We start from the raw sequence: 72089 nt of genomic DNA, 5'->3' as shown, positions 1-72089 counted from the left end.
TAAAGATCACAAAATATCCAAATTTTATGGAATTAACCGAAAATTAATGCAAAAAATTGTAAAATATTTACAAAAATTATCCGAAAATACCCATTTTTAAAAAAATTCTCCACATATAGGGAATTAGTGCAGTTAAATAAAATCACAAAAAGCACATCAATTCAATTGCCAAATAATCTGATCAATAAAATCCAAATTAGACAATTAAATCGATAAAATTAGCGACAAAATTAGGTCAAAAATTATGCATTTGGAGTGTGTAAATCCCTGTTTTGAGCTCAAAAACGCACGAATTAACCATTACAAACATCAAATATGCAATAAAAATTTGAATTAATCATGCACATTAAGCACTTTTTAAGCACATACACACACTAATAGTTGGCATTTTTTACCAATCTTTTGGTGCACACACAAAAGGGTAAATCTTATCGAAATTGCAACGTGATTTCACAAGTCTCTAGTTGGACATGACCACAACACAAATTAATCATCACAATTGAAAAATCATTAAGCACACATTGATTTTTAGGTGCACAATCAAGGGAAAAATAGTGTACACATACCTAAAATTAGGCATATACACACTCAATTAGAATGCACACACACTTGATTTTAGTGCGCACACACTTGTAATTGACCATTCAAGCATGCAATTAGATCAATTAGGCACACAATTAGCAACACATATTCACCAATTAGCAATGAAACTTGTCAATTTCATACACCACCAAGTCTAGAAAATCTTGGCATTATGACGGCGTGAAAACGAACAATTCAAAAATTTTCATAGCATCATAGCATCAACATTGCATTGCTTTGACATTACATTGCATCATGGTGGATTCTCTACACATCTTTAGATTCTAGGGAGGTTGAAAATACCACCTTGATTACCTTTCCATTGAAGATCGATTGAATGGTTAAAAGCTCCAATCCTTCATAGCAAATTACTGTGTAAGTTAGCAAAAAATAGTAAAATTAGCAAGGGGTTAGTGTGATATTAGAGTGTGTAAACACACAATTGTCAAGATACAGTGACAAATTAGGGAATAATAAACACATTGCTTCATGCACACACATCCAAAATCCACAAAAACATAAACACACAAGTGAAATTAGTGAGGAAACACATCCGACTATATGCCACAATTACACTAGCGTAAGCCATCATCCCCGGCAATGACGTCAAATGTTGGGGTTCCCATCGTTGCATAGCTTCAATGACCAACAAAATTATCAATCCGGAGGGATGAGCTACCCGGCTAGGACATGGAAACACTCACACGATTAGTGAGCTAATCATGGCAACACGAATGGTTCACTCTATGAGGTGAGCTTCTCGGCCTATGGAGGAGCTAAGCCACAATGATGGACAATCTCCACATCCACTTCCCTTCACCTCCAATCAACACCCAATCACACACACTAATGATTCCAAGATGCACATAACACTAATCCTATCATGCAACACACTAATTGCAAGCACACACACATAGATCTATCGAGCACCACACTCCAATCAAACCTATTGACGGCCGGTTTTCGAAACCGCGACCGCGAGAACCATACCCCAAGAAGGGGAGAGCATATTACCAACGGAAAAACAAAAAAAAGAGAAAATTCTTTACCATTCACCACCCTCTAGGCTTAACCACTAGCGGGGCGCCACCAATTTGGCCACACCTCTTCATTATTGCGAGAAGACAGAGCCTCTCTCTCTCCTACTGCTCGGCTCTGCCAACTCTCTCTCTCTCTCACTTACTCTGCCACTGCATCATCGGGTCCAGTGGGTGCATAAGACGGAATACCACTATCACACTCACTGGCGGGCCGCCACGCATTTTGTATATTCTCTCTCTCTCTCTCTCTCTCTCTCTCTCTCTCTCTCTCTCTCTCTCTCTCTCTCTCTCTTTGCTCGTCCATATCCCAGCCCTAGAGGGCCGCCATACTATAAACCCCCCCCCCCCCCCCCCCCCCCCCCCCCGACACCGACACCAAAACAAGCAAAGGCGTCGAAGGCATGCCCCGGCCGACCCCGAAAGTGACGAATGCGCTACACCGACGCACCCGCAAGGCTGCCATTCACCGGCATCACATCCACGACGCCCTCTTCAGTAAAACCCGGCGGTTGTCATCATTTTTTTCCAGTTTCAAACCAAACCTTGTAAATAATCCCAAATTTGTAAATTCTCATCACTCTAGGTGATGGTCACAAAGGCCCACCTAGAGGTTTTCCTTATAATATTTCCCAAGACAAAGGAAGGGTCAACCACTTAGGCCCACCGCCTTGCTTTGTCTCCCCCAATGAGATTACCCTAATCACACCAGATTATCCTAACCTAAAGCATCCAACACCTATAAAAAGGCACTGAGAGGTCACTATCGGGGGGGGGGGAAGTTCATGAGAGGTTAGCACTTGGCAACATTTTCATCACAAGAGAGGGGACTTAGCGTAGTGGTTTGCTTTGGGAATTATATGATGTAAAGGAAGCTATATCCACATCTCGACTCCGACGGTCGATACACACACACTCATGTTAGCAAGGTTTCATGTCAATGAGTCATCTCTAGAGAACGCACCCAGTAGGTTCACTATCTCTTGCCGGAAATAAGGTTGTTGTAAATAGGGCAAGAGAATAATTCTCCCTCAACCCCGAGGGTTTTCATCATCTGTCTATTCTGTGTGTGTGTGTGTGTGTGTGTGTAGAGTCCATGATATTTCAAATCACAGTTGTCTGCATCCTAACCGCTCAAAGCTAGGTGGTGCCCCCTCTTCGCTTCACTGTGACCGGCTTGCGGCATGCATCGGATCCCGGCATTTTAGAGGCCGTCGGGGTCCGTGTCGAGCTTTGCGACCGTCACTACATGCACACACAAGCAAGAGAGGGTAATCACATAAGATTAGAAAGGGATTAAACACTAATTAGTTATGATCTAGCTAATCTAAGCATCATTAGTAGAGAGGCATAATGAAAGAGAATTAAGCATTGATTAGTGTTAACCAAGTCACATGAGCAAGGAGAAGCTCAAGAACTTCATAGCCACACACCTCAAGAGCTCTCACAAAAAGTACTCTCAACCAATGAGCTTGGGAATCCTAATTTCTTTTACACATTGCCTTATATACCTAGGGTAAAAATATGCAATGTCTGGGAGCCCAAGGCCTTTAAGGCTCCACCATTTATTGAATCTGCTACCTAAGCACACTAACTAACATGTTCTTTACAGCTTGGAACTCCCATTGAGCCCATAACACATTAAAATATTACAATGGATTGAAATAAATCGAGAATTTACAATACATGACCATTTTGGGAAAATGTGTAACTCCAATCTTCACTGCTTCTTTGTATTCATCTTCGATGTGCATTTGTACGTCTTCGGTCTTTAGAAACTTATGTTAGCTGATGTTGACTCAGTTAACAGTTACCCAATTCTTGTGAGTTTGGAAAGCATTCAACTACAAAATTGCTCTGACACAAGTAGTCTTGTCAACCCGAAGTAGGAGAATCTCATTGTGGGCAACATCAAAATTTGCTAAGAGACAATTTTAATATACCCAGCATATCTCATGGACTTGATTCAAACCAAGAATTCAAGTGTACCAAAGCCAGCCAATAGTAGCAGTAGCACAACCACAAGTGAAACATAAAAAACCTCACAAGTATATGGCTAAAATGGAGATAAGGTTTTATATGCATATTTAGAAGGCCATATGTATCTTATAGGCGAAAAAAGCAACACACTAGCCAATATTCTACTGATCAGAGTGAAGCCAGATCCACATAACTCCCCAAATGTTTACAGATTTTAGCAGAGCTAGGTATTGCATTCTCAAAGATGAGATGCCAATAGAAGTGCAAAAAGTTGACCCAAGTGGTTATCTAGACGTCTGCAAAAGCTAGCAAACCTTACAATTGGTGCATATGCAATCATGATCTTTGTTCATGGACTACAATGGTAGAGTCTACAATCGAGAGTCACATTGGAATATCCAACAGATCAACCAATAGAAGAAAGTCTAATCAACAAATCGAGCATATGACAATATAAAGTTCAAGATGGAGCAATCTACAGTCAGATGCTCAGTGTTCTAAAAGAGGATGTTGAAAACTTGGCCAACACAAAAGCAAAGACTACTTAGCAAGAGCTTGAAATGTATGAATCAATTGAAGTACCACCCATAATGGTGCACTATTCAAATTGTGGCTGAAAAGGTGGAAATTTTCCAAAGGATTGTCCCAAAAACCTAGACAACAAGGACATAACAACTGCAAAGCAAAACACAGAGCAAACTACAAATGAAAATTGTGATGTAAGTGTATCTAACTTATCATTCTTTATGCGTTCAAATGCTCCCGCATCACCATGAGAAACACTTGTAAAAGCACTATAAGTTCAAAACTTGCATGAAGATGCATAGGCAAGTGAAAAGATTAATTGGGAAAGTTTAAACAAAAAATTCATGTGGCATGAATTTAGTCAGAGCATCTCTCTATCACTGAAGCACAAAAATAGTGTTAGGTTTGCAAGTGAGTCTACATTTATATCTAGTAGTGTGCAATCATGTATGGGTCTAAGGGACACATCAAAATGAATGATGTTAGCATTGTATGACACACATAATTCATATGCATTATGTAGACCAAGAAGGGAAATTGTACAAAAAGGACCGACCAGTGTTTAAGAGGCCTACATACCAGCTCATAGAATTATGTCCAACGTTAGATCAGGAAGGATGGAATATCTTTGAGGAAAGAATCTATTATAGCCCCTCCTCTCTACAGTTGAATGACATTCCCCGAGTGAATCCAAAAATTTGTCCAGAGCCAGACTCTCACCTATCAAAAGTCAAGCTTCAATGTTATGATCAGTCAAGCACATATTATGATCAAATTATTCTTGTTATTCTCATTAGGAATCTATTCTAATTAAATGCTCACTATGTTCATTCTATGTTCCACTACACACAAGTTACTAGCCTACAAAATGTTACATTGGTATCAGAGCACAAGGTTTCTCTTTTCTTCCTCAAGAAGGGAGGTCCTCAAGCTAGCTATAAATGGTTGGTACTATTAATTGCATTTGAGTAAGTAGAATAGGGAATTTTCAACCTTGCAGTGCGCCTGCCTTTGTGCAGATAACGGGGCATCACCTTCGAGAGCTATGGTCTTAATAGTGGAGTCCTACGGGGCTTGCCTACGGCTTTACCACTATTGAGCTATTAGAAGCTTGACAGGAGCCGGTGCTGGTTTGGTGTTGAACGACCCGCTGTTGTATTCCTTGCAATTAATGGTATTCGAGCCATGGGTACAATAGCTTGAGTGCTTCTTCTAAAGGGGTAAAGAGGAGTAGTCCCTAGGGATTGAAGTGCCAAAGCACACCTAAAATGTTTACACCTAAAAGTTGTTAGAATAGCTGACAATAGTAAAGAGAGTGAAATTGATGTTGATAAATTTGATATTACCAATGAGCAGGGTACTAATGATGCCCCGATGCTTGATTACTATCTTGTTTCTAGGCTTCAACAAGCCATGGGCAATACATCCCTCCAAAGTGAAGTGCAACGGCAGCTTTGTGCTCATGGGATTCTCCAAGCTCCCCACCATGACAAGAGAGAACCACGGAAGCCTCCTTGGGAGACTTACAAAAGAGGCCTCTCTCCAATTTGGAAAGAAGAAGAGGATCCATACGAAAGGCTCAGAAATTTGCTTCTTGATGACCAATCTCCTTCTCAAAGGAGAACTCAGGAGCCCCCACCGAAGGAATGAGAAAGAAGTGAGTCTCCTGCCACCTTGACCGAGACGGCTCCACGAAGACAGCGGGCTAAACGCTCTGCATCACCTCCAAAATGGAGAAGACCATCGCACCCTTCTCCACACCATAATTCAAAGAGGGATGACAAAAAGCAAGAGAAGAAAAAGGCAAGAAAGAGGACACCCTCTTCTCCATCTTCTTCATCCTCTTCCTCTTATGGAAGTGATGGTGCAGATAAAGAAGATCAAGGTAAGAAAAAGGCAAGAAAGAGGTCACCCTCTTCTCCATCTTCCTCAAATTCTTCATCTTCCGAAGAAACTGATGGTGCAACCTTTGAACCATATAAAAGAAGAGGCCATAGGAAATCCTATGCCACGTGGAAGAGGTCGTCCAAGCTCAAGAAGTTCAAAGAGGTAAGAAAGAGCATCTCTTTCCTTACCTACGATGGCACCTTTGGTGCTACAGACAAAGTCTTGGCCTTTATCCAACAATTCGATGCGGCGTTCGGAGATGAGGGATTCACGGAGTCCTGTAAGCTACGCCATGTAGCTATGCACTTTCAAAAGTCTACTAGACAATGGTGGTCTAGCCTACGGGCCAACGGTGAAGCTCCACGAACATGGAAAGCTTTAAGAGCTTCCATTATGAAGCATTTTTTGGCCACCGATGCCAAAGACAAAGTACTCACCGAATGGTGAAGCTTGAATCTCTCTCCCTATGAATCCATTCATAAATATGTAGACAAGGTTTGGGACCTACAACTCAAAGCCACTATCTTCAAAAAGTTGGATTTTGGAGAGAAAAAAAACAATTTTGTGCGGGCTTAACTGAAGAAATGGCGGAGTATGTCAACTCCCAAAGGCCACACACTATATCGGCAGTTATACACCATACTATGGTGGCTTCTCGATTCAATTTCCAAACAGGGGCTAAGAGAAATTCTAAGCCACAGAAAACAAGGGTTCCAATCAGCCCTAGGGGAGGGACAATGTCTAAAAGTCTCCTAAGGGAAATTCCAACAAAGCTAAGGAGAAGGCAGTTCACAAAGGCAAAAACCAACTCTCTCCTGAAGAGCTTGAGCGTTATTGCAAGGATAACTTCTGTTTCAAGTGCGGCAAGCAAGGGCATGCATATCGCGCTTTCCCCAAAAGAACACCTGCCATGAGCCTCCTAGAGTTGCCTTGGTCAAAATCCAAGAGGAGGAAACTCACCACAAAGGATCTCCTCTATGCCATGCTTGGGGAAAGGTAAGAGAACATGATGCTTTTATTCTCTTTGACCCTGGTTCTACTCACAATTTCATATCCACAGAGTTGGCCACCAAGCTAGGCATACAAGCTTATGAGATGGGAGATGTCCTACCTGTAGACGGTGCTTTCAAGGGGCAAGAAGCTTCAGTCACTCCCTTAATCGGGAAACTCAAGCTCCATTGTAACATTTAATGGCTTAGTAACTTGTGTGTAGCGGAAATTAATATGAACATAGTGGGCATTTCATTAGAATAGATTCCTAATGAGAATTACAAGAGTGCTTGGGTGGAGAGAGCAACAAAAAGAATAACACCTAGTTAGATAGCATGAACAATACTTTCAAAAGAGAGAGAAATTAAGTTATGGACAACAGTTGAGGACCAGATTTACATGGAGCCGGTCCCCCCTCCAAAAGGCTTTGTATTATGGTTTCTCCCATCAAGAGAGACATTGTACAATACAATTCTTTGTGTTCCTTCAAGACTAGCTAGTGCAATGAAGATGAAAGCTTCATGCACTAAGCAAAACACTTATCAAACACAACATCAATTCTCTCCGGTCTCAGACCCAAGACCTCACACACCTTCGAAGATGGTGAGAGCTAGCGGGGTATAAGAGTAGATTGAGAGGAAGAAGGAGTATTCTTACGAGAAAGATGTACATATCCTCACATAATCAATACTAGCATAGCTTAGCTTAGTAATTAGCATGGTAGAGGAGATGAGCATGCATTGAAGCTTGGATCTTGGTTGGATTTGCATCACAACGCCAAGAGTTGTTGGTGTAGGCCTCCCTTCTCACAAGCTTGGCATAGGTGGTAAGCTTTCCATTAAAGCTTGAGAAGGAGAGAGAGTCTTCTTTACTTCACACATGAGATTGTGTGAGTGTGTGTGTGATAATGCCTTGCAAAAATCAGCCCCCTCTCTCTCTTGGTCGACCCCTCTTGCTATTTGCTCATGCTACAATCTCATTGAACCTCCCTAGGGCTAGCCAATGATAATTAAGCAGTATAAGTGATAGACTTCTGACATGTGTCCCCCTTTCCCCTTTTGTGAGAGCTTTATGTAATTAATAAATGCAACTAAACTCTCATTGGACCCCTTTGCCTCCTGGCCAATAGGAATCAGGAAAGCCATTGGGTTGCTGAATGCTCATTGGACCCCTTGGGAGACTGTCCAATAGTCTTCTAGAGAGCTTAATTCTCATTGGTTATTTTATTAAGTGTTTTTAAATTAATTAAACTAGATTTACTCTAGCCTAATTCTCATTGGTCCACCTCCAAGGCCATCCAATAGGAATTGGGTACACCTTGTGGGCATCTGGGCTAGGGATCTAACATGTGTCCCTCATTCCCTTTGTGTAAAGGGATCTTGTGTGTGTGTGTGTGTGTGAGTTTCTCTCTCATCCCCTACTCCCAAGGCTCGCCCCCTCCTATGTAGGTATTGATAAATACTTTTGGGACACACACAAAGCATCCAATTCCCCCCATGCTTGACCTTTGGACACAACCTTTGAATTTTGGAACCTTAGCATTTTGGAAGTCTTAATGGGCTACACCTTAGGGTCTTTTAAGCCCATTTTTTCACATGGATCTTTTGCAGATGGCCCCCCCTTTGGATTCCTATTTTCCCTCCTTTGGATCCCTATTGTGGCCGGTCTGCTAGCTTAACCAATATTCTAGCTTTTTCTCCCCTAGCACTTCCCTATATTAAATGATCGGTTTAACATGAGAAAATCATTTAGGAGAATTAGATATTAATAATTATGACACTCCATGTCCAAAGCCATGTGGACAAAGAGGACTTCTTTATCTCTCCGCTCAAGCATGAGGATGTAATCCTAGGGGCACCATGGTTTGATCGCATGGCAACCAATGTTAAATTCCCTGAAAGGAGAATCTACTTTAGGTTCAGGGAAAAAGATATGTACATAGATGCTAAGCAAATGGGTAACACCATACCCATTGTACATATGCAAGCTTTCAATAAGTCAATAAAGAGCTCTATTTTCGTGTACATGATTTTTGTTTAAGATTCTCAAAATGAACCTAATGTTTTAGCAAAAGAAAATATACACACTCACAAGAAATTAGAGTTATCCAATTTTCTCAAGGGGTTTCAAGATGTCTTTATTAACGAAATCCCTTGTGAGCTACCTCCTAAACGAGGCAATGATGACCATGCAATTGAACTTCTTCCAAGAAGTTCATCGCCTAATAATTCTCCTTATAGAGTTTCTCAAGCTCAACAAGAGGAGATTATGTGGCAAGAGCATGAGTTAGTTGAGAAGGGCACGGTTAGGCCTAGCTCATCTCCATTTTTCTCACCTGTGCTATTAGTGCAAAAGAAAGATGGCACATATCGTGTGTGTGTCGACTGTAGAGCACTAAATAGGATCACTATCAAGAATAGGTTTCCCATTCCACGGGTAGAGGACCTATTTGATAAGCTACAAGGGTCCACCTACTTCAGTAGGATTGACCTAAAAAGTGGCTATCATCAAATAAGGATAGTTGATCAAGACATTGTAAAGACGGCATTTTGCACTACGTTTGGTCTTTACGAATATATTGTCATGCCTTTTGGCTTGACCATTGCACCAGCCACATTCAACCGCTTGATGGAGAAGCTATTCAGGCCTCATCGAACCTTTATTGGAGTGTTCTTTGATGATATCATCATCTACTCTAATTCATTAGACGAACACAAGCAACACCTCTAGGTAATATTTCAAGCTCTAAGAGAGAATAAACTACATGTTAATCAAAAGAAAAGTGAATTTTTCTTGCAAGAGATTTAGTATTTAGGTCACATTATCTCTCAAGATGGCATCCAAATGGATCCATCAAAGTTAGAGGTAAAAAAAGGATGGCCTTGTTGAAAGGTCAACCTTTCAACATTGCTTCCATAAAGATTCCTCAAAGATTCTCTAAAGATTCCAAATAAAGATGCTGATGAAGTTATGAAGACGAAGATGGATGCTGTAATGTGAAGATACAAGCTCATGGACATCATCAAATATCCCGTTATTATCATTTTTAGCCATTACGGCGGCCACTTTTGTAATGTTTACGGGAACTTCATATTTTAAGTCGGCAATTGTATTTTGGCCACAGATGCTTGTTGGATGAGCAAAGCCAGCTCACAGTGTTGTAATTAAGCTCTATAGAAGCCTACGGACAAATCATGTCATTTTGGCCGGACATTAGGTTTTCTAAGGCTTAGTATATAAGCAAAAACCTAAAGCTTTGTAAAAAGACTTCTAATAATCTGATCTTCTGTGTCGTTGTTGGGAGACTATGAGAGAGTGAGAGAGTGTGTATGTGCGCTACAGGAGCTACGGTGGTCGGAATCACGAACGGAGAGCAGCAATGTGTTACCCACGAGGGGAGCTACGCGTTGATTCTTACATCACGCGCGTTCGTCTATGTTTTGGCAGATTCACCCGCGAGCTACTTTTGGAGTTTCAGTGGGTAACTATTGTCTGTTTTTGCATTTCAGCATATCCACGCGATCAGAGCGAGTAGAGTTACACATTAGGAACTTTAGTTTTTGGAAACATCGACCTGCAAAAACCGGCCAAACATCCTACGCGTTTTCTGCACGGAGGGTATGGGGTAGGTTTTTTTGGTCACGGACCTTAGGGAGAGTGGCCTATTGGTGTTGATAGGATATCCCTCAAGTTTTGTAACGTTTTGAGAACATCTAATGGGATTTTGGCTTGCGGTAGCATCATAGGAGACTCTCACATTCACAGAACCGATGGCATGTAGAGTTGATATCTCTGTAGGAAGTAGTCATTAGTCGGTCGAGTAGAGGTTAACACCCTTTGCTTGCTTCCACGCGCCTGCGGGGATCGAGCTCCGTCCTCAGTTGACAATTATATGTTAGGTAAGTTCTCGCTATGTTGACGTCTGTCACGGCGTATCCGTCCAACATTGGCGCCATTGTCGGGGACGAGGGCCCTAAGTAGGTGACCAAGACTAGTCCTTGAGGATAGAGGTCCCTCTGGCTTGCCAGAGTACTATTTTACATTTAGATAGGATCAGAGGGTGGTGGACTCTCTAGGTCTTAGGAGGAGTCTAGGGAGCGTGTGTTTAGCCTGGATCTTCCGTCTTAGGTAGTATTAGGTAGTAGTAGTAGGTTGTGGTGTAGAGAGTAGGAGTTGGAGTGGTAGATGTGGTGGTAGGTTGACTTGAGAGTCCGTGTGAGGGATAGGAAGCAACCAAGACATCCAAATCACCATCTCACATGATGAGTAGGAGTAGGGTAAGTAGGATATCTTGATTGTTGATCTAGAGTACTTTATGCATGTCTTATTTGCTGTTAGGCTCATCAGAGAAGTGGAAAACGCTAAGTAGGAAAGACGGTAAATTGTGTTTGGAAGCTGATTTGAAGTCCAAAAGTTTTTGTGATTATTGCTGAGAGTTCTACAGAGCATAGGGAATACTACTGCCAGAAAAAAATTGCAGTTTAAGACAGTAGACATCCTACGTGTAGGATGTCTCCAGGGCACTTTTGGCAGGGAATTTGGGAAAACTGAGGTTACCAGTGGGTTCAGAGGATAGGTTTTACCCTAGTAACATATTGACTTGGGTGTTTTTCCCTATTTTTGTTGACCAAAATCCAAAAGGCGGAGTCAAAAAACGTAAAATTTCAGAAAAGACTTAAATTGAGTGATTTTTGCATGTTTTTGCAATTGTGAAGCATACTTGCACTTGCTGAGAGCATAAGGAAGCATCAGGGACACTTCAGTCTGAAAAAATCAATAGTAGACATCCTACGCGTAGGATGTCTACAGGGTGATCTGGGCACTTTTTTGAAAATCTGAGGTTACCAGTGTGTTTAGAAGGTATGTTCTACCCTATTTTGACCTGGAAAGTGGAATTTTGACAGATCAAAGCCAAAAGACGAGAATTGCCAGACATCCTACCCAAATTGTGTCCAAGGCCTAATTTTGAGACCAAACCATAGGATGACTCCAAAGGCATGTTCTAAATGTTGTATTGAGTGCATGTGATAAATTTCATCTCATTTGGAGTCAGTGAAAGGAAGATTGAACAGACTTTAGCATTTTTGACTGAAAAAGGCAAGAATAGCTAGTTTTGGGGTCTTTTGACATCCAAACTCAAATCTAAGCATACCAGTGGGTTGCTGAAGACTAGGGGAATCTTTGGTCCAAGTTTGGGTTCATTCTGAGCAAAAAGACATCCTACGCGTAGGATGTCTCCTGCATGATTTTGAGACCAAAATTCTACTGTGACCATACCATGCTGTCATATAGCCTTAGATAGGCCTCCTAGGAAAATTTGGTCCAATTTGGAGTTGATTTGACTTGGGAATTCATCAGAACAGACATCAGGCTTTTGGAACAGATTCTTGATCATTTGACCAACCTATAGGTGTCATAATCAAAAAGTAAAAATAGATGTGAGTTTAGCACATCAAGGGGAAGCTACAATGCAAGTTTGAGCTGAAACAGAGCAAAAAGACATTCTACGCGTAGGATGTCTCCAGGGTCATAAAGTGGTCAAAATTCTACTTTGGCCATATAGGGAGTTTCCCAGTGTCTCAAGGATTCCAGAACTTTTTTCAAAAGTGAATTGGGACCTTGTTTGGCCTATTTACCAAGCAAAGATAGGAATTGTCAGACATCCTACTCTTGGAGTGCACTAGAAGCTTATGCAGCCCAAATCTTGACCTATTGGCATCCAAATTCAATTTTGAGCATACCATTGGGTTGTTGAGCACTAGGAGAATCTTGGGATCAAGTTTGGACAAAATCTGAGCAGTTAGACATCCTACGCGTAGGATGTCCCCTGCTTGATTTAGGACTCCAAACCAACTTATGAGCACACCACGGTGATCAACACATCAAGGGGAAGCTGGGGTGAAAATTTCAAGTCATTCTGAGCAAAAAGACATCCTACGCGTAGGATGTCTCAAGGACATTTTTAGGTCCAAATGAAATTCTGATCATACCATTGTGTTGCTGGACTTAAGGGGAGTCTCTCGACCAAATTTTGTTAAATTATGAGCATATAGACATCCTATGTGTAGGATGTCTCCAGGCCAGTTTTAGGGACCAACTGTCATTTTGATCATACAGGGGTGTTCCCAGTGTCTCAAGGATTCCATAACTTTTATCAAAATTGAATTTGGACTCGTTTTGACCATTCTAAACTGCATTCACTGTTTTGGCCATAACTTTCACAGAAAACGGTATCGGATCGGAAAAGTTTTTATATCAAAACGTAGCTTGAGAGTGACATTACAGATCTTAGAGCAGAACTTGAACTAAATGGTTGCCTTAGACCGTTTAGTTCAACTTTGAAAAAAACATCGTTTAAGGCCTCAAAATGCATCCGGAAGTCAGGGGTGTCTAAAATCGACAGTTCGAAAGAATTGTGAGAAAACGGTCACGGTTTTTGATGCCTGCTAAGTTAGCAGATTGAAATTATCTTTTGGGAAAACCATTGGTCACCCGCGGGAAGGTGTAAAAGTTAACTACAGCCTAGTGTAAAATTTGAGCTTCCATACACAAATCTGGTAGCAGTAAGACCATACACAAGGACTCTTGATTTTGCAACAATAGTCGCAAGTTTTGGACAACTTTAACACAAGATTTTTGCTAGCAAATCACTGCGACTTGTGCATAATTCTCTTGCGCTAGCTTAAGTTTAGTTCAGCTAAAAGCGAACTTGAAAGTCACTTCCAAGCTCAAGGAACAAGTGTGGCCGTCAAAGGTACATCAAGAATTTTTGCATTCATTGTGAAAAAGTTTGCCAACTAAATAGAATTTTGCAGATTGTGTGCTAAAGTGAACACAGGTTAGCTCGACTCAAGAATCGCTACAAAGGGAGCAGTCGTTGTAGTATAGTGGTAAGTTGCATAACTTATCACAGTGCTTCCAATAGATCGAGGCCTACTAAAAATCTCTAGGCAAAGCAAGCAGCCAGACAAGACAGTATCAACCCTGGCAAGCAAGGGAGCTAAGAAGTTCAAGAAGTGCAAGCAAAGCCCAGTTTAGAAAGCTCAGAGATTAGGGAATCCACAAAAGCTGAAGGACCTCAAGCGAAAAAAAAAACCGACACAAGGGTGCTAATAATTTTTATTAGCATTGAGGATAGCAAATAGAGCTATCACTGAACACGTACAACAAGGGAGTCAAGACGAAAGCAATGGCGTCTCAAAGGAATCAGACCAGTCAGGAAGAAGCTTCAAGTACATCCACATAAATTACAAGAGAGCAAATTTGGATCTATCTGATTGGATACTACAAAGGACTGCCATGCTATGAGGATGACAATCAGAATTTGTACATCAAGATAAAGAAAGATACAGAGGAAACTCGGACATCTCAATATGTGGAAGTTGAAACAGCGAAGAATGTACTACACCCACATCCAGATTTCATGGAAGACTGTCTGGGATCAATTTACATGGGGCACGGAAAATACATCGACAATGAGATAGAAATGTTGTACAAGGATCAACTTACAGAACTCTATGCATATCCTCCAAGTATTTTTCTGTACAAAGCACAAGATGGAAAACGGAAAATTGGTACCCTCTATGGAGATGAAGACGGTCGATACTACAGGGCTGTCACAAGTCATGAAGTTCCTGTAGAAAACAATCATTATTTTGCAGCAGAAGTGTTTCGCTCAAGAGGAGAAGACTACATGTCTAAAGGTGGTAATGTATACCATCTCGTCATGGGTACCTCTAACTACGCACCTAGAAGAATTGACACCTACAACTGTCACTACACAAATGAGTGACACACCACATGACACACAACAAGGCACAACACAAGGCACCACATGGAAAGACAGGCCACAAGTCTCGTACACCAAACTAGCACAAGACAAAGCACAAGCACACCAAATTGCACAAACAGGGAATACGTCGGAAGTACCAGCTATGAAGATAGCACAACTTCAAAAAGAGCTAGCTCGGTCTCAAGAGCTACTTAACAGAGCACAAGAAGTCATATCATCAGGCATTAAACAGATGCCAACATCGGATATGAAACCCTCTCGGATGGGGGGAGTTCAAACTCAACAAAGAGACCCTATATCTTCAAGAGTGGGATTAAGAAGTCCAGTTTTACAAGAAGTAGTGTCCTTTTCAAGAGTCCAAGTGGAATTTCAAGAAGCATTGGAAGATGCCGAGCCGGAGGAGAGACCACTAGAAATTCACAATGCCCAATGTAGAAGGTCAGGTCAAGATGTCATTGTGGTCGACAAATACAATAGGCACTATGAAATAGCCGATGTGAAAAATATGGATGAGTTTAGCAATTGTGGGCAACTTGTAAGTCACATACTTGGACCCCGTCCAAAAGCACCATCAAGGGAAATGGAAAACAAAGATTCGGTTCAATCTTCACCCTCGGTGCAGAACTCGCCAAAATCAACTCAGAAACATAGCCCTAAGGCTATGCAGAAGCCCCACGTCAAACCCGGGGCGGTCACTTTTTAGAATGTGTATGATATCACGTGAGTTAACCGGAGAGGATTATTAAAAGACCAAAATGTATAAAAATGTATACATACAGAGGGGGGTGGGGGTTTTTCAAATAGGCTCACAGTGTAAGTATAGTATTTATATTGGGGTATTATTAAGTACCTCTTGAACGCACGTGATATAGGGGTCTTTTGATAAGTGAGTGCCCCGGGACGTCAAAGACCATATACTGATGGAAGAATTAGCATTACAACTGGTAGAAAGCGTGGATAGTGATTTGATCTTGTATGCAAGCAATAATGGAAGCAATTTTCAGCTTCTCAAGGACAAGACGATGAAGGATAAAGAGACAAAGCCAGTGGATACACCTAATTCAGTCGTAATCTACAGGTTCATGCATGCAAAGAAGAGGTCATATAAGTATTTAGATACCACATGAAACCATTATCAGCAGTATTATGGAGAGCTGCCTTGTCCAAAGGGTGCACATGTTGAGATAACAACATATTGTGACCAATGTGCCATTGGTCATTTAGTGAAGGACTGCCCAGCAAAGCTCTACATGGAAAAGAAGAAGCAACAAGCCAAAAGCAAAGTTCAGACAGTGATTGACAACAAGGGAACGGAAGAAAGAATCCCCAACAAGATCCCCGGAAAAGAAGCAGATCTTGTCGCAGAGCACAAAAGATAGGCTCAAGACACAGTTGCTTGAAGTTAAGGGTGTCAACGACATTATCATAGGGAATCACGCTTTCAAAAAAGATCAATTGAATCAACTGATTCAAGATCGTTAAGGAACCTCAGTGAGGACAAGTCAAAGCATCCACAAGGTGATGAAGATGAAGCTCGCAGTTCAAGGTTCGAGAGAAAAAGAAGCCAAGATTCTGACGATAGTGAGCCAACACAAGAAGAGGTGGCAGAGGTAACAAAAAATCTTAGTGCCACGTCACAAGTGGAAGACATGCAAATAGAATCAATGGATGAAGCTGAAAGTATACCAAATAAATTCTCTACTGTGGACTCTTCATTGGTGATTGAACAAATCAAAGAGTATGAGAAGCTAAAAGAAGATGTAACTGAAGACATAGAATGCACAGAAGAACAGGAAATGACTGAGTCCAAGATTGACTACCAAGGACAAGCAATACAGGATATGAATGAATATTTTCGAGAAGAGACTCTACAAAAACCCATGGAACAATGGAAACCAAAGGCCACGGAGACCATTGCATCAGAAGAAGAGAGTCAACCTCAACATCCTGCTACACAAGCTTCAAAACATTTCCAAGAAGAAAAGTCACCATTGAATGACCTTCAAGTGTTAGAAGAAGTAAACACTGATAGAGAGCATCTGAAATCAAGAATCAAGGCGTCACAGTTAGAAACTAGCAATGAACACCAACAAGCATCTACAGTAGAAGATAGAAAGCACTTGGGACATGCTACAACCAGTCAAATGACAAAGAAGTTCAACATACAAGAGGATGACAAAGTCTTCAAGGCACAAAAGTCCAAGAAAAGTACCGAAAGCAACGAGGAAATTAGCTACTTGGCAGCCAACAAGAAGATTAAATTCTCGTTGGATGTGTATGAGAAACTGAAATTCAACTTTACAGCAGAGATAGATTGCACTGCCACGACTAATGTCATGTCTTATGGGCTGTGGTTACTTCTAGGTAAGCCAGAACTATATGAAATTCAGGTGCAGGTTCCTATATCACATGGAATAGCCGTCACAAGTTTAGGGATTGTGAAAGCTACCCTTACACTACAGTCAAAGGTAATCAAAGACAAATTCCTAGTGGCGGATTCCTCCAAAATGAGTACACATTTGATTTTGTCCAAGCACTGGGCAAAAACATTGGCAGAAGAACGTGAATTTTCAACAATGGTCATCACGACTAGCTCTCAAGAAATCCAGCCTACTACCGCTCCAAGATTATCGGCTTCCGACAAAGGCAAAAAATGAGCCCAAAAATGTCCTACCAATAGAAGCAGCCCCTTAAATCAGAGTCTTCAATCTAGCCCCAAAAAGTTCAAGACAGACCTTCGACATCAACTGACCACATGCTTCCACATGAAAGACAGACTCAAAAGAAAATCTTTCAACCAAAATACCCTACACTGCGAGATCATCGTCGACAAAAATCTTCAAAGGTCTACATCAAAGCTGAAGAAATAAAGGTCAAGGATCCAATATGGATAAATGATCCTAGCCAATTGACGAAAGATAAACACATGGGATGGATAGCCTCCCACTACAACTTAGCAGAGCAAGGCTATTATGAGGGTCAAAAGAAACTTTGGTTACCAAAACCATAGACCTCGGCTTATGCGGTGGATAAAGGTTTCAAAAAGCATCCCCAAAAGCAACAAAGCTCATATTTATATCGCCAAAGGAAACCAACCAAAAAAGCTCGCCAAAGGGATGCAGGAAATTTCAAATCCAACTGGCCTTCATACCAACATAGGACTTCATCGATAAATAATCCCAAAAATGGCACTCTTGTACATCTCAATACGACATCAAAGACATCATGGGAAGTGCCATATACAATTCTTCAAGCACAAGGTTACTATCAAGGAAATCGGAGAATCTGGCTACCAAAGATGCCAGGTAAACATTCTTTAAGAAAACGGCTTCAGCTTGAAAATAATCGCAATTTCACAGAAGGCAAAATCAAGGACAATGTCACAGTCAAGGCAAAGGATATCTACAAAGACACGCTAATCACACGATGCAGATACAAATGGGTGCCAAAAGAACAAAACATAACGAAGAAGATTGAAGTCATCTCTAGCTATCAAGAAATGTCAAGACATGATAGACAAAGTGTTACGGAGAATGGAGCGAGCCAATCTTCTCAACCAAGGGACCAACAACAACAAAAAGAAATTTTGACAACCAAGGTCACCCAGGTATGGCAAAAGAAACCAATATTGCCAGTATGGTCCTTTACAAATCCTCTCTTCGAGGATGGGAGTTTTGAATTTCAAAACCTATTCTTGGTTGAAAGCTCCCGAGAGAAAGTCAAGTCGCCATAAAAATCATGGCATAAGAGTCAAGAGTCGGGTAGCTGAGCCACTAAATGAGCAAGCGTCAGACCCAAGCTTCATGTCTTAATAACTTTTGTGGTCTATGAGTCTAGATATTTAGATTATAGCTCAAGCTCGAAGAGTTGAGCATATTGTAAAATTGAGTCGCTCATGCTGGATAGATGAGCATAAGAGTCAAAGTCTATTATTTTAATTGGTGGAGTGGCGGCGTAGTCCAAAAAACACTCACGCACATGAAAACAGTGAGGAGAGTGAAAAAAACCTCGTCGACGCAAACCCTTCTTGTGAGTAACGGGGCAGCTCTTGAAGTCAAATATATTTTTGCTTCTCTAGCTACGTTCACTCCTGGAAGCACCCATTCAAACTCCTCTCGCATCGCATATTGTTTCCCATGCATCTATCTGTGCAAGCATATATAATGTCCCATCATTGGACGTTTGCATTTGACACGATTTGTGTTCCACCCATGCACTTACACAACAAAATGACGATGACAAAGCGGTAACAGGTTTCATAAGCATTTGCTCATCAACAACAATGACTTTGAATTCAAGATACTAACAATGTATATCCAATCAAATAATAGTATCCATACGGCCATAAGTACTTTAACTCAACAAAACTCGGTTACATCAATACATAAGTACATATAGCCTGACATTTAATGGCGACTAAAGGCATTTTTTTCCCACTGGGTTTTTCCCTTTAGTCTTATCCAGGTATCCAAGACCTAATATACGTCACATTTTATTTTTACTATTTTTCTTATAAAAACACAGAAAAGCAGACCAACGACATCCCCAAACAACGACATGCTCATCAACTATAGGATCCAAGGGGAGCAGCCCAGAAACAATTCAAAAAGGCTTCAAGTTTACAGGTACACTTTCAAGATGACACCCAAAGAACAAACAATACAGAGCTGCCAAGATAAAGACTTGCTGCAACAACAAACCTCACTCGACTTATTCACGCTACAACAACCAATCGGAGGGGGAGAGCTATGGCTTCAACTACACTACATGTACAAGAAAAAGGTAACTCTACAGCATACAAAGCATCTGGTAAAAGCAACTGCAACAACAAAAGCTTCAACCAACACCAAAACATGAAGCACTCACCAAGGCCACTGTAGACATAGGGTCTTGTCGGGGATGACAAGACTTCGGAGGGGGAGAGTGTTGAAAGGTCAACCTTTCAACATCGCTTCCACAAAGATTCCATAAAGATTCCTCAAAGATTCTCTAAAGATTCCAAATAAAGATGCTGATGAAGTTATGAAGATGAAGATGGATACTGTAATGTGAAGATACAAGCTCATGGACATCATCAAATATCCCGTTATTATCATTTTTAGCCATTACGGCCACTTTTGTAATGTTTACGGGAAGTTCATATTTGAAGTCGGCAATTGTATTTTGGCCACAGATGCTTGTTGGATGAGCAAAGCCATCTCACAATGTTGTAATTAAGCTCTATAGAAGCCTAGGGACAAATCATGTCATTTTGGCCGGACATAAGGTTTTCTAAGGCTTAGTATATGAGCAAAAACCTAAAGCTTTGTAAAAAGACTTCTAATAATCTGATCTTCTGTGTCATTGGGAGACTGTGACAGAGTGAGAGAGTGTGTATGTGCGCTACAGGAGCTACGGTGGTCAGAATCGCGAATGGAGAGCAGTAGTGTGTTGCCCACGAGGAGAGCTACGTGTTGATGCTTACATCACGCACGTTCGTCTGTGTTTTGGCATATTCACCCGCGAGCTACTTTTGGAGTTTCAGCGAGTAACTGTTGTCTGTTTTTGCATTTCAGCATATCCACACGATCAGAGCGAGTAGAGCTACACATTAGGCACTTTAGTTTTTGAAAACGTCGACCTGCAAAAACCGGCCAAACATCCTACGCGTTTTGTGCACGGAGGGTATTGGGTAGGTTTTTTTGGTCACAAACCTTAGGAAGAGTGGCCTATTGGTGTTGATAGGATATCCCTCAAGTTTCGTAATGTTTTGAGAATGTCTAATGGGCTTTTGGATTGCGGTAGCATCATAGGAGACTCTCACATTCACAGAACCAATGGTATGTAGAGTTGATATCTCTGTAGGAAGTAGTCATTAGTTGGTCGAGTAGAGGTTGACACCCTTTGCTTGCTTCCACGCGCCTGTGGGTCGAGCTCCGTCCTCAGTTGTGACAATTATATGTTAGGTGAGTTCTCGCTATGCTGATGTCCGTCGCGGCGTATCCGTCCAACATGCCTAAACCAAGAAATCGTCATGAACTAAGAAGCTTTATAGGTATGTGTGAATACTATAGACGCTTCATAGAAAAGTTCTCACAAATTGCAGGACCATTACATGACCTAACAAAGAAAAACGTTAGGTATATATGGTCTGCCAAGGAGAACAATGATTTCAAAAAGCTTATCTCTCAACCTGTGCTTACACTACCGGATCTCTCAAAGCCATTTGAGGTCCAATGTGATGCTTGTGGTGATTGCCTTGGAGATGTTATTCTCCAAGAAGGGCATGCCATAGCCTATGAAAGTCGAAGGCTCGACCCTGTTGAGCAAGCTCTATGCATATATGAAAAGGAACTCCTCACAGTTCTACATGCCTTAGACTCATGGAAGCACTATTTATTGGGGACTCCTTTCATTCTGCGAACGGATCACCAAAGTCTTAAGTACTTCATGATGTATACCAAGCTCTCTGACAAACAAATGAGGTGGGAAAATTTCCTTTCGCAATTTCATTTTCATATTGCTCACATTGCTGGCAAGCATAATCAAGTAGCCGATGCACTCTAAAGACGGCCGTGAGTTAGTGCGGTTTCCATAGCAACTCACAATGATCTATCTTCTATGATAGTTGAGTATGCTATTGATCCCAATTTTAGAGATGTGATTTCATCCCTTGCATTAGGGAAGAAAGAGGAACCATTTATCTTACAAGATGGTTATCTTCTCTATGGCAAGAGACTATGCGTTACTAACTCACTACGTGAGAAAGTAATGTATGAATCTCATGCTCCTCCTCATGCAGGGCATAGAGGGATTTAGTCTACCCTAAAAGGGATTGAAACATATTTCTATTGGCCTACCATGAAAGAAAACATACAATATTATGTTTCTCAATGTGTGGTATACCAAAAGACAAATTTTGATAGAGGGAAGCAACCTGGATTGCTTCAACCTTTGCCAATCCCTAATCCACCAGGGGAGAGAATATCCATGGATTTTATCTTTGTATTGCCTGAGTCTATCCATGGGAATACGAGAATATGGACGATAGTAGACAGGTTCAGTAAACAAGCTTATTTTATACTTGTCAAAAAGACTATCATCAAATGGCAACCCTCTCGCTAAGCTTTGCAGGGTCCATTGGGATGCCAACATGAGTAAAAATCATGAGGGGTCGACCAAGAGAGAGAGAGAGAGAGAGAGAGAGAGAGAGGGGCTGATTTTGGCAAGGCATTATCACACACACACACTCACACAATCTCATGTGTGAATCAAAGAAGACTCTCTCTCCTTCTCAAGATTTAATAAAAATCTCATCATCTACTCCAAGCTTGTGAGAAGGGAGGCCTACACCAACAACTCTTGGCTTTGTGATGCAAATCCAACCAAGAGCCAAGCTCCAACGCATGCTCATCTCATCTACCATGCTAATTACTAAGCTATGCTAAGATTTTATGAGTGATTATGTGAGGAGATATACTTCTTTCTCGTCAGAATACTCCTTCTTCCTCTCAATCTACTCTCATACCCCGCTAGCTCTCACCATCTTCGAAGGTGTGTGAGGTCTTGGGGTCTGAGACCGTGAGAAAATTGATGTTGTGTTTTATAAGTGTGTGCATGGTGCTTGAAGATTCCATCTTCATTGGACCAACAAGTTATTGAAGGAACACAAAGTATTGTATTGTAAAATGTCTCCCTTGCTAGGGGAAACCTATAATACAAAGCCTTTGGAGGGGGGAATCTGGTCCTCAACTATTGTCAATAGCTTATTTCTCTCTCTTTTGAAGTATTGTTCATGCCTATCTAACTAGGTGTTATGATTTTTGTTGCTCTCTCCATCCAAGCACTCTTGCTATGCTCATTAGGAATCTATTCTAATGAAATGCTCACTATGTTTATGCTATTTTCCACTACACACAAGTTACTAGGCCATTAAATGTTACATTGGCATTGGAGCACAAGGTTTCTCTTTTCTTGCTCAAGAAGGGAGGTCCTCAAGATAACTATAACTGGTTGGTATTATTAATTGCAATTGAGTAAGTAGAACAGGGATTTTTCAGCCTTGCAGTGCGCGTGCTTTGTGCAGATAATGGGGTTTCACCATCAAGAGCTATGGTCTTAATAGTGGAGTCCTACGGGGCTTGCCTACGGCTTAACCACTATTGAGCTATTAGAAGCTTGATAGGAGCCGGTACTGTTTTGGCGTTCAAAGACCCTTTCGTCTATTCCTTGCAAATAATGATATTTGAGCCACGGGTACAAGAGCTTGAGTGCTTTTCTAAAGGGGTAAGGAGGAGTAGCAACTAGGGCTTGAAGTGCCAAAGTACACCTAAAATATTATACACCTAAAAGTTGTTAGAATGGCTAACAATAGTAAAGAGAGTGAAATTAATAATGATAGCTTTGATTTTGCTAATGAGCAAGCTACTAATGATGCCCCTATACTTGTTAACTACCTTGTTTCTAGGATCCAACAGGCCATGGGAAATCCATATCTCCAAAGTGAAGTGCAACGACAACTTTGTGCTCATGGGATTCTCCAAACTCCCCACCAAGAAGAGAGAGTACCTAGGAAGCCTCCTTGTGAGACTTTCAAAAGAGGCCTCTCTCCGATTTGGGCAGAAGAAGAGGATCCGTACGAAGGGCTTAAAAATCTACTACTTGATGATGGATCTCCTTCCCAAAGGAGAACTCAAGAGCCCCCACCAAAAGAAGGAGAAAGAAGTGAGTCTCCTGCCACCTCGGTGGAGATGGCTCCACGAGATGGTAGGAAAAATGCTCTCCAACACCCCCTAAATGGAGAAGACCTCCGTACAATTCTCCACACCATAATTCAAAGAGGGATGACAGAAAACAAGAGAAAAAAAAGGCGAGAAAGAGGTCACCCTCTTCTCCATCTTCTTCATCCTCTTCATCCTCTTCCTCTTATGAAGAAAGTGATGGTGCAAACAAGGAGGACCAAGGGAAGAAAAAGGCGAGAAAGAGGTCACCCTCTTCTCCATCCTCCTCAAATTCTCCCTCCTCTAAAGAAAGTGATGGTGAAACTGTCAAACCACCAAAAAGAAGAGGCCATAGGAAATCCTATGCCACGTGGAAGAGGTCATCCAAGCTCAAAAAGTTCAAAGAGGGAGGAAAGAACATCTCTTTCCTTACCTACGATGGCACCTTTGGTGATACAAACAAAGTCTTGGCCTTTATCCAACAATTCGATGCGGCGTTTGGATATGAGGGCTTCACGGAGTCCTCTCAGCAAAGCCATGTAGCTATGCATTTTCAAAAGTCTTCCAGGCAATGGTGGTCTAGCCTACGGGCAAACGGTGAAGCTCCACAAACATGGAAATCTTTAAGAGCTTCCATCATGAAGCAGTTTTTGGCTACCAATGCCAAAGACAAAGTACTCATCGAATGGTGAAGCTTGAAGCTCTCTCCCTACAAATCTATTCACAATATGTAGACAACTTTTGGGACTTACATCTCAAAGCCACTTTCTTCAAAAAGATGGACTTTGGAGAGCAAAAACAATAATTTTGTGCGGGTCTAATTGAAGATATGACAGAGTATGTCAACTCCCAAAGGCCACGCACCATATCTATGGTCATACACCATACCATGGTGACTTCATGAATCAATTTCTAACAAGGGGCTAAGAGGAATCTTAAGTCCACAGAGAACAAGGACCGTAACAATTATCCTAAGGAGAAGGACAATGTCCAAAAGTCTCCTAAAGGCAACGCCAACAACAAAAAAGCTAAGGAGAAGGGAGTTTATAAAGGCAAAAGTAAACTCTCTCTAAAAGAACTTGAGCGTTATCGTAAAGATAACCGTTGTTTCAAGTGCGGGGAGTAAGGGCATGCCTATCGTGCTTGCCCCCACAAGAATATAAGAAATGAGCCTTGGTCAAAATCCAAGAAGAGGATGCTCATCTCACAAAGGATCTCCTCTATGCCATGCTTGGGGAAGGTAAGAACACATGATCGTTTTATTCTCTTTGACCCTGGTTCTACTCACAATTTCATATCCACAGAGTTGGCCACCAAACAAGGCATCCAAGCCTATGAGATGGGAGATTTCCTACCCGCCGATGGTGCTTTTAAGGGGCAAGAAGCTTCAATCACTCCCTTAATTGGGAAATTGAGGCTCCATGTCCAAACCTATGTGGACAAAGAGGACTTCTTTATGTCTCCTCTCAAGCATAAGGATGTAATGCTAAGGGCACCGTGGTTTGATCGCATGGTTACCGATGTTAAGTTCCTTGAAAGGCAAATCTACTTTAGGTTCATGGAAAAAGATATGTACATAGATGCTAAGGAGTTGGGTAACACCATACCCATTATACATATGCAAGCTTTCAATAACTCAATAAAGAGCTCTATTTCCATGTACATGATTTTTGTTAAAGATTCTCAAAATGAACCTAATGTTTTAGCAAAAGAAAATATACACACTCACAAGGAATTAGAGTTATCCAATTTTCTCAAGGGATTTCAAGATGTTTTTATTGACGACATCCCTTGTGAACTACCTCCTAACAAGGCAATGATGACCATGCAATTGAACTTCTTCCAGGAAGTTCACCACCTAATAAACATCCTTATAGAGTTTCTCAAGCTCAACAAGAGGAGATCATGCGGCAAGTGCATGAGTTAGTTCAGAAGGGCATGGTTAGGCCTAGCTCTTCTCCATTTTGTTCACCCGTGTTATTAGTGCAAAAGAAACACGGCAGATATCGTATGTGTGTCGACTATAGAGCACTAAATAGGATCACTACCAAAAATAGGTTTCCCGTTCCACGGGTAGAAGACCTATTTGATAAGCTACAAGGGTCAACCTACTTCAGTAGGATTGACCTAAAAAGTGTCTACCATCAAATAAGGATATTTGATCAAGACATTATAAAGACCGCATTTCACACTACGTTTGGTCTTTAGGAATACATTGTCATGCTTTTTGGCTTGACCAATGCACCAGCCACATTTAACTGCTTGATGGGGAAGCTATTCAGGCCTCATCGAACCTTTACTGGAGTGTTCTTTGATGATATCATCATCTACTCTAATTTACTAGACGAACACAAGCAACACCTCTAGGTAATATTTCAAGTCTTACGAGAGAATAAACTTTATAATTATCGAAAGAAAAGTGAGTTCTTCTTACAAGATATTCAGTATTTAGGTCACATTATCTCTCAAGATGGCATCCAAATGGATCCATCAAAGTTAGAGGTAATAAAAGGATGGCCTAATCCAAGGAATCTACATGAATTAAGAAGCTTTATAGGCATGTGTGCATATTATAGACACTCCATAGAAAAGTTTTCACAAATCACGGGACCATTACATGACCTAACAAAGAAACACGTTAGGTATACATGGTCTACCAAGGAGAACAATGCTTTTGAAAAACTTAAAGAAAAGATTATCTCTCAACCTATGCTTACACTGTCGGATCTTTCAAAGCCATTTGAGGTCCAATGTGACACTCCAGCCACATTATCACTCCATGTCCAAAGCCATGTGGACAAAGAGGACTTCTTTATCTCTCCGCTCAAGCATGAGGATGTAATCCTAGGGGCACCATGGTTTGATCGCATGGCAACCAATGTTAAATTCCCTGAAAGGAGAATCTACTTTAGGTTCAGGGAAAAAGATATGTACATAGATGCTAAGCAAATGGGTAACACCATACCCATTGTACATATGCAAGCTTTCAATAAGTCAATAAAGAGCTCTATTTTTGTGTACATGATTTTTGTTTAAGATTCTCAAAATGAACCTAATGTTTTAGCAAAAGAAAATATACACACTCACAAGAAATTAGAGTTATCCAATTTTCTCAAGGGGTTTCAAGATGTCTTTATTAACGAAATCCCTTGTGAGCTACCTCCTAAACGAGGCAATGATGACCATGCAATTGAACTTCTTCCAAGAAGTTCATCGCCTAATAATTCTCCTTATAGAGTTTCTCAAGCTCAACAAGAGGAGATTATGTGGCAAGAGCATGAGTTAGTTGAGAAGGCCACGGTTAGGCCTAGCTCATCTCCATTTTTCTCACCTGTGCTATTAGTGCAAAAGAAATATGGCACATATCGTATGTGTGTCGACTGTAGATCACTAAATAGGATCACTATCAAGAATAGGTTTCCCGTTCCACGGGTAGAGGACCTATTTGATAAAGTACAAGGGTCCACCTACTTCAGTAGGATTGACCTAAAAAGTGGCTATCATCAAATAAGGATAGTTGATCAAGACATTGTAAAGACGGCATTTTGCACTAAGTTTGGCCTTTACGAATATATTGTCATGCCTTTTGGCTTGACCATTGCACCAGACACATTCAACCGCTTGATGGAGAAGCTATTCAGGCCTCATCGAACCTTTACTGGAGTGTTCTTTGATGATATCATCATCTACTCTAATTTACTAGACGAACACAAGAAACACCTCTAGGTAATATTTCAAGTCTTACGAGAGAATAAACTTTATAATTATCGAATGAAAAGTGAGTTCTTCTTACAAGATATTCAGTATTTAGGTCACATTATCTCTCAAGATGGCATCCAAATGGATCCATCAAAGTTAGAGGTAATAAAAGGATGGCCTAATCCAAGGAATCTACATGAATTAAGAAGCTTTATAGGCATGTGTGCATATTATAGACACTCCATAGAAAATTTTGCACAAATCACGGGACCATTACATGACCTAACAAAGAAACACATTAGGTATACATGGTCTACCAAGGAGAACAATGCTTTTGAAAAACTTAAAGAAAAGATTATCTCTCAACCTATGCTTACACTGTCGGATCTTTCAAAGCCATTTGAGGTCCAATGTGACGCTTGTGGTGATTGTCTTGAAGCTGTTTTGCTCCAAGAAGGGCACCCCATAGCCTATGAAAGTTGAAGGCTCGACCCTATTGAGCAAGCTCTAGGCATATATGAAAAGGAACTCCTCGCAGTTCTACATGCCTTAGACTCGTGGGAGCACTATTTATTGGGGACTCCTTTCATTCTGTGGATGGATCACCAAAGCCTTAAGTACTTCATGACGCAGACCAAGCTCTCCGACAAACAAATGAGGTGAGCAAATTTCCTTTTGCAATTTCATTTTCATAATGCTCACATTGCTGGCAAGCAAAATCCAGTAGTCCACGCACTCTCCAGACAACCAAGAGTGAATGCGGTTTCCATAGCATCACAATGATCTATCTTCTATGATAGATTAGTACGCTTTTGATCCTGATTTTAGAGATGTGATTTCAGCCCTTGCACTAGGGAAGAAAGAAGAACCATTTACCTTACAAGATGGTTATCATCTCTACGGTAATAGACTATGTGTTACTAACTCTCTATGTGACAAGTAATGTATGAACCCCATGCTCCTCCTTATGCGGGGCATAAAGGGATTCAGTCTACCCTAAAAGGGATAGAAACATCTTTCTATTCACCTACCATGAAAGCAAACTTACAAGAGTATGTTTTTAAATGTGTGGTATGCCAACAAATGAAGTTTGATAGAGGGAAGCAACCTAGATTGCTTCAATCTTTGCCAATCCCTAATTCACCATGGAAGAGCATATCCATGGATTTTCTCTTTGAATTGCCTAATTCTATCCATGGGAATACAAAAATATGGACGATATTAGACATGTTCAACAAACAAGCTCATTTTATACCTGTCAAAAAGACTATCAAATCCCATCAAATGGAAACCCTCTTCATATCACAAATCTTCAAGTACCATGGCTTGCCAATGTCCATAGTGTCGAATAGAGATCCTAGAATGACCAGTAATTTCTGGAAGGGTCTCTTTGAGAATTTAGGGACAAGAATAAATTTCTCTTTGGCCTATCACCCGCAAACGGATGGCTAAAGTGAAATAGCTAACCTAACAATTCTTGATCTACTAAAAGCCTATGTAATGGAAGTAGATCAAAGATCCCAATGAGAGAAGTACTTACGCTTAGTGGAGTATGCCTCCAATAATACTGTACATACATCCAAAAAAAAAGCACCTTTTGAGGTAATTGAGGGAAGATCTAAAAGTCCCCTGCTACTTAAGGTACACGAGAAGATCTTTGCTGTAGATGAGGAGGTCTGGCACACCTAGAGGCACTATCCTAGCAAGTCTGGTTGCAATCCGACAAGGTACATGAAAAATCAACTGAAAACTGCAACAGATCAGTCCAAAAAGGTTGCCCTATGGTCTAAAAACACTCTCCTATTGTCAAAATGACTAAAAATAGTGATTTAAGCACTCAAATCTGCATTTACAGCTCACAGACACGTAGTCATGAACCACAACAAAACTGACAATGCTTACACTTAATTTAAAGAGGCAAAGAGAGAGGAACACAATGCAAGTTTTGGATTTGAAAACGGATTACCCAATCATTAGAAAAGTCAAATTACAAGTTTGGAGGAGCTCGTAGCTTGAGCGTACATTTTCAGAGCTCCTTCTTCTTCTCTAAAAATAAGCCTCCTGTTTCACGTTAAGGTTATTGACATTTATACCTAGGGCATTCTAAATGGCCAGTGGCCGGTTTACATGGACCTTTACAATTGTCATGACAACATTACAACTCAGGGAATTGATCCATTACTCTGGAATCATGATTTACACATAGTATTACTACACTAGCTCGGAAAACTAATAGAGTACAAATGTGGTGTACGGCTACGTGTCTAACCAGTTGGGTGCCCATTTGATCTGTCCTCAAACATTCGCCCCTTCCTAATTCATGTCGTCCCTTGACACGACCTTGTGCAGTCTTGTCATAGGGTTGTCTTCAGCTATGTCTTCAAGGTTGGACTTCAGCTTGGGAAGTGCTTTGTCATTGATGATGCTCCCCCCTTCCTAGAGTGATTCATAACTGTCGTGTTGTTGATACCTGATTTGAGCGTGATTGTTGAGGCAACTTTAATTCTTGTTGCGCATTCTCCTCTTTGTTGCCAGTCTTGGCCACCGGGAAGATGGATGTTGATGTGTCTGAGCTTGTAGAATTGAACCTCTTTTGGGCGTGGACTTTATGATGGGTTTTCTTTCAAGGTCCACTGCAATTTGAATTTTCCACAATAGCTAGCCAATGTTGAAAAGCTGTGTGAGCTACTTTTGATTGTTGTTGATGACTCTCTTGCGGAATTTGTCATTGCTTGTTGTTGTAGGCCATTCTTTGAATTGCCATTTTTTGATGGAGCTTTGCTTTTGCCCTTGAAGGAGATAAAAGATTCTCTTGATAAGCATATGGAGACCTGCAATTTTTGTTCCAAGTCATTGTCAATTGATTTGGGTAGCCATTTCCTTATTGTTGATGTAGAAGGAATATATACAAGAAGTCAATGATGAGGTCTAGATTAGGGTCTTAAAACCTAAATGACCAAAGGGAAAAAATACGCTCTTATTGGATTTGAGCATTTGGACTTGAAATACCTGTCATGCAAGGTGAGTGCTTGGGAGAAACAAAGGAAGAGTGCCTAATGCAAGTGCCAATTATGGGACACTCTATATGCTTAAGTTTTCAAACCAAAGCATGCAGTGTAAGAGATGGAGTTGATGGGTGCTTCAATGAACAAATGTAGCACATGTGACATCAAAGGACATCTCAATAGCTTCCATGTTTCCAAGAAGGGTTTTTGATGTAGAAGATTCTCCACTCATACCTCACTGTGATAAGTGCGGGAGTGTCTTTTGGACTTCCTCCTTCACTTACCACTATACTACAATGACTTCGACTCTTATGCTCACCTATACCAGCATGAGCGAAAAAAAATAATTATACTCAACTCTTCCAGCTTGAGCAGTACCTAGAATAGTTAAGACTCTTAGACCACACATAATATTACATGAAGGTTTGGGACTAACGCCTTGCTCATTTAGTGGCTTAGCTGCCCGACTCTGACTTTTATGCCATGTATTTCTAATGGCAACTTGGACATACCTGTTCAAGGCCAGAAACCCAATTCCATAAGTTCTAGAAATTTAGGCCTATTCCATTGTGTTGTTCTTTGGATGCCACCATTTTTTTGAGTAGGTTGGCATATTTTGGCTCCTCTTGACTTGCTTGTCGTATATTCACACTGCTTTGTGAAACAAGTCCTTCAGCTCTTGAAGGGACTGATGTAGTTTTTGCATTATCTTCCATGAGAAGAAATTGTTGATGTGTTTGAGTTCTTTGTGATTGAGTTTCCACAATCAATTTTGGAACCCACCTTGTCTTTGATCCTTGTGTGACCGTCTTTGGCATTTTACCTTCTTCTATAATTTGATGGACACTAGGCTTCGGTATCCAAATTTGATGATTTCCTTTGTAGAAGCCTTGATTTTGTAGTTGAAGATGGGGTATCCATCTAGAGTTCTTAGCACTATCAGTGGTGACTGGCTGTTTGATCTTCCTATTGATTGTGTGCCTTTGGGTGGATCCTTGTGCTTCTTAATTGATCTTTGTTGTTCCAGGTTGAGCTACAATTTTTGGTAACCATATTTGAGTGTTACCTTCATAAAATCCTTGCACTTCGAGTAGCTTGACTGGAATTATCCGTTGCTGCACCTGTTTGCATTGTGTAGCTTGGGTAGCTTGTTTGAGGTATGACTTTGGTACCCAAACTTGTCGCGTTCCTTGTTGCTTTGATTTTTTCTTTTGCCTTTTGTCATAGTTCTTTCTCCTGATTGCGTTGTTTGTCTTGTGTTTATAGCTCATCTTGCTCTTTGTAGAACTCTTTGGTCGATGGTTTGGCTTTTGATGTAGAGGCTTCGTGGGAATTTTGATGGAAGATCGTTGAGGGTAAAGTCACCTTGCGAAGTTGATTTAATTCAAATTTTACCTTAGCTTTACCTTTTTCTTCTATGCTTGGTTGCTCCTTTTTTGCATTGACTTGAGGTGCTTTTGGGGCCTTTGCTAGTGGTGTTGTTGAAGATTTTCCCTATGGTTGAAAGAAGATGTTCCTCCAGCTTTTTGTCAAGACCAGACTTCTTTGATGTGATGGGAGTCATTTATGTGGAAAGTATCCTTATACTCTCTAGTACTCACTTTTACAGCTGCTGCCACTCCAAAGCAAGGAATTGGCGTTTTAGAACTTGTGTAGACTATCTCCTCTAGCTCTTTGATTGGTGGCTTTCCCATCATTATCCACATTCCATAAGTCATTCGATTAGTTGTTGCTTCAAGATCTATCACAGATGAACATGTGATTTTAAGTCCTGTTTCTCTGCATATGCTGAATTGATCATCGTAGGAGATAATCGATCTTTTTCTTTGTCCCTGTTCTTCTTTTGATCTTGCATTTTCTGAACATTTGATGTTGAGCTTGGAAACTTTTTTCCTTTATCTGCTTTCATTTGCACTTTTTGTGGAGTCGGCTTCTTTGAAACAACTTTTTTTGTTTCTTCAGGTATGTCAATGATGACATATTCTTGTGGTTGCTCTGCTTCCTTTGTTTGCACCTTGGAACCATGCTCCATGATGTAGCAATCTGTCTCAACTTTTCTGCTTTTACACTCACAAACTTCATTAGCTTCCTTCAACACCTTTATCATAAATAAGGGAGTTATATCATACCCATCTTCATCGCAAAATTTAGTCAGGGTCGCCTCATTCACACACACATCAAGAGTCACCAATATTTGATCCCATCCAAAGGGTTCAAATAACTCATCTGGAAAAGGCTATGGAATATATGTCTCATCTTCTGCTGAACGCTCTAGGATGCAATCTTCCTTTCTAAGAATTACACTCTCAGGAGCTCTGTACATCCAAATATGCACTTTGCTTTCCAAATCAGTTGTGGAGTTTAAGTCTTCCCCCGGGTTTCGCACTACATCTCTATAACTATGATCTTTGACATTGATTTTTGTTGTGACCTATTTGTGTCTCAAGTAGATATAGTCATAGCCCCAGTCTTGTACCATTTTGAGCTGACACATGAATGGTCTGCCCAATATGATATCAAAGTTGCTGCTCTTGTCAAAATTCATTATGAAAAAGGTATGCTCATACTCTATGCCACATGAGGATACAATGATTTGTTCTAATATGCCAATCGGTTTCTCTATGTGTCCATCCGCTAATTGCATTCGAGTTTTTGTAAGAGAAGGCTTTCCCCATTTTTTCCATATCTCTTTGGTTGCAATGGAAATTCCAGCCCCACTATCTAATATAGCAACCATATTTACTCCTCTATACTCAAGTGGTAAGGTGGTGTTTCCTTCTTCTACTTCATAGTAGTCACCCACCTATTTAGTGGTACATGCTTTGTTTGTGGATTCTTAGGCATGGTGTCATCCCTATTTTTGTCCGCAAGTTGGTCATGTGAAGAGATTTTCAACCCCATCTTTTCCAGGTGTTTGCCCATTTGCCCCCATACGTGCGGTCTAATTTTTAGTAGCTCTGAGAGATAAAGTGTGCATTGTATAGGAGAAGCCATCAATTCGTGCAAGCTCTTGGTATGCATCATTTTTGGTGTGGCTTTCCACTGAGAAGGTACTATTTTAACCTCTGATTTTGTCTCGAGTTCTCTTATGAAAGATGGCAAAGTCTTTAGAGAGCAATGTAAGACAGGGGTGACTAGAGCCTGAGAGTTCACCAACCACCCTTTATATAGGCATGCCCTTGGCCCTTTGCCCTAGTTGGACTCCCCGTTCCACACCGCCTAGCCCGACCGTGCCTTGTCTAGTCCGGCCTTACCGGTGTCCTGACATTACTCCCCCTTTAAGAAGAGTTTTTGTCCTTGAAAACAAAAGTGGGAAAATTATTCTTAAGAACACTAATGTTTCCTCAAGTGGCACCTTCTTCAGGTTGGTCTTTCCTCTTGATAAGGCTTGTTGTCATACGTGATGACGTGTATGCAACTCAGGATAATCAAGAACACGTTCAAGTTCATGCGGTAAGGTAGGAGGTTCAATGTAATCAACCAAAACCTGTTGGTCAATGACATTGTCGTCCCCATGTAACCGCTCTCGTAGACAGCTTACATGAAACACCGGATGAATACGAGAATGTGAAGGTAGTAATAGTTTGTAGGCATGATCACCTACTCGCTTGAGTATTTTGAAAGGCCCACAATATCGGGGAGATAATTTAGGCATCGGTCCAATTTTCAAACTTTCTGAATGTTCTGGCACACGTAAAAATACTTCCTCCCCTTCTTTGAAGGTAACTTGTTGACGTTTCTCATCAGCGTATTTCTTATACCGATCCTGTGCTTGCCGGACATTCTGGCGAGAAAGTTTCAGCATATCCATATGGTCTTGGAGAAAATCCTTAACCTGTTGGAGTTTTTCGGTTGCCAACCCCACCGTAACTGGTGACCTAGGTTGAAACCCGTACATTAGCATGAAAGGACTAAAACCTGTTGTGGCATGCTTAGCACTGTTGTAGGAAAACTCGAGAATAGGTAAGTATTCTTCCCAGTCTGAATTTTTTTTGCTGACGTATGCTCTTAGCATATCCTCTAGCACCTGGTTAACCCGTTCTGTTTGACCATTCATTTCTGGATGATTAGCTGTACTAAGGTTTAGTTGTGTATCCAATCGTTTAAATACAGCTCTCCAAAAGTGGCTGTTAAACTTGGAATCACGGTCACTAACAATGTTACTTGGCAAACCATACAATTTGTATAGATTGTCCACAAATAACTTGGCTAGTTCTGGTGTCTTAACCGTTGATTTGGTCGAAATAAACTTACATAGTTTAGTCAACCTGTCTACGACCACCCATACTGAGTCATGAACTCGTATAGTGGTTGGTAAACCTACAATAAAATCCATAGAGATACTTTCCCATTTTCCATTGGGAATCTCCAAAGGATGTAAGAGTCCTCCTGCTTTCATGCGCTCTGCCTTGTTAACTTGACATTTTTGGCAGTGCAAGACATAAGCTTGAACAAAGCCATGTATACCTCGCCAGTAAAACTGCCGTCGTACGAGTGCATAAGGTTTTCTAATCCCCGGGTGCCCTGCACTTGGATTATCATGAAATTCATAAAGAATTTGGCATCGAATGTCCGTGTCCGTTGGCACACAAACTCTCCCCTTGTGGAGTAGATACCCATTGTTGACGGTAAAATTCTTCCGTCGCTGTAGTTCATCACTTGATAAAGGAGAACTGGGTGTGGAGGTTAATTGTACACTACCATCACTGGAGTGAGAAGGATCCTTCTTTTGAACATGGCTCCACACTTTGGAATATGCTTCATCATGCTCATATTTGCCCTTGAGAGAATCTAAAAATTCACTACGAAGTTCCGTGAACAAGAGCGAATTGATCTCTGGCATTCTACTTAGAGCGTCTGCCACTACATTGTATCGGCCTTTGCGATACCTTAGCTTGGCGTCATATTCCTGAAGGATCTCAACCCACCTGGCTTTTCGACCCTTTAAATCTGTTTGTTGTGTAAACCATTTAATGCTTTCATGGTCAAACACAATCTCGAACTGAGCACCATATAGATAATGCGGCCATGTCTTTAAGGCAGACACTATTGCATAGAATTCGCGTTCATAAGTAGATTAGTTCTATTGAGCTCCATCAAGCTTCTTACTTTCAAATGCAATCGGCCGTCCGTCTTGTAACAGGACTGCTCCAATAGCACGATCACTGGCATACGTTTCCAAAACAAATGGTTTCAAAGAATCTACAATAGCCAGTATAGGAGTTGTAGCTAATGCGTCCTTGAGCGTATCAAAACTGTGCTATTGAGCATATCCCCACTGGAAAGCTTTTCCTTTGCCTTTAAGTTGATCCGTCATAGGAACAAAAATTTGAGCATAGTTTTTAACGAACCTTCGGTAAAAACCTACAAATCCTAAAAATATTTGTAATTCTTCCAGATTATTAGGAGGAGGCCATTTTTTGATGGTATCCAATTTGGATTGATCCATGTATAGACCATGAGCTGAAATAACATGCCCTTTCATCTTTTAGAAAATCACATTTAGATTCGTTGGCATATAACTTGTTTGTACACAACTCAAACACCTACCTGAGATGTTGTAAGTGCTCTTCTTTAGAAACACTATAGACTAGGATGTCATCGAGGAAAAAAGTTTCCAAACCGTGTTCGGAATGCAGTCTTAGGCGTAACCCTATTTAAGGCTTGGTAGTCTACGCACATGCACATACTGCAGTCCTTTTTCTTCACTAAAAGGATAAGCGAAGCCCATCGTGAAGAACTAGGTTGTATAAACCCTCTGCTAAGGTAGTCAACAAGCTGACGTTCCACCTCAGCAGCCTCTAAGTAACTCATACAGTAAGGTGGTTTACTAACAGGTTTACAGCCTATAGCCACGTCAATGCTATGTTGTATTGATCGTGTCGGCGGTGATCCTGATGGAAAATCATTAGGAAATACATCTTGGAATTCCTTTAATAATTTTTGTAATTGACTAGCAACATTTGCTTGTTTAGAATTAGCAATTGGTGGAATAGAGGAGAGAGAAGCATGCGGCGTTGAGGAATCTTCAACAGACTCAATGTTAGAAAGAAAATGAGACAGTGAGTAACACAAGAAAACCTAATCTATTTCATTATCAGAAACGAGCTGCATAAGCTTGAAGCGGTACAAATCAGTGGTGATGAAGGTATAGCCTTTTCTCCTAACAACAGCACATGTGCGCCATGGGATTCAAAAATCAAGCTGTTGTGCTCATAGCTACGCTTCAGTGATGGTCCTAGGCTATGCAACCATTCCCTACCAAGAACCACATCAGCCCTTTCCATGTTCATAACCTGAAAATCCAAACAAGTAGAGTACCCTTGTACTTCCAATGAAACAGCTCAGCATTGAGTATCCCATATTTCAGTATCATGTCCATTCATCATTACTACCTTGTAGCGGTGGGTACTTGGAGTTTGAGGCAATTTGAGCTTTTTCACCAATCCATAATTGATGAAATTGTGAGTAGCACCATCATCTACCAAGATGCGCACCTTGTGCCCTTGCAGATATCCCTGCATACGTACTAACTCATGTGGTCCAAAGGTTTGTTGCCACATGGAAGCTATGAGACAGCATTCATGCACCACCTCAGTGTGTGTTACTTCCACTGTGGAGAATTTCAAGGAAGACTCAAGAGGTAGTAGTTGCACCGTGTGCACTACTTTCTCCTTCCCCTAAGCAGCAGATTTCCCCTTGGGACAGTCCTTTTTTTGCCATGACCTCTTTCTAAACATCGAAAACATAACTTCTCTTTCTTGGCTTTATCAAAATCCTCAGGAGAAAGAGGACCCCTGGACCCCTTGGGTTTTTTAGATGCATCTGAATTTGAAACTAGAAATTTTCTTTTATTGTGCCCATACTGTGTGCGTGTATTACCATGTATACTAGTAGGCACATTACTATTATGTAATTTCTTCTTATCAGGGTCATCATGAATATGTGCTTTCACTATGGCTTCCTCAAGTGTTTTAGGGTCTTGGGCCTTCACATACTTCTTAAGCTCAGCTTTCAGACCTCGTATGAACCCTCATACTTGTTGAAAGGTATCCAAGCCTTCCAACTTGAGGATAACGTCCCGATAGTGAGAGATATATTCAAGGAGTGATGGGTATTGGCGCATGGAACATGTGTCCCAAGCCGTCCAATTCTGATTGGCCTCATTAGTAGGTACAAATTCATTGCTAAACATTGATTCAAAGGCTACCCAACTCTGTGGTATGATGTTCTTCTCCTTGAGAGACATCCACCATTTGTAGGCCTTGCCTTCCAGAGTTAAGCTCGTCTGTAGAGCTGTGACTGCATCCGAAGTACGCCTTAAGGCGTGAATTCCATCCCATTTGCTGAGAAAGATGTTCACTGCATCCTTATTGCGGTCTCGATCTTCGCCCTTAAAGACTGGTGGTTTAAAGTTCTTTAACAAGTCATCCACCTCTTTGGCAGTGAGAGTATGCAACGTATCATTAATTGGGCCTTGCCCTTGTGTGCCAATGTGCTCATGCATGTGGGTGTCAGCAAGACTCTTAGACTGCTAATGCTTAATTGAATTACTAATGTGGAAAGTTTAGTAACATTTTCATTTAAAGCTTTAAAATTTTCATCTATGACTGTCATGCGTGTCTGAAATGCACGAAATTCTTGAATATCGAGCAACTCATAAGTATCTTCTCCTGCCATAGCGTCATGATTACTCTCCTTGAGAGGATCCAGCCGCGGGCCATCATTGGTAGGATGAGGAGTACTTTGCTCGAAATCGAATGTCATATTGATATCTGAATCCATGGCTACACAGTGCGGTGAAAGAAGTACTCAAAAAATATACCTGATATTGGGAGTACTCGCAAAGTAGAGTAGCCGTGCTAACTTTTTCAAAATCGATAGTAGTCCACCGTATATGGAACTCCGCAAGCTCTTGATAGTAGAATCAACTATGCTTGACGATGCCGACAAAAAATTGTACTGCTTGAAACGTCGCTGACAACTGAATCTTCTCAAAGGAAGAAATTGCAATAGATATTCTTCCGAAACTTCAACTCCGTCAAAATTTAACTTCTATCAACTTCTGCAATTTCTGTAATTCGGATAGTTTGCCTAGAACTCGGTGGCCCTTTGCCTATGCTTGTGTCGGATCTCTGCTGACAACCTTCGAACACCCTAGCTTGGGTATGGAGTGTGTGCCCGGGTGGGCACGCACCCTAGCTTGAGATTTTTTGATGAATTGCCCAAGGCCAAAGGCCTTTGGGCGCCTTGTGTGTGAAAAAAAACCCCTGCACTCAGCTATGGCGACCACGGCAGTGCCGCGAGGGTGAGGGAGAGAGAGAGGCTCCACTGCGTTGCTTGTTGGGTGTCACCACTGTGACAAAAAATCCTCCCCTCCTCAGCATGCATCCGTCGGGCTAAGCCACACAGTGTATGCCGGAGGTTGAGGTCGCCTCCCTCCCGGCATAAGTGGCGCTTCTCACACAGTGGGACTTCATCGTCCCCCTTAGCAGGCAGCTCTTCACGCCCTCAAAGAGAGGAGCATGCAAAAAGCTCCACGCCCTCTTGCCCAAAATAGACCATGCTCTGATACCAATGTAAGACAGGGGTGACTAGAGCCTAAGAGTCCACCACCCAGCCACCCTTTATATAGGCATGCCCTTGGCCCTTTGCCCTAGTTGGACTCCCCGTTCCACACCACCTAGCCCGGCCCTGCCTTGTCTAGTCCGGCCTTGCCGGTGTCTTGATAGAGCGTGGTTTACTCTCTTCAACTGCGATAGACCCGGCATCCCCATATAAATATCGTATATCTCCTGGGAAAAAATCGTGATGCATCTTTATCTCAGGGATAGGTGCTGACTGTAAAGTAGCACTACCATCGTTTTGGTTTTTGATTGGTTCCCACAAGGATTGTGGCCACGGTTCTTCTACCTCTGGAATAGGCATCACTACTTGTGAAACCACCCATCTGTGGTATTGGCTACTTCCCTTGTATCTAAAGCTGCCTCAAACTATGCATCTTCCTGGTCTTTGTTTACAATACCACGACTTTCCATTTCCTGGATTTTTTTGTGGATTATGCCCATTTTGGAGCATCTGGAACTGGTTCCATAAGAGCTTGGGCCTTCTGGATGAGATCCTTGTACATTTGAAACCTCTCTTTTTCATACCATGGATGAGGATATGTCAGATATCTATCCTCTTGGGTTTGGTTGGGTTTTAGCCTAGCTTCGTAGGCCTTCAAAACTGCATCTAAAGTTTCAAAGGCTTTTTCCACTAAGACTGGACCTCCCGAGTTAGTCTTTGACTCTTTAGGTCCCTTTGCTTTTTTGTTCCTTTCTTGCTCTTGTCTAAGCTGCTCTTTTGTTTGATTCAATTTAGTTTCCAAAGCAGATTTCTCCTTCAGCCTCTTTGCTTTCATTTTGTCTCGTTTGCCTTTCCATGATCTTCTTCCAAAAGTTCTCACCGATATGTTCTCGATTTCTGTTGAGCAGGCAATGTGGGTTCCTCCTCAACGATTGCATTTTTAGCAGCTTCTTGAGCTTTAGCTCGAGTCATCATGTTTAAAGGAATAGCGGCTTCTACCTCGGATCCACTTGAAGAAGGCATTACGCCTACAACACTCATTGTTGCTTTCCCCTTGTAGTTTGGATTCTTAGCACAGTGTTGGCGTAGATGGTCTATCCCACAACATTCACAAAATACAAAAATAATCTATTTGTAGACCCTTGTTTGGATAACTTCGTGCCCAGTGATCACCTCCACACTCATAGCATGGACCTTCTTATTTCATAGCTGGTGATCTAGCCACTGGTTTTTCTATCCTGTAAGAATATTCTTTGAACCATACTCTTGATGATTGGCTATGAACATGAGCGTATTTGCATCCATGGAGTATTGGTTTCTCGTGGGTTGTGGCACATGCATTGGTTGATTGTAGTTGACTATCACTCTCCCATCGTTCAAAAGATGCGGTTGTTGCCCTAGCATTTGTTGTAGCTTTGGTTGAGTGCTACACCATGGAGTGGGATGATCCCCTCCACAAGTATTATATCTCCTCAATTGAGATTGTCATACATTTAGGTTCTGTATGTAGCCTTCGTTTATTCTTCTAATTACCTCCTCAACCACTTGATCAATGATTGGTTCCCAAGGAGTTTGAACATCCTTCTTTGTTTTTGATTCACTCTTCAGAGATGAGGCACTACTAGTCGCGTTGTATGTATCTTCAGCCACCTCTCCATAGGCCTTGCAATTGTCAACTAGATATAGAGCTTCTCTCATGACTTGCTCAAATGCCATGCATCCTTTCAAATGTAGGTCCTTTTTTAGAGTTTCATTCGTCAAGCCCTCTATGAAGAGAACTGACAATCTCTCATGTTGTGGTAGCTCTCTCACAGGACATCTCTCGATGTATTGTTTGAAGCGAAGCAAATCTTCCTTCACTCTTTCATTCGCTTTATGTTTGAAAGCGTAGATTTGGGACACTGTGTTATGTTTGATTCCCCTTTTCAAGAACTCCTCTAAAAACTGTTGTAAGAGTTGTGTTATGTTTGGAAAATCATCTCTATTTTAGAGATTGGAACCACGTCAACGTTGTTCCTTCCAACGTCAACCCAAATCCTCATACTGAGTATGGAAATCTGCAATCTGTTCAGCTCTCAAAACTTGTTTGAAGAGTGAGACATGAGCATATGGATCCCCTGACCCACTGTACTTTGTCTTGACAAATTGTGCCAATTGATATGGTCTTAATCGTTGTGGTTCAGTCACTAATCTAACCAATTCATGGTCTCTTGTAAAGACGTCCCTCGTTCTATCCTCTCGTCTTGGAGAAAATTCCGGTGGAATCCTCTCTGATATGTACTCTGGCATCGTATTTGGCTATAAGTAAGAAGAGATCGGAGTATCCTTGCACGCATATGTCTCTAGGTCATTTGGATCAACAATTTTATACTCATGTCCATACTTATCTACCATCAAAACTTGCATTCCATTGGCATTTGTATATGTGAAGGCATAGAGGTTCTTATGGGTGGTCAATTCTCTGGCATAGGGTTCTACACACTTGTAGAAGATGTATGGATCTTCATTTGTGAACCTATACAAGCCCTCATGAGCGTAATCTGTAAGCACTCTTATGGATTCATTGGCTTTGATGAATCTCACATTTGGTTTGTTGGTCAGAGGATGCCTATCCTCTAGGTATTCTCCCAATCCCATTGTTGTCCGCATTATAGCGTTTCTTGCTTTTTTCATGTCTTTGAGTGGAGTAGAAAACCCTGGTGGTGGATGATTTATCATGGTTAGAACTCACTCAAGATTCTCAAGATAGTCTCTTACAAGTCCACTTTGGCTTGGTGCAACTTATCTTTTTTTGCCCTTGGTAAGGTCTCTCAAAATTCAGAAATTTGTGACTTTTTGGTCTCTGGCAACTAGTCTTGGGGTACCCTAAAAGTTTGAATTTAAGAAACCTAGAAAAATTCAGCTCTAAAACCAAACTATGTGCTATGGCCCGCAAGCTTTCTTCCTAGCTATACCTGACTCAATTTGGAGTTGTCTACTATCAAAAATTAGAGCACTTTTAGTGAACTGCACTTGAAACAGCACTCAAAACAATCTCAGGACCAGAAAACAGAAACTTTGGCTTGTTTCTTGGTCTTTAGAAGGTATTTTTAGCTCAAACTTGAGATATGGGATGTCCTCAAGTATGTCTACAAGATCATCAAGTCAGATACCCCCACTATGTTAAGGTACATGGATCGCGATCTATGTTCCTTGTCACATTTTTTTTCTCCAATTTTTTTCAAATTTTGACTGTTTAGACAAGGTCATAAGTAGGCTATATACCAATTTTCAGCAAATTCTGAGGTTGAGGTACATGGATCGCGATCCATGTTCAACACATCTGGACTTGATCTCTCAGGAGTTTGTTCATGACTATGTCCACAAGCTAAATCTCAAATCTTTTTGGATTTGGACTTGGTTTGATAGGTCAAATGGCCAACACTAGGTCTGCACTACGGTTTTCAGTCTGTCACCTGTTTTGCTCCCTTTTGACCCAAATTTTCTCAATTTTTTTCAAAATTAGACTTGGGGATATGTTTCCTTGTGTATGCACTACTAATCTGGAAAATTTCAACTCAAGCTGTCACTTTGGGTACATGGATCGCGATCCATGTTTAGAGACCAAATTGACTTCTCTTGGTACCATTAGAATCAGCATGATTAGGAGGTCCTATGGTATCAATTTTTTTTTAAATGGACTTGTGGATTGAAAGTTAGGTCAATTATGGCACTTGCACAGAGTACTTGGCAGTTTGGGGCTTTTGGACAGGTTTTTGATATCCAAATTCACTTTTGAAAATATTACTAAAATCCTTGTGGTGTCCTTTAACTATGACACAAATTTGGTATCAATCTTTGACAAAGGAACATGGATCGCGATCCATGTACCTATGTGTCGGATTGTATTGAAACTTGGCACACAGCTTGTTCTTGGTCTCCTGATGCTAGCTATGTGGTTTTTGTGTGATTTAGACTTGTTTAGGCCAGGAAAAAGTCAATCCTTAGCTCTGTTTTAGGGTTTTCACCTTGAACTTTTTTTGACAAAATTTCTTTGAAGACTTTTGTTCACAATGGTCTCTGCTACAGGTTGGAAAATTTTTTGTCCAAAAATTTCTCAAGGGTACATGGATCGCGATCCATGTTCCATCACTTTTGGATCTAAATTTTTGGTGTGCTGATAGCTTGTGACATTTGTAGCTTGCTCCACAAATCTCTTTGAATTTGGATCAGTTTTGCTCAACCAAAACTGAATTCTACAGTTTGTTGTGGCAATTTTGACAATGAACTGTTTCTGGCTCTTTTGACCACTTTCTGCAACTTTTTTGCATATGGTTCTTTTGGGAAAACGTTTATCTATGCGTCAGCTATCCACTACTCAAATCTAAGCCAAAAGAATTTCAAATTTTTTTCATGAGGTACATGGATCGCAATCCATGTTTGACCACATTTTGACATGAAACTTGGTGAGCTTGTAGTCCATGTTATGGTGACACTATTCCTCAAATCTTTTTGAATTTGGCCAACTTTTACTTAGTCAAAAGTGAGGTATTATGTCTGCCCTGCAGTTTTTGGCTAGTTTCTGTATTTGGCTATTTTGACCAACTTTTTTCAGTTTTTTGACATGGTCCCTTCTGGCAAAGTTTTTCCACTAGTTATCAAGAATGCACTTGTCAAATATTAGCCCCAAATGTCAAAAAGATACATGGATCGCGATCCATGTTTGACACATTTTTTCATGAATTTTGTTATGTTTTTTCTTTATGCTTTGTAGAAGCCAAATCTCACCCCTTTTTGAATTTGGATCCCAAAAAGTTGAAAAAACCCAACTTTTGTGTTTGCAATGCCTGTTTTGTTGTTTTTGCCCTAACATCCAATTTTGAAGTGATTTTTTAGTTTTTCTTTCAAGCAAACTTGATCAGAGCAGTTTCCCAATGATGTACAGTATAACTGGTCACTTTTCACAAAAAATGGTCTCTGAGGTACATGGATCGTGATCATGTTTCTCCACAGAATCTGGCCAAACTTCTCAGATTGCTTCTAGAGAGTCTGCTAACAATTTCAGAGTTATGTCATTTGGGCCAAAATATGGTTTTCACCCTTTTTTCCTCAATCTTTTAGCCCAATTTGATGGTTGTAGTTTCTACTTACCCTACTCCTCAGTACTGAAATGAAACATGAAACAGAAACAAACAAAATGGTACAAAATAAAGTCGAAACCGAAAAACGGTACAGCACCCTGAAAGCATAGAGAAAATCGAAAAATAAAATGCTTTTTGCTATCTCACTCACAACCCTCTTTACTTCTCAAGGATAGCTCTAGCAAGTTCTCGACTTCTAGAGTCTATCAAGCACTAAACCCCGTGTCTAGCTACTTCACTGCTAGCGTGTAAGTGGAATGGAGAGAAAAATCTTGATAAAGAACACTCTAAATACGCACTAGGTCACTCACCATCTAAGGATCATATCCCCAACAGCGACACCAATATTTGCGAGTCGCCACGACGGACGTCTGTAGCATAGCTTTCTGGCACTAACATAATGTCAATACTCAGGGAAAGTGACTCGGATGGGGCAAGGAGACTCTATCAGATTGTCAGTCTCACGAAGTGAACCTTAACAAGCAAACACACTAGCTCAACAAGCAAACCAACACTCAATGATCAGGGAAATCTACCTATGTCCTTTTTTACAGCTCTAGGTCATCATGCCATTTCGGCACTCAAACGGACTCGAAATGCAACGAAACTTTAGGAGGAGGTCTAGGACACCTAGAGGCAGTATCCTAGCAAGTCTGGTCGCAATCCGACAAGGTACCAAAATCACAATCCATCATGAAAAAGGTCCTGAAAACTGCAACAGATCAGTCCAGAAAGGTCGCCCTATGGTCTAAGAACACTCTCCTATGGTCAAAACGACTAAAAAGAGTGATTTAAGCACTCAAATCTGCATTTACAGCTCACAGACACGTAGTCATGAACCACAAAAGAACTGACAATGCTTACACTTAATTTAAAGAGCAAAGAGAGAGGAACACAATGCAAGTTTTGGATTTGAAAACGGATTATCCAATCATTAGAAAAGTCGATTACAAGTTTCGAGCAGCTCGTAACTTGAGTGTACGTTTTCAAAGCTCCTTCTTCTTCTCTAAAAATAACCCTCCTTTTTCACATTAAGGTTATTGACATTTATACCTAGGGCATTCTAAATGGCCAGTGGCCGGTTTACATGGACCTTTACAATTCTCATGACAACATTACAACTCAGGGAATTGATCCATTACTTTGGAATCAGGATTTACACAGAGTATTACTACACTAGCTCGGAAAACTAATATACAAATGTGAGTACAAATGTGGTGTCCGGCTACGTGTTCGACCAATTGGGCGCCCGTTTGATTTGTCCTTAAACAACCAAGAAGAGGTGTTGCAGCCTGAGTCCATTCTCCGACATGAAGACAAGGTATTGAGAGGCGGTAAGATTATCCGACGGTATCTTATTAAGTTTAAGAACTATCCTTTTGAAGATGCTAGATGGATGCAAGGCATACAATTAAAGGATAACCTAAACCTTGTCTATGCTTCCCTAGAGTAAGCAAATGTACAAATGTTTAAAATGAACAAAGTTTTTGTCTTAGAAGACTCTCTTTTTCTTTATTGTGCACAAATGTTAACAAGTATGCATGCTTAGGATCAAGTTTGCGGAGATGACGTCTCCCAAACACCAAGTAGAGCTTGTCACTCTACTATGGAAATTTGATAGGACTTATGCCCAGACATGTTTGTGACAGCTTACGCTCTCAAGCGCCAAATGAATTGGTCATCCATTCTGGAATGATGTTGTACGGTAAGATAGGGATCCTCTACCCACTAGAAAAAGGACTAATGAATAGGCTTTATCTTCTCTACCCATAGTTGAGGAAGACAATGATTTCAAGAGTGAGGTAACGTTATAATAACTAATATCTAATTCTCCTAAATTATTTTCTCATGTTAAATTGATCATTTAATATGGGGAAGTACCAGGGGAGAAAAAGCTAGAATATTGGTTAAGTTGGTAGACCGGCCACAATAGGGATCCAAAGGAGGGAAAATTAGGATCCAAAGGGGGGGCCATCTGAAAAAGAGAAATGTGCAACAATGGGCTTCAGAGACCCTAAGGTTCAGCCCATTAAGACTTCCAAAATGCTAAGGTTCCAAAATTCAAAGGTTAGGTCCAATGGTCAAAACCTAGGGAAAATTGGATGCTTATTTGAAGACCCTAAAGTGTTCACATATTTCTAGATAGGAGGGGGCAATCCCAAATTGTAGGGGAGGAGAGAGAAACACACATACACTCTAGAAAGCTCCCTTTACTCAAAGGGAATAGGGGACACATGTCAGCTCCCTAGGCCAGTTGCCCCCAAGATGCATTCAATTCCTATTGGATGGCCATAGAGGTGGACCGACGAGAATTAGGCTAGAGTACATTTATTTTAATTCATTTTAAAACACTTGATAAAAGAACCAATAGAAATTAAGCTCTCTAGATGACTATTGGATAGTCTCCCAAGGGGTCCAATGAGCATTCAGCAACCCAATGTCTTGCCTGATTTATATTGGCCACAAGACTAAGGGGCCCAATGAGAGTTTAATTTCATTAATTAAAAACCTAAATCTATCACAAAAGGGGAAAGGGGGACACATGTCACAAGGCTATCACTTATGCTTCTTAATTATCATTGGCTAAGCTTTGCAGGGTCCAATGGGATGCCAACATGAGTAAAAATCGTGAGGGGTCGACCAAGAGAGAGTGGGGGCTGATTTTGGAAAGGAATTATCACACACACACTCACACAATCTCATGTGTGAAGCAAATAATACTCTCTCTCCTTCTCAAGATTTAATGGAAAGCTCATCATCTACTCCAAGCTTGTGAGAAGGGAGGCCTACACCAACAACTCTTGGCTTTGTGATGCAAATCCAACCAAGAGCCAAGATTCAGTGCATGCTCATCTCCTCTACCATGCTAATTACTAAGCTATGCTAAGATTTTATGAGTGATTATGTGAGGAGATATACTTCTTTCTCGTAAGAATACTCTTTCTTCCTCTCAATCTACTCTCATACCCCGCTAGCTCTCACCATCTTCGAAGGTGTGTGAGGTCTTCGGTTTGAGACTGTGAGGGAATTGATGTGTTGTTTTATAAGTGTGTGCATGGTCCTTGAAGCTTCCATCTTCATTGCACCAACAAGTTATTGAAGGAACACAAAGCATTGTATTGTAAAATGTCTGGCTTGATGGGGGAAACCTATAATACAAAGCGTTTGGGAGGGGGGACTGGTTCCATGTAAATCCGGTCCTCAATTGTTGTCAATAGCTTAATTTCTCTCTCTTTTGAGTATTGTTCATGCCTATCTAACTAGGTGTTATGACTTTTGTTGCTCTCTCCATCCAAGCACTTTTGCTATGCTCATTAGGAATCTATTCTAATGAAATGCTCACTATGTTTATGTTTTTTTCCGCTACACACAAGTTACTAGTGCCATTAAATGTTACATTGTTAGTCAGGTGTTGTTGAGAAAGAACGTCATGCTTGGTAATGTCTTGATTGAGATGTATCTTAAGTGTGTATTTTAGAAAGCACAAAAAGTAATCTGAGGAGATGCTTATCTGGAACATCGTCTCTTGGAATGCACTAATTGCGAGATATGCACAAAATGGGTAGGTCCAAGAAGCCCTAGGTTGTTTTTAGTGGATGCAAAGTGAGGGCATCCCTTCAAATGCAATGACCTATGCTTGATGAGCTTCTTGTGAGGAATGTCATCTCTTGGAATCACTTCCTTTACGGTTATTTCACTATGGTGAGAGGTTGGAAATTGAGAGGATTGCATATTAGCAATTGCTATTTTGTGGATGATGTGGACATACATGCAGTCAATAGTAGCTAAAGAAAGGGGCATTAACACTTAGAAGGTGAAGGCAGAAGTGTGTCCCTACATTTTATAACTCAATGATCTTGAAGAGGCCCACATTGGCCAACTTGCTTTCCTTCCCCTATGTGGTCTCTTCATCATTCCAGGATGGTTTTCCAACACATTAAGTTTAAGGTGAGCTAAGTTTAATTGATGCTAGCTAATTACAGCTTTTGCTTCTCTAGTTTTTAAACAGAGTAGAAAAAATTCCTTACTAGGGTTCATAATCCAAGAGATAAGGATCTTCGGTAAATCAAAGATCATTGCCTAAGAACTAAAGTAATATTGTGACTACTTGCCAAGGACTCAGCAATGCTCTCAACTATCTTGACATGAGAGGTCATGTACAAAAGTACACGTCTGTTGCATGGAAATGGCCATGGTTATTAAGACTTTGTAGCATCCACAAAAACTTTTTCTTCATCAACATCAAGTCCTTGTGTTGCATGCATGTGCATGTGTGATTTTTGGGGCTTACACAAATTTACTTCAAGTTGTTTATTTTCTCTGTGCAGTGAAAAGTCTGCAAGCAGGTTAGGAACATTTTAGAAATCTTTACCAACATGATGCATGCTAAATCTAGAATCCCTCAAAATAGTTGAATGGTTGAGGATAATGTTTCCACCATATATGTTTTTTGGGTTGGTTATTTTGGGGTGGTGGAAACCAGGGGCAGTTCAGCTAAGTGGGCCTCTTTTGTTGGATGATAGAATGCTGCTTTCAGCTTTTGACTCTCAATAGCGGGCACTGCATATGATCTTGTTTGATATGTAATGGTGCATTTGTATACAAGATAAGATACATGGGGTGCCGGTTTAGCTAGATCTCCTGCCATTTTGGATGTACCAGTTTTGAATGATAGAATGCTGCTTTCAGCTTTTGACTCTCAATAGCGGGCACTGCATATGATCTTGTTTGATATGTAATGGTGCATTTGTATACAAGATAAGATACATGGGGTGCCGGTTTAGCTAGATCTCCTGCCATTTTGGATGTACCAGTTTTGAATGATAGAATGCTGCTTTCAGCTTTTGACTCTCAATAGCGGGCACTGCATATGATCTTGTTTGATATGTAATGGTGCATTTGTATACAAGATAAGATACATGGGGTGCCAGTTTAGCTAGATCTCCTGCCATTTTGGATGTACCAGTTTTGGATGATAGAATGTTGCTTTCAGCTTTTGACTCTCAATAGCGGGCACTACATATGATCTTGTTTGATATGTAATGGTGCATTTGTATACAAGATAAGATACATGGGGTGCCGGTTTAGCTAGATCTCTTGCCATTTTGGATGTACTAGTGTTGGGTTGGCTTGGAAGTCCTTCAGTAGTCTTTCTTTAATCTAGAGTACTTCAAACTTTATGAGGGGGTGGGGGAGAGCTTGCTGATGTCATGCCTCATTGATATTGGACGGTGTGAGGAGATTGACATTGATGGAGTGCATTATCTGCTCTTCGCACTGCATGGCTTCTTTCCAGATTGTCTCGGTCACCTCTTCTACTTGCTTCTTTAATGTCGCTTCCTCCTCAACAGTTAAGCTTTTTGATTGAGCTGAGGGTGCAGATTCATCATGAAAATTATCTAGCTCTGGGAGATTGGCCTCTTCGGTGGTATTTTCTTCAAAGTCCATAAATTGCAGGGTGTCTTTATCTCCCATTGCAGAATCTACTGGTTTTTCCCCTAGTGTGGTGCATGTTCCACGACAACCTCTTGTGCTTTGCTCAATTTCACTTTAAGTTGGTCAATTTTTTTATGATATCTTTCCTCCTGCTACATAAACCCAATGGAGAGTTAGCTTTAGCTCCATCTCAAGGTCTCTAACCTTCTGTTCCACCACTTTAAATGACTCATTTGTGCCATGTAGTGTGGCTACTATAGGGTTGTCCTTGAGATGATTTAGCAATTTATTCTGCTCTTGGCATTGAGCTTCCGACTGTGCCAATTGAGTATTTGTAGTGGAAGGTGATTCTTGTAAAGCAGAGGTGGCCTCTTTGAACTGTTGCTCTTGCTGCTAATTCCTTGTTTGGAGAGCTTCCAAGTCCGCTGTTGACTTTACAGTTAATTCAACCAATTCCTTGTCTTTAATTTCCATGGCTTCTTTGTATGATTCATTACAAATGTTGTCCATGTCGAGCCTTTCAATTGAGTGCCACAGTAGCTGATACAAATTTTGGATCTATTGGTGGTGAGCATAGATCTCGTCTCTCATTTTGTCCACCACATTATGTGCATACAGGGCGTATTCATGGCAAAAAAGAGCACTAAAAAGCACAATGTTGGCAAACTTTATACAAATGTTGGCCATGTCAAGGCTTTCAATTGAGTGCCACAGTTGCTGATACAAATTATGGATCTATTGGTGGAGAGCACAAATCTTGTCTCTCATTTTGTCCACCACATCATGTGCATACAAGGCGTATTCATGGCAAAAAAGAGCACTAAAAAGCACAATGTTGGCAAACTTTATCCTAAGCATGCCTAAGATACAGATGGGTGTAAGTGCATGAATATTGGTGTTAGATTGAATGCATAGGAAGTGTGTGAGTTGTTGGGGATATGCAAAAATTTTGATAGCTTTTGGACACTTGTGAACAATTGTGTGCCTACTTTACCGCTTTCAAAGCTTTCGGTGAATGATGGAGTTATGTTGTGCCAAACTTGATGAAACTTGTCAAGGTGCTTTATTTGACCTCTGTAAACATATTTGTATACACAATGCTTTTTTCAGTCCAGTTTGACGAGGAGTCATCAACCACTGGTTGTATGCCCACTGAAGGTTGGTAAAGATCCAATGTAATGTATAGAGTGTCCCCTTTGAGTTTGAGGTCAAATGGATCAATATTTTGCATTGTGGTGCAAAATGTTGCTTTGCGGTAAGGATATGGTCATTTTTCCATACACTGATGATTGGGACTCCAATGCACCCTTAATTCTTCACAGTTTCCTAACATGATGGTCCAACACATATGTAAAATTTGGTGCAGATTTGGTACCATCATCTTTAGCGTGCCGAAGATACTAGGTTAGCTTTTCTGACATATTCTCCATCTTTGAGCTTAGCAATGTGTTGCCCCACTAGTGATGAGACCATGGTTCATTTTTTGTGCAGTTTGGATGTCTGGTGTGGCCGGTGTTAGTGTTTCTAATCCCAAAAGTTCCCAAATTGTCATGTGTTGCCATGCCCCCTATAGCCCTTTTGGTCGGCAATGTGATAATCATAATGCTTCTAGACACAATTAGAAACTTACCCCTCATGGTTGGAGTGAGTAAGAGCTGGTAGACGGTGCATAGGAGAGCGTGGAAGGTTGCCAAAATCCACAACCATGAGCTCTCTCTCTAAAGGCTAGAATGCAAATGAGAGGGAAAATGGCCCAAGGGACTATACATACCTGGACTTTTCCAACATCCCCTGTCCTCATTAGGTCTCATAGTGTACTCTCGGATAAAAAATTTATGATAACTGACATCCATGGACCTTTTTTTGCAATTTGTTCTAGATGATTAGTGAGTTGGAGTGGCCACCGAGTTTTTTGATCGAAATTGCCACAAAAAAAATTTGGCCTTTCCATTGAGCTTTGAGATTTGGTGTTTGAAGTCAAAATCCAATTCTGACATTCCTGCTTATTCTTACTTTATTTATTTTGACTTTTATTAGTAATTTTTTTTAAAAAACACTAAAACACTACTAATGTTATTATTTGGCCATAATTTTGTGGATTGCTCCATTTTCATCATGATTTTGGCCGAAATACATATCATACTACTAAAATTTGCACTATTTTATGGCTTTTGGCAGATATGTACAATATATACACACACCTAGGGGTTATCCTATTGCATTCCCTATTCATCTCGTTATTAGGAAAATCGCCTAATTTGTTCAAGAAAGATCATACATTAACACACAATTACTTCAAAACATTGCCCTTCTCACTTCCGAATCCATATACTTCTGTCCATATTCAAATTGTCTTTCCCCCCCTCCTTGCTTCAATCCTCTGGGACGATTGAGTACCCTGGTTGTGCAGTGCGTAGGTTATAAAGTCGTGTCTATGAATGGCCTTGATTGGCACTATAAAGCTATTGATGTCAATGCAATTAAACACACTATGATGTACAAGAGGTGTGACTTGAGCATTGCACTCAAGGGTTTCCAATGGCGACGTATACTGTGATTGAACTCTCTTGAAGAGTAAGTCCTATAGAGATTGAGCTAGTTCTTTTATGGTGCGATATGCATTGTCCGTTGTGTGATAATTGAAAACAATGGTCACAATTGCAATGGGTGGTTTTACTTTAGGTACCCACTTATACCTGATTGAGACTGGCTTAATTTGTGATGGGGTCTTTGGTACCCATAGTTTGACATGTCCACTTTGGGAAGTTGGTCTTCTGCTCTTAGCTTTATACTTCTTCTTTGGTTGCCATATCCATCTTATATTTAGTAATTGTGGTTTCTGTTGAGAAGGTGGATGCAATGGCTTTACCTTAGGGTTGTTGACGGTGTACAACAACTTTCTAGGCACCCAAATTTGTTGAGGTCGATCGACGAGCTAGCTTTTGGGTATCCAATGTAATGGAATTTGCCTATTCAATTTGAGAGTAGCGGAATTTAATGAGAGTACTTTCAAGAAATGATTTTGTAAGCATAGCGGGTTGACATAATTGAAGATAGCAACATAATCATAGCAATTAGTTAACTTGGCATAGACAATACTTTTGCAAGAGAGAGAATTTAAAAAACATGACAACAGTTGAGGACCGGATTTATGTGGAGCCGGTCCCCCCTCCAATAGGCATTTGTATTATGATTTCTCCCATAAAGAGAGACTTGTTACAATAAATTCTTTGTGTTCCTTGTGACCTAGCTGAAGCAATGAAGATGGAAAGCGTCATGTATCACCATCATAGCATAACCTAAACTTGAAGAAAGCTTTAACTATACCAAGCCTCAGTCCCAAGACCTCAAACACCTTCGAAGGTGGAGAGAGCTAGCAGGGAATGAGGGTAGGGAAGAGGAAGAAGAAACATTTCATACGAGAAAGAGCTAGTTCCTCACTTATCATAACTCTTGTGCTAGCATACATAATAGCATAGTAATGAAGAAGAAATAGATGGCAAGCTCAAGCATTGAAGCATGGCTCTTGGATGGATTTGCACTCCATAGCCAAGAGTGTTGGTGTAGGCTCTCAACCTCTACTTGCTTGGAGAAGGAGAGGGAGCTCTTGCACTTTGCATAGTACACCATGAGAGTGTTTGTGAGTGTGTGTGGGTGAGTATACCCCCTAAGCACCCCCCTAGCTTGCTTGGGTCGACCCCCCCTTGTAGCTCATGCTTGAAGCTCATTGGACCCCTCCAGGCCTAGCCAATCACAAGCAGGAGCCATTACAAGCAACATGGGTAGCCTTGGGACAAGTGTCCCCCTTTCCCCTTTGAGAGAGAGGACTTGATAAATGCAAAATCAATTAATTAAATATCCTAAATTATCATTGGACCCCTTGGGTGGCCAACCAATAGGCTTCAGGCACACCATGAGGGAAAGATGGGGAGGAACTTGACAAGTGTCCTTGCTGCCTCTTCAAGCTGGGGCTTCCCTTGTGTGTGTGTGTGTGTGTGTGTGTGTGTGTGTGTGTGTGTGTGTGTGTGTGTGTGTGTGTGTGTGTGTGTTCTCTCTCATCCCCCCCCCCCCCCCCTTCTAGGCTCGCCCCCCTCCTTGTAGGGATATTTTTGACTTTGGATGAGCAAGCCCCTTAGTCATCAAGCATGACTAAGCACTTGAAGTAGGGGGTGTTTCCACAAGCATCTCAAGAAAGCTTCTCAAGGCACCTCAAGCACCTTAATCATGCACCAAGTCAAGCACCTCAAGCGTGTTTCCACAAGCATCTCAGGCAAGCTTCTAAAGGCACCTCAAGCACCTTAATCATGCACCAAGTCAAGCACCTCAAGCATGGAGCGAGTCAAGCACCTCAAGCATCTTAATCAAGCACCTCAAGCATGACAAGCACCTCAAGCAGGACAAGCACGACAAGCACCTCGAGCTTGGGTCGGGTTTCCACCTCAAGCTCAGCCCTAGATTACCTAAGGTCAAAGGACTTTTACACACATTATTGGAGGTCTTCAATGAAGCTAACCCTAAGGTCTTATGCTCCATTGGTTAGCCTTGCTCTTGATAGACCATCTCCCATTTGGGCCCCTTTACTATTGGCCCCGTGTTGAGATAGATCTATAAGCACATATCTATATCTTAACACTTGTTCCCATTTATTCTCCCACATTAAGTGATCAATTTAATATGAGAAAATCATTTGGGTTGGTTAGATATTAGATTTTATGACATTACCTCTCTCTTGAAATCATAGTCGTCCTCGACTATGAGGTAGAAGAGATAAAGCCTTAGTCATTAGTCAATCGTACTTAGCGGGTAGAGGATCCCTTTTTTACCCTACGACATCTTTCCAAGATGGATGACTAATCCATTTGGTGCTTGGGAGACATAGCTACCGCAAGCATGTCTGCTCTTTAGTCCATTTCATTCTCCCAAAGTAGAGTGACAAATTCTACTTGGTGTTTTAGAGACGTCGTCATCACAAACATGATTCTAAGCATGCATACTAGTTAAATTTTTGCACAATTAAAAAGAGGATTAGTCTTATAAGACAAAAACATGAGTCATTTAAAAGAGAGTTGTACATTTGCTTACTCTAATGTCGCATTGTAAGCATTGACAAGGTTCATACTATCCTTAAGTTGTACTCCTTGCATCCATTTAGCATCTTCAAAAGGATAATTTTTGAACTTAATAAGATACTGTCGGATTATCTTACCATGTCGTAGTACCTTGTCTTCATGCCGAAAGACAACTTCGGGTTGTAGCACCTCTTCTTGGTCTTCAACTTCGGGAGGGTCTTCAATAATTGGTTCAGTTGGTGGCTCTACTTTGTAGGGCTTAAGTAGGCTTATATGAAATGCATTGTGTATAAGCCAATGGTTGGGCAACTTGAGTTGATAAGCCCTCTCATTGATGGGCTTCAAGATTTGGAAAGGACCATAGTATCTTTTTGCTAGTTTAGCATAATACTTTTGATGGCCCGTAGGATTTTTGCCCGTCGTTTTCCTTAATCGAGCCTTAGGAAACTTGAGTAAGACCCAATCATTTTCTTTGAACATTAAGGCTCTTTTGTGCTTATCAGCATCAGCTTTTTGCCTTTGTTGAGAGATGGCTATAGCCTCCCTAATCTTTTGAAAAGATTCTTGTAGGTCATGGCTATACTCATTGGCGGCGAAGATCTTCCTATGTACTTTGAGTAGCAAGGGACTTTTAGGTCTTCCCTCTATGATCTCGAAAGGTGCTTTCCCCATAGAAGTATGTACAGTATTATTGTAGGCATACTCTACTAGAGGTAAATACTTTTCCCATTGTGAGCGTTGATCTACTTCGGTAACATAAGTCTTGAGTAGATCGAGTATCGTAAGATTGGCTATCTCACTTTGGCCATCCGTTTGTGGGTGATAGGCCGAAGAGAAATTCAATCTTGTTCCTAGATTTTCAAAGATACCTTTCCAGAAATTACTGGTCATTCTAGGATCTCTATCTGACACGATGGATGTGGGTAATCCATGGTGCTTGAAAATCTGAGATATGAAGAGAGTTGCCATTTGATGTGCCTTAATAGTCTTTTTGACAGGAATAAAATGTGCTTGATTGCTAAACCTGTCGACTATTGTCCATATTCCTATATTCCCATGGATAGACTTGGGTAATCCAAAGATGAAATCCATGGATATACTCTCCCATGGTGAATTTGGAATAGGCAATGGCTGGAGTAATCTAGGTTGCTTCCCTCTATCATACTTGGTCTTTTGGCATACTACACATTTTGAAACATACTCTTGTATGTCCACTTTCATGGTAGGCCAATAGAAATACGTCTCTACTCCTCGGAGAGTAGGTTGAATACCTCTATGCCCTGCATATGGAGGAGCATGGGATTCATACATAACCTTCTCACGAAGGGAATGGGTAACACATAGCCTATTGCCGTGGAGAAGATAACCATCCTGCAAGGTGAATGGTTCCTCTTTCGTCCCCAAAGCAAGGGCTGACATTATGTCTCTAAAGTCAGGGTCAGTAGCATACTCATCTATCATAGAGGATAGATCATTGTGAGTAGCTATAGACACCGCATTAACTTTTGGTCATCGTGAAAGTGCATCGGCAACTTGATTGTGCTTACCAGCTATGTGAGCAATATGAAAATTAAATTGCGAAATAAAATTTGCCCACCTCATTTGTTTGTCGGAAAGTTTGGTTTGCGTCATGAAATACTTGAGACTTTGGTGGTCGGTTCGTAGGATAAATGGAGTCCCCAATAGGTAGTGCTTCCATGTGTCTAGGGCATGTAGAACAGCTAAAAGCTCTTTCTCATAAATGCCCAAGATTCGTTCATCACTATTGAGCCTTCGGCTCTCATATGCTATGGCATGCCCTTCTTGAAGCAAATCCGCTCCAAGGCAATCACCACAAGCATCACATTGGACCTCAAATGGCTTTGAGAGATCCGGAAGCACGAGGACTGGTTGGGAAGTAAGATTCTCTTTGAGTTTTTCAAAAGCATTTTGCTCCTTAGTAGTCCATACAAACTTAACATTCTTCTTTGTTAAGTCGTGTAGTGGTCCTGCTACTTGAGATAATTTTGCTATGAAGCGTCTATAGTATGCACACATACCAATAAAGCTTCTTAGCTCATGTAGATTCCTTGGGTTAGGCCATGATTTTATTACCTCTAACTTTTATGAATCCATACGAATACCATCGTGAGAGATAATATGACTTAGATATTGAATCTCTTGAAGGAAGAATCCACTTTTCTTTTGGTTGAGAAAACGTTTGTTCTCCCTCAAGGCTTGAAAAATCACTTGGAGATGTTGCTTATGTTCCTCCAAAGACTTGGAGTAGATGATGATATCATCAAAGAACACTCCAGTGAATTTATGATATGGTCTAAAAATTTTCTCCATGAGACGATTGAAAGTAGCTGGTGCATTAGTCAAGCCAAAAGGCATGACTAGATATTCATAAAGACCAAATGTTGTGCGAAACGCGGTCTTTAGGATATCTTCATCCACTATCCTTATTTGATGATAGCCACTCTTAAGGTCAATCCTACTGAAGTAGGTAGAGCCTTGTAGCTTATCAAACAGATCTTCTACCTGAGGCACAGGAAATCTGTTTTTTTGATAGTGATATGGTTTAGTGCTCGATAGTCCACACACATACGGTATGTACCATCTTTCTTTTGCACTAAAAGGACTGGAGAACAAAAGGGAGAGGAACTAGGCCTCACCATCCCTTTGTCTACCAATTCGTGTACTTGCCTCATAATCTCCTCTTGTTGAGCTTGTGAGACTCGATAAGGAGGTTTGTTAGGTGGTGAGCTTCCTGGAAGGAGCTCAATACGATGGTCATCATCCCCTCGTTTTGGAGGTAGGTCCATAGGGATATCATCGATGAACACATCTTGGAATCCTTTTAGAAAAGTAGACAAGTCTAACTCTTCTTGATTCCTATCATTTTCATTTGATGAAACATTATTAGCTTTTAGAGACTCTTTGACATAAATCATGTACGCAGAAACTGAGCTCTTCATTGATTTATCAAAAGAAAGAGGATTTACAAGTGGAATAGTGCGACCACGCTCACTAGCATCTATATACATGTTCTTTCCCATGTAGGTGAAGTAAATTCTCCTTTCAGGGAACTTCATGTTGGCAGCCATGCGATCAAACCATGGTGCCCCTAGGATAACATCCTGATGTTGGAGAGGAGAGATGAAGAAGTCTTCTTTGTCGACATATCTTTGGACATGAAGCCTCAACTTCCCAATCAAGGGAGTAACGGAGGCTTGTTGTCCCTTGAAAGCTGCATCGGCTGTTACTATATCTCCCATCTCAAAAGCTTGAATGCCCAACTTGGTGGCCAACTCTATTGATATGAAGTTGAGAGTAGAGCGTGGGTCAAACAAGATGAAGGCATCATGCTCTCTTACCTTTCCCCACGCATAGGAAAGTGATGATCCTTTGCAATGAGCATCCTCTTTTGGAGCTTCGATGGTGGAAGCCCTAGGAGTCTCATTGCGAGTATTCTTCTTGGGGCAAGAATGATAGCCATGTCCTTGCTCTCCACACTTGAAACACTTATGGTCCTTGCGAAAAGCTTCAAGCTCTTCAGGAGAGAGTTTTTTTTTACCTTTGTAAACTCCCTTCTCCTTGGACCAATTGTTGTTGTTGTTGTTGTTGTTGTTGGAAGTGCCTTGGGAATTATTTTGAGCATTGGATTTCCCCTTTGCATCATTTTTATCTTTGTTTTCCATGGGCTTGACATTACGTCTAGCCCCTTGATGGAAATTGATGCGTGAAGCAACCATGGTGTGGTGGATTACTTCAGTAATAGTACCGGGCCGTTGAGAGTTGATGTATTCGGCCATCTCTTCAGGTAATCCCGCACAAAATTGTTGTCTTTTCTCGGCAAAGTCTATCTTTTGAAAGACAGTAGCTTTGAGATGTAAATCCCAAAACTTGTCTACATACTTGTTGATAGACTCATGAGAGATGAGCTTCAAGCCGCGCCATTCGGTAAGAACTTTATCTTTAGTATCACTTGGAAGAAATTGCTTCATGATGGAAACTCATAGAGTTTTCCATGTCTTTGGGGCTTCTCCATTGCCACGAAGGCTAGACCACCATTGACGAGCTGATTTTTGGAAGTGCATAGCTACATGGCATAGCTTGGAGGACTCTGTGAAGCCCTCGTCCCCAAAGGCCGCATCAATATGCTGGATGAAGGAACACTTTTTCGGTAGCACCAAAGGTGCCATCGTAGGTGAGAAAAGAGATACTCTTTCCTCCCTCCTTGAACTTCTTTAGCTTTTGTGACCTTCGCCATGCAGGAAATGATTTGCGATGTCCTCCCCTCTTGTATTCTCTAGGAGAATAGCCATAACTTTCATCGGAAGAGGAGGAAGGTGAAGAAGAAGGAGAAGAGACTGACCTCTTCCTAGCCCTTTTCTTCCTTTGTTTCCTCTCTTGCCTTTCAGAGTGATGAGGAGAAGGACTATAGGTTTCTCTTTTCCTCTTGGGAGCAGTAGGCGATCGTCTAGACCGCCGTCTTCGTGGAGCCACCTCTTCAGAAGAACTTAGACTTTCATTGCTTTCTTTCTCTTTGGATTCCTCCTCTCGAATGGGAGAGAGTCTTCTTTTGGGGGTCTCTTCAAGAGGCCTCCTAAGCTCTCTCTCCTCTAGGAGAGGAAGGGAAATTCCATAAGCACGAAGTTGTTGAGTAACTTCGGCTTGCAAAGCAGGGTTGCCCATAGCTTGCTGCAACCTAGTGACAAGATAATTCACAAATATGGGAGCATCATCATTAGCACCTTCATGTGCAAAATCAAAGCTATCAATGTTCATTCTACTCTCTTGATTATTGTCAGCCATGTTAACAAAATTTATGTTTATACTTAGTGTATGCTTTGCCAGTTCAAAACCTTAGTTGCCACTTCTCTTAGCCTTTGAAAATCGGCTCTTAAGTATCTACACCCACGGCTCAAAGTGGTTAATTATAGAGAGTACAGGACTAGTTCTAACATAGAAGAGTGGCCAAGGGCTAGCTCCTTTCGGACTTCTTATGGCTCAATAATGGTAAAGCCGTAGGCAAGTCTAAAAAGACTCCATTATTAAGTCCAAAGCTCCCGAGGTGTGCACCATCCCCCACATAGTGGGCTTAACAAAACCGATATTAGATCCCAGTTCCACTTACTCTATTATAATTAACAACATCAACCATTTATAGGCTACTTAAGGACCTCTCTTCTTAAGCAAGAAAAGAGAAACCAAATGCTCTGATACCAATGTAATGGAATTTGCCTATTCAATTTGAGAGTAGCGGAATTTAATGAGAGTACTTTCAAGAAATGATTTTGTAAGCATAGCGGGTTGACATAATTGAAGATAGCAACATAATCATAGCAATTAGTTAACTTGGCATAGACAATACTTTTGCACGAGAGAGAATTTAGAAAACATGACAACAGTTGAGGACCGGATTTATGTGGAGCCGGTCCCCCCTCCAATAGGCATTTGTATTATGATTTCTCCCATAAAGAGAGACTTGTTACAATAAATTCTTTGTGTTCCTTGTCACCTAGGTGAAGCAATGAAGATGGAAAGCTTCATGCATCACCATCATAGCATAACCTAAACTTGAAGAAAGCTTTAACTATACCAAGCCTCAGTCCCAAGACCTCAAACACCTTCGAAGGTGGAGAGAGCTAGCAGGGAATGAGGGTAGGGAAGAGGAAGAAGAAACATTTCATACGAGAAAGAGCTAGTTCCTCACTTATCATAACTCTTGTGCTAGCATACATAATAGCATAGTAATGAAGAAGAAATAGATGGCAAGCTCAAGCATTGAAGCATGGCTCTTGGATGGATTTGCACTCCATAGCCAAGAGTGTTGGTGTAGGCTCTCAACCTCTACTTGCTTGGAGAAGGAGAGGGAGCTCTTGCACTTTGCATAGTACACCATGAGAGTGTTTGTGAGTGTGTGTGGGTGAGTATACCCCCTAAGCACCCCCCTAGCTTGCTTGGGTCGACCCCCCCTTGTAGCTCATGCTTGAAGCTCATTGGACCCCTCCAGGCCTAGCCAATCACAAGCAGGAGCCATTACAAGCAACATGGGTAGCCTTGGGACAAGTGTCCCCCTTTCCCCTTTGAGAGAGAGGACTTGATAAATGCAAAATCAATTAATTAAATATCCTAAATTATCATTGGACCCCTTGGGTGGCCAACCAATAGGCTTCAGGCACACCATGAGGGCAACATGGGGAGGAACTTGACAAGTGTCCTTGCTGCCTCTTCAAGCTGGGGCTTCCCTTGTGTGTGTGTGTGTGTGTGTGTGTGTGTGTGTGTGTGTGTGTGTGTGTGTGTGTGTGTGTGTGTGTGTGTGTGTGTGTGTGTGTGTGTGTGTGTGTGTGTGTGTGTGTGTGTGTGTGTGTGTGTGTGTGTGTGTGTGTTCTCTCTCATCCCCCCCCCCCCCCCCCTTCTAGGCTCGCCCCCCTCCTTGTAGGGATATTTTTGACTTTGGATGAGCAAGCCCCTTAGTCATCAAGCATGACTAAGCACTTGAAGTAGGGGGTGTTTCCACAAGCATCTCAAGAAAGCTTCTCAAGGCACCTCAAGCACCTTAATCATGCACCAAGTCAAGCACCTCAAGCGTGTTTCCACAAGCATCTCAGGCAAGCTTCTAAAGGCACCTCAAGCACCTTAATCATGCACCAAGTCAAGCACCTCAAGCATAGAGCGAGTCAAGCACCTCAAGCATCTTAATCAAGCACCTCAAGCATGACAAGCACCTCAAGCAGGACAAGCACGACAAGCACCTCGAGCTTGGGCCGGGTTTCCACCTCAAGCTCAGCCCTAGATTACCTAAGGTCAAAGGACTTTTACACACATTATTGGAGGTCTTCAATGAAGCTAACCCTAAGGTCTTATGCTCCATTGGTTAGCCTTGCTCTTGATAGACCATCTCCCATTTGGGCCCCTTTACTATTGGCCCCGTGTTGAGATAGATCTATAAGCACATATCTATATCTTAACACTTGTTCCCATTTATTCTCCCACATTAAGTGATCAATTTAATATGAGAAAATCATTTGGGTTGGTTAGATATTAGATTTTATGACATCCAAACTTGCATTGTTCCGTGCACAAGTTGAGAAGAAGAAGTCCTTAGTGGAGCAGTAGTTGTAATCGTGGCTGATGACTCATGCTTATTTCATTGGAAATCACCGAGAGCTGCTTTCCATTCCTCGTTGTATGCAAATGGCATTTTTAGTTGTCCTTCTTTTGAGTGTAAGTTCCAGATTTTTGGCATCCCAATCTTGGATTGCTTATAGATCTCATCCAAGGAACACCTAATATTTTGTCCTCATTCATATGTTCATCCGCTATACATATGAAAGTATGCGGGCAAGAGAATCCATGAACCATAATATTCAAGTTGATTTTCCCTAGAGTTGGACTGACTCTCTTGTTGCAGCCATTGACAGTGGCTCAACAATACTCAAGTGGTTGAGTAGTTGCTTTGCAATAAGTAGAATAGCTAACCACATTGACTTGGGCTCTTGTATTTGCTAAAGCCTTGACTTTGTAATCCTTGTTCAGATTCACGGTGATTCGCATATCAAGACCGTCCATCCACTTGTCATCAATCTTGATATCATCCTTTGCTAAGGGTTGAATTTGGAGAATATTGAGTGGTACAACTTGAGGAATAGGTTGTCTTGCAATTTTTCCTTTTAAAACTTGCATGTGCACCTCCTCTTGAGCCTCCTCAATAACATGTTGTTTTTTAAGCTTCCTTTCCTTGGATGCATGCATTCTCTGCAAAAGTTCATTAGTCAAGGGAATGTTGTATTTGTGGATTCAACATCCACTAATCCAATTTTCCATGATTCCCCATCTAAGGTGGCTAACCTAATGGCCCCACTTGGCGAAACATCGTCAATGACAGAAGGACCATGTCCTTTTTTCTTGACATTGGATATATGTTGTTTCAACGAGTATACTAGGACTAAATCCCATGGTTTAAAAACTTTAGTCAGCAAATGTGAGTCAAAGAACTATTTTTGTTTTTTTTTTTTGGTGCGTATATGTGGAAATGGCTGCTAAACATTGTTCATCTACGTGCTCTAAGTCCTCGAGTCGTTCTGACAACTCGTGTCATTTCCATTCCAATTCAGTTGCAACTCTGAGAGTGGGTAGTAAGAACTAAATTAGCAATATTGCATCCAGGCCATAAACCAAATTAAAAGGATTCATGTTCACAATAAGCCCACAAGGAAGAATGAAGATGCATTTCCTAGTCCGTTCTACCTAAACTAACAATCCTGGTTAGTACAGAGCTCAAAATTTTGTTTGTATGTTCTGCTTGATCATTTTCTTGAGGATCATAGGGTGCAAAATTGTTATAGAATACCATGAACTCATTTAGTATATATTCTATTACCTCATTGAGGAAATTCAAACCGCAATCACTCACAAGCTCAATAGGAAGTCTGTATCTAGTAAATATGTAGCCATACAGGAATACAGCAGTGGTTCTAGCATCGTTCTTCTTGGTGACTCGTGCCTCACCCCACTTGGTTAAGTAATCTATGGTCACAATAATATATTGTGCCTGAGTTTCGTAAGTTGGTGGTTGTATTGGACCCATGTCTATACCCCATTTAGAAAATGCACGTGCTCCCATCATAGGTTGCAGTGGCATATTATCCATTCTCATTGGCATTTTTGCTCATTGGCATGCATCGCATCGTCGAACAACTTCTTTTTCATTAGCAAACAAAGTTGGCAATCCAATGCTTGCCATCAATATAGCTTTGGCTCTTGTTTCATGAGAGAAGTGACCCCCTGATAGACTTGCATGTGCTTGTTCCAAAATAGGAAGATAATCCTATTCATTGGCGCAAAGTTTGAGCTATTGATCTTTCCCTCATTGATAGAGCTGGTTATCAATCATTGTATAGTTGGATGCCTTATTTACTATTGCTCTTTTTTTGTCTTTCACACATGTCTTCTGAGAACATTTTGTTAGTCAGATATTCTACTAGGTATGTACTCCACTATGGCATCACTGAATTGTGGAATAACCTGGCATGGGATATTGAAACTTTTTCTTTACATTGAGAGTAATCATTTGTGTAATGATGAATGTCTCTCTTCATGGTAGGCCAATAAACACCCACCAACCAAGTTAATCTTTGTAAGGTTTGATCTCTTGCAAAATGTAGACCTACGATTGTGGTATGAGCTTGACTCTAATAGGATTCTTGTTCCTCAGGATTAATGCACAAGAACAAGATTCCATCCTTGTTTTTGTGATACAATCTTCCAACCCGCCATTGATATAGGGCAGATTGATTAATCAATTGTGGTGTAATAGGAATTAATAATTGAGAATCCACTTGCGTTATAGTCATTAAGTACACAAGATCTTTTGAGCATCTTGGAATCATTTCCACAAAGAATAGATATGCATTGGGTAAGTCATCGTCTACCCCTTTAGGTGCTTCCCCAGTGGTGAGTTTTGATAGATGATCTACCTGCTAGTAAGTAGTGCCTTTTTCACTACAACTATGAAGTCAAACTCAAGTAAGATGATAAACTATCCTACTATCCTCCTTGTATTGCATGGTTTATTCACCAAATATTGTAAGGCTTGATGATCTACAAAAAAGACAAACTTGTTAGCTAACAAGAAGTGTTGGAATTTCTTCACTGAATACACCATACCAAGACCTTCTCTTTTTGTGGCTGTATAGTTATTTTCTACCAAATTTAATTGTCGACTAGCATAGGAGATAGGAAAATCCATGGTTCCCTCTCTGGGATGGGCTAAGATGCAGCAAATGGCATAACTTGAAGCATCGACATGTACATGAAACGCTTTTTTTCAATCTGGAGATTTTAGTATTGGTACTAAGGTCAAGGCTTGCTTAAGCTTTTGGAATGATTCCTCATATTCATCATGTATGCAGGTTTTGGCTCTTCTCTAGGCTTTGCAAGGTCAATTAGCTTGGTATTATTTGGTCCTTTACAGGAGCTGCCCGAGTTCTATTGATTGTCGCAAGGGTTGCTCTACAATGAACCTGCGATCTTGCAAAGTGTAAATTTTATAATGAGTTAGAACATTGATTTTCCCCAGTCTGTCACTATCTGATTCCATTTTTGTGGTCCACACTTCTTTCAAAGTTGGTTTTACTTCTTTGTATTTTGCTTTATACTTTGTTTTTGTCATCAGAGATTCTTTTGCTTTTGTTTTATCAGGCTTGATTAACTTTGATTTCATTTGGTTTTGTCTCTTTGAATACTCTAAGTTTGGATACATTCCATTTATCCTATCTTTAATCCAGTTTGATTCATTCACTTTCATTAAGAATTGAGTTTTGGTGTCTAGTGGCCGTTTTGTAGTTCTCTTTCTTTAGTTATTGTCTCGTTTCCTTTGGTATCTTTGTTGGCGTCTTCAGTGTTGGTTTGGGAACTCAAAAAATATTTTTTCCCCTCCTCTGAGTAGAAGTTTGGCTCTTACCTACTCTTTTTCACTGTCAAATTCCTTTGTTGTAATTGATTTTTCTTCCAACTCGTTCGTAGCATCATAATAGTGATCAAAGAATACTTTTTGTTGCTCCATCATCTCAATAAATACGATTTGGATTGGCACTATATCATAGCCCTCTTCGTCACAAAAGTGTGTAGGTGTAGATTCATTAACACATACACCCATTGTGGCCAGGATCTGAGTCCATTCAAAGGGTTTGAATGGTTCTAGTATGTAATCTGCATCATGTGCTTCTTTGTCTAAAATGCAGGATTCCCTTTGTAAACTACCCGATTGAGAAGCCCCACACATCCAAATTGGAGTGTTTTGATGTACCCATGATGGCAGTGTAGTCTCTGTACAGGTCTCCGAGTCCAATTCATGTGTTGGTGTCCTCATAAAATCCTTGTAAGAATGGTTCTTCAAGTGCACTCGAGTAATTTCCCCTACTTGTTTCAAGTAGAGATAATCATTGCCCCAATCTTGGATTAGTTGTATCTGTCTCATGAACGGTATTCCCAAGATGATTCCATAATTGAATTTCTTCCCAAAGTCTACAATGGAAAAAGTTGCTGGTAGTCAATCCCACCAAAATTTCACATTCTCTAGTATGCCCATTGGTTTCTCTATGTCTTTATCTGCCAATTGCAGTTTCATTCTTGTTTGTCTAATTGTTGGCTTTCCCCAAGCTTCCCATACAACTTTGGTTGCTATGGAAATTCCTGCTCCACTGTCTAAAATAGCCAGGGTCATTACATCATTGTATTGTATTGAATTGTGTTTCCCTCATTCCCTTCACAATAGTCTTTGACCTTGTTCATAGGTAAAGACTTCACAAGTCTAGTCTGTATCTCCTTATTTTGCAATTTTTCTAGGTTCATTCAATAAGCTCCTTTTAATCCCATCTTTTGCATGGTGGTTTGTATATCTCCCCATAGATGTGATCTCAACTTCAATAGCGCACCCAAAGTGATTATGCACCGAATTGGTGCTAACATAATGGATTCTAGATTAGCCACACCCGAAGTTTTTTTTGGCCTTTCTAGTTTTTTTGTTTTGCAGACCATCAATTTCTCTACATTCTCTCCTAGCTAAGATGGTAGTGTCTCCAAGGTTCAAGCTTTCGTAGAGCTTGATTGCTCTCATTCCCAATCTCCATACAATTATTGTTCATCTAGTTTCATGGGTGGTTTGTCAAACCGAACTTCTTCAATTGGTGTTGATTTAAGAGTCAAACTCCCATCTTTTGCTTCCGTGACTCGTTCCCACAGATAGTTTGGCCAATCATCTTCAACTATTGACACCCCGTCCCATCCTTTTTCACTATCAAGAGCTTCTAGTTTAGGTGGTTGCGCATCATCATTTTCCCAAGTTTTTGACCCACCCTTTTCTTGAGCTTTTTCTCTCATGGTTTTGGTCTCAACATCTGCTGGTTTTCCTATGACTTCTCGCTCAGGATTTTATTTTCCATCAGGGTTTGCGTGATTTGCATCGGGTTTTTGTAAGCTTCTACTGCTTCCATTTTTGGATAGTTTTTCCATTGGTTTTTCCAATGTTTGATCGGCTTTTAACCCAGCTTGGAAAGCTTGGAAAGTTGTGTTGATTGGTTCATAGATTTTATGAACGAGTACCCATCCAACCAATTTTGATTCAAGTCCCTTGAAATCTGTTGAAAGAGTCTACATTTTTTCTTGTATTTCCTTTTGTATCTTCCCTTTGATCTCCTTTTGCTATTTTGGCCTCTTGAGTTTGTATCTTTTGCGCCTTTTGTTCCTGGAGTTTTGGAAGGAATTGCTGGATTTATCAGATCCATTTGCATTTTTTGTTTGTTCTCCTTGGGTCATCACTCAAACAGGAATTATCAATCTCCCTTCTGATGAACTACTCGGCACAACTTGAACTAAATTTATGGTAGTTTTTCCTTTGTTTGCTAGATTCCTAGGAAAATCTTCAAGAAAGTGTCCACCCTTGGCGTCCACATGCTCCACAATATGATTCTATAGGGCTTGCATTCTTATCCAATCAAGGACAATCATTTTTCCAATGGTCATCTGCTCCATAGTTATGATAATTTTCATTTTTTGGTTCCCAATTCGATCGCATCTAGACTGCACCCATTGGCACATACTAGAAATTTCCATCATATTTAAGCTTGTAGTAGCACTTGTTTGTCTCACAATTTGTCCATTTTCCTTCAATGGTGCACCATTTTAATTTCCTTTGTTGTCCCATATGTTGTCCTTGATTTGGTCCTTACATTGGGCCTCTCATCGGCATCCTTTGCATGTTGATCATCATATTGTTCATGCGTTTAAGCATGTCCTCTATAGTACCGGCAAGAGCTACAACATCTGATCCTACTTGTGCTAGCACAGTGGGTGTGGTTCGCTCGCTTTGTGTATCTCTAGCTATGCTTTCCTCATTGAAGATCTCGCAATTGTCCCTCAAGTCGATCGCTCGTCGATCGCATTTAAACAGCACACTTCCCAAGTCATGTGTTCTTTTCTATACAAAATATCATGCAAATATTTGTCTAATGGCCCCTCTAAAAATAGTGAGACAAGTCTTTCCTTGGTTGGAATCTCCAACTCCGGGCATGTGTCTATGTACTGTCCCATTTGACTCACACTATCTCTGATAGTTTCTCATTGTTTTTGCTTGAAACTATAGATTTGTATCGTACTATGCTTTATTCCTATTTTAGAACTAGCAGCAGATGTCATTACCAAAGTCGTTAATTTGGTTATTAATCCAAGAGGTATGGTCTCAAACCAAGTCTTGACCTTCAAGGTCATCCCAAATCCCTCAAACTATGTGGACATTGGTTATGCACTCAACTCTCAAAACCTGTCTGAAGCTGGCTAAATAGTCATACAAATCCCCTGACCCGCTATATTTTTGACCCACTTTTAGAAATTTGTTGGTCTGACTCTACGATTGTGTTCAACACCCACTCTCTCCCTTGTAGACGGTGTTTCTCCTAGTAATCCCTTGAACCAGCTGTTTGGTAAGTGTGACTCATGTGGACCTCTTCTCGTCCTCGTGTCACTCATTCCTCCCCTATTAGAGGTGGTTTTTTCCTTTTTTTCCCTGCTGGAATCATTGAGGTGGCTACTCCTTGCTGCACTTCCTCTTTCATTGGCCATGCTAGAATTTGGATCCACATTTTGATCGGTTTCGTGTATGGTTCCCATAATCACTTGACGGATTGAGTGTCCTTGGTACTTAGTTTTTTCAATCTCTTTTGGAGTCATCATAACAAAATTTTTGTTGTAACAATCCCTAAAGAGATGAGCGGGAAGTTTTGCTAATCCCTTTTTCTTGATCTTGAAAATGTACACAATTTTCAAGGGTGTCAGTTGTCCTCATCTGGCATGGGTAGTCCATATCAAATCCGTAATATTGTTTTCTTCCCAACAATAAACTCCAAGTCTTGGATTATCAGTGGGGATGTGTTTCAATGGTTTAGCATCTATCACCTCATACCCTTTTGATTGTAGCATCAAAGGTCCCTCCTTTACAACCTTATATGGTATTAGAGTATCAACCTCTAATCCCCATTTATCCACAGAATCAGGGTCTTGTATCTTGCAATACTGTGCTCCATTTCCGTCCATATAAAAGTCATCTTGTTTGTTTGCCCTGACCTCCTCTTCAAAATTGATGGTATGGTCGTCTATCCTCACTGCAAACTCCTCATTTGGGTCCAGTAAATCTGGGCTTCGTACTTGTTGGTCTTGAAGAAAGTCAAGATATGCTTGAACTTGAGAGAGGTCCCCGTTCTTGATTGAGTTGGAAAAGAAGACATATTTGAGTTTGAGTTGGAATAAGTGTCTAGCACTGCTTCCGCAATAGTTTCTAATGGTCTCCCTTCATTTACGCTCTCCTCTGTGGATGCTCTACTCCTATTCTCTCCTAAGAAAATTGAGTTTCCCAAAACTCTACCATATCTTAGGCTCATATATGGACTCACACAACTTAATTGAAGTGATACTTCAAACCTGGAAAATTGCCTTTGATTTCAAACGCAATGCTTTTGCTTTTTGCTCTCTTGTCCTTCACAAAGTCACAATTCCATGCACACCAACACTTAAAGCCATATGTGATTCCACAAGTCAAGATATGCTTGAACTTGAGAGAGGTCCGCGTTCTTGATTGAGTTGAAAAAGAAGACATATTTGAACTTGAGTTGGAATAAGTGTCTGGCACTGCTTCTGCAATAGTTTCTAATGGTCTCCCTTGATGTACACTCTCCTCTGGGATGCTCTACTCCCATTCTCTCCTAAGACAATTGAGTTTCCCAAACTACTAGATCTTAGGTTCATATATGGACTCACACAACTTAATTGAAGTGATACTTCAAACCTGGAAAGTTGCCTTTGCTTTTTGCTCTCTTGTCCTTCACAAAGTCACAATTCCATGCACACCAACACTTAAAGCCATATGTGATTCCATAATTTGTCAATCCTAAGTCACAAAATATACAAAAATTCCTTTTTCTAGTACCCAATAGATCCTATATGCAAAAAATGTGAAATTATGCTTGGGATATCTTAGGCGCGCCTAAGGTATCTGCATATATTTGTGGGGTCCAATTCAACTTCATTAGATAACTGGAGTCCTCACAACTTGCCAAAGTCAATATTGGTGTCAAAATGACAAAATTGCTTTTCTGGTGAGAGATTTATATTTGATACACCTAAGATAAATCCTCCCAATTTCAACGTTCTTTTGCCAATTGTAACTTGGGTTGGTTTCTACAGGTGATTTCAAGCTTGTACAATGAATTTTACAAAGTTTGGACAATTTACCAATGATTTATCACTCTTTTTTATCCTGTAGTTTGGTTTTCTAGTTTTCCTAAATTTTTGATCCTTGCATAGCTCCAAGTTTGATGAAAATTTCCTAGGAGCTGTATTATAATCCAAATAGACCATATGCAGATTTTTCTCTCTAGAGAGATTTTTATCTTCGGTGTGCCTAAGATAAAACTTTGCCAAATTTTGACATTTTCTACTTTTTTGTTCACAGATTGATTTTCCCATAAGTTTTAGGATTTATCCACACCCTGGTTTGAAGTTTTAGCCAAAATTGACTTTCCTTTTGTTAATCTTCTCTAAAGTTGGCGGTTTTTTCTAGTTTTGGGCTTGACCAAGTGTTTTAGGCTTCTCTAAAGTTGGAGGTTTTTTCTAGTTTTGCGCTTGACCAAGTGTTTTAGCGATCCAATTGTTTCCAAAACCAAAGGGAGTAGTCTACTCAAGTTGGTCTACCACCTTGTAAGTCTAGTTAGCCAGTATCAGTCTCAAAAACCCTTTGTCTATCTTCAGGGCGTTTAAGATAGATTTGACAATTTTTGGTTTTCTACTTACCCTACTTCTATTGAACATGAAAAAAGAGTGCAAAAAGTGGAAAATTCAGCTTTCAATCTCAAATCTCTACTTCCTACTTAGGTGACACCCTTACCGACCACTAGCCAGTCTCAAGGATCTTTCTGGTAATCCGTCCTAATAACTAATATCCCGAGGTCCTTATCGAGAATCTCTCCTCTCAAGCACCTCTCAGCCGTGACAAAGTCAAAAAATGTGTTACTCTAGCCAAAACTAGAGGAAGTAATGGAAATTCATGTGAATGCTTTGGGTTTTTCTCTAGTCTAGGTGCTTCATCCCCGACAACGGCGCCAAAATGATGGCCCGTTGCCAAGCCTCACCATAATGATGCTAGCAAAGCGAGAACCACATAAATAAAATTTGTCAATCTGTGGAACGTAGTTGATCCGACTAGTGCATGGATGAAGGAGAGGAGCCGAGAGCACAATAGAAGAGGAAGATGAATACACACACACACACACCACCATAGCCCCACACACACACGGGTTGGAGGGGAAGAGCAGACACACACTGTGTGCCCCCTTTCTTTTTTCTATATCTTATGCACTTAGGCACAATACACACTCTACTTTGTGTTCGTGGCTCACACAAGTGTATAGCTATACACTTAGGGTTAGTAGCAATTAGTGATGGGCGGTCGGTCACATGGCCATTAAACCTAACATTCTCCCACTTGATGGCTAATGTGGGAGACCATAAGAATGGAAGAGAACCACGCTTCGCCCAATGCCCATCAACTCACGACAATGCTAAAACTGATGGTTGGAGAAACTTTTAGTGAGTTCATCCGCTGTGTTCTCTGACGTAGGAATCTTCACTAAATCAAGGCTCTTGTTTGCCAGGGATTCACGACTAAAGTGATAACACACATCAATGTGTTTTGTTCTGGAATGAAACACTGGATTGTTAGCCAAGGCAATAGCATTTTGACTGTCACAATAAAGAACTAGTGTACACTGCTCCAATCCAAGATCTTTCACTAGGCGAGCAAGCCAAATAGCTTCTTTGCATGCCTCACTCAATGCAACATACTCTGCCTTTGTGGTAGAAATGGATGTACAGTCTTGAGGAATGGACCTCCAAGAAATAGCAGAACCAGCAAATGTGTAAATCCAACCTATTACTGATTTACGACTGTCAACACAGCCTGCATAATCACTATCTATAAATCCTTGAATGGATGACTCTCCATGACCATAGCATAATTGTTTATCTGCAGTGCCACTCAAGTATGTGAGAATTGACTTGACAACATCCCAATGCTTTTTACCAGGGCTAGACATAAATTTGTTGACAACTCCCACTACAAGTGCAATGCCAGGTCTTGTAGCCACCATGGCGTACATGAGACTACCACAAGCTGAAGCATAAGGAACCTTAGCCATCGCAGCTTTTTCCTCATCAGATTTGGGACAGTTGTTCTTGCTAAGTTTCAAATATGCAGGCAACGGAGTACTCAAATCCTTTCCCTTCTGCATGTTGAAACGATCAAGAACCTTGTGCACATACTCTTTTTGAGAAAGGTACAACAGTTTCTTCTTACGGTCACAAGTAATGCACATACCCAAAATGTGATTGGCTTCACCCAAATCTTTCATGTCAAATTGACTTTTCAGCTTGGTTTTCAAGTCAGCAATTTCCTTCTTGGAATGACCAGCTAAGCATGTCATCTACATAAAGGATAAGCATAATAAGATGTCCATTGTGTTGTCTATTCACGTAAAGACATAGATCCTCATTACTGCGCTTATAGCCAAAGGAACGCATAAATGCATCAAACTTTGGATACCATTGTTTACTATGATTGCTTCAAGCCATAGAGACTTTTCAGAAACTTACAGACCAAATGTT

This window comes from Adiantum capillus-veneris, chromosome 19 (assembly GCF_014529385.1).
Source record: "Adiantum capillus-veneris isolate H3 chromosome 19, ASM1452938v2, whole genome shotgun sequence".
NCBI lineage: Eukaryota > Viridiplantae > Streptophyta > Polypodiopsida > Polypodiales > Pteridaceae > Adiantum > Adiantum capillus-veneris.
Note: the sequence above shows the minus strand (reverse complement) of the source record.